This window comes from Dama dama, chromosome 11 (genome assembly GCF_033118175.1).
Source record: "Dama dama isolate Ldn47 chromosome 11, ASM3311817v1, whole genome shotgun sequence".
NCBI lineage: Eukaryota > Metazoa > Chordata > Mammalia > Artiodactyla > Cervidae > Dama > Dama dama.
In genome coordinates this window covers 3,810,327-3,870,288 of record NC_083691.1, presented here as the reverse complement: position 1 = coordinate 3,870,288, position 59,962 = coordinate 3,810,327, and the positions used below count along the sequence as shown (strand labels likewise).

The following is a 59,962-nucleotide window of genomic DNA, read 5'->3' as shown; positions in this document are numbered from 1 at the left end:
GCGTGTGCACGCGCGCGCGCGTCCCCGCCGCGTGTTGCTGGCTGTTTGCGTCTTAGGGAAGAGCACGTGTCGTGTGTGTGTGTGTGTCCACCTGCGACAGACTCCAGTTAAGCCCCTCACTAGCTCTGTGATCTAAGACAAGTTGCTTAACTTCTCTGAGCTTCGGTTTCTTCATCCAGGAAGATCACAGCGGGTAATCACTGTATCGCACACACTCAGCCAAGGGCCTGGCTATGTGCTCCTGAGTCCTGGAGCCAGGACCGGGTCCTCCCTGCACCCCTGAATTTGGCCGTCCTGAGGGTCAGGATTATGACCAACCTAGACAGCATATTAAAAAGCGGAGACATTACTTGCCAACAAAGGTCCATCTAGTCAAAGCTATGGTTTTTCCAGTAGTCATGTGTGGATGTGAGAGTTGGACTATAAAGAGCTGAGCACCAAACAATTGTTTTGAACTGTGGTGTTGGAGAAGACTCTTGCGAGTCCCTTGGACAACAAGAAGATCCAATCAGTCCATCCTAAAGGAAATCAGTCCTGAATATTCATCGGAAGGACTGATATTAAAGCTGAAACTCCAATACTTTGGCCATCTGATTTGAAGAACTGACTCATTTGAAAAGACCCTGATGCTGGGAAAGGTTGAAGGCGGAAGGAGAAGGGGATGACAGAGGATGAGATGGTTGGATGACATCGCTGACGCAATGGACATGAGTTTGAGTAAACTCCAGGAGTTGGTGATGGACAGGGAGGCCTGGCGTGCTGCAGTCCATGGGGTCACGAAGAGTCGGAGACGACTGAGCAACTGAACTGAACTGAGGGTCAGGGTATGGTGCTGGGGGAGGGGCCTCTGTCTGGAATATCTCAGCCCTAAGGCTACCCGGAGAAGGTACCGGCAGAAAGGAGGTGGAGGAGGGGCAGTCAGGGGAGTAAGGGGGAAGAGTCCACACCCAGCATGACCAGCTTGGGGGTCCACATTCAAGAGTGAAGGATCACGAGGGACTCAGGCCAGCCATGCACCTGCCACTCGCCTGGTCGGCTAGGATCCTGGAAGCTTGAGTACTTGAGGTCTCCAGGTAGCCTGCCCTTGAGGATGCTGAGGGCTGGGGAGCCTCAGCTGCTCTTTCTAGAAACCAGTGAGGAGGCAAGTAGACGTGAATGGACGTCCCTCCCTCACACCAACGCACAGCCCAGGGCTACCCCGCCGGGCCTCAGTTCTCAGCCCTCTCAGGGGTTGGCAGTCGCTGTCAGCAGCCCTGGCAATGCCACCTACCTCTCCAGAACTGGTTCCATACCACTGGGCCTCAGTTTCCCATCTGCAAAATGAAGGGGCGGGTCTGGACTCCTCATTCCATAAGCATATATCTGGCTCACCCACCGTGAGCCCCGCCGCAGGTATCCATGGACAGCAGGGCCCCAGCCGCTCCCTCTGACCTGTGTGCCCACCAGATGTGCGGCCCACATCTGCAGCAGGTGCATGGTCCTTGCTCAGTCACAAGGAAGGCTTTGACATGGAAGACAGCTTGAGGGTTTCTATCACAGGCATTAAAAGCCTTCATGCCATGGAAAAGCATGCGTATATGCATAACTGAATCCCTTGGCTGTACACTTCAGAAATTAAGATAACATTGTAAATCAACTCTGCTTCAATAAAATAAAATTTTAGAAAACACTCATGCCCTTAGATTTGACAACCTCACTCTTAGAAAGTAACCTTAGAAAGCATTCAGAGTGGGGACATGATTTCCAGGGACTACTCTGGACGTGTACTGCTCTGCCAAAGAAATTACAGGCTACAGGGCCTCAGAGAGTAAAGAGTCCACCTGCAATGCAGGAGTCGCAGGAGACGCAGGTTTGATCCTTGGGTCGGGAGGATCCCCTGGAGAAGGGAACCGCAACCCACTCCAGTATTCTTACCTGGAGAATTCCATGGACAGAGGAGCCTAGCGGGCTACAGTCCATGGGGTCGCAGAGTCGGACACAACTGAGCAACTAACACTTTCACTTTCAAAGGAATTCACTCAAACACTCTGTGCAGGCTCATTGACAAGACCCCGCGTGCCATGACCCACCATAGGAGGACCATCACACAGGGAGTTGTTGTCCAGTCGCTCAGTCCTGTCCAACTCTTTGCAACCTCATGGACTGCAGCATGCCAGGCTTCCCTGTCCTTCACCATCTCCCAGAGGGAGATGCTCAGCTATGAAAGTGAAAGTGAAGTCGCTCAGTCGTGTCTCGACCCTTCGTGACCCCGTGGACTATAGCCTGCCAGGCTCCTCCGTCCTTGGGATTTTCCAGACAAGTATACTGCAGTGGGTTGCCATTTCCTTCTCCAGGGGATCTTCCCGACTCAGGGATTGAACCGGGGTCTCCCACACTGCAGGCAGACTCTTTACCATCTGAGCCACCGGGGAAGCCGGCAAGTCAGAAACCCAGGATACAGCACATGCTTTCAGAAGCTGACATTACACGTGTGCATATGACTACAGGGACCTACTTTGCAAAAGTAATGGTGGTAATCTCTGGGCAGTGCTACACATTTCTTTTTAAATCTCAGAATTTGCTAATTTTTCTAAAATATTTTAGTATTCACACATACATCATAATAAACACTGGGTTTTGTTTGTTTGCTGTTTTTGTTTTTAAAGCAAGATTTGGCTTGGAGCGGAGATCCAAAGAAGGCTGTCTAGGAAGCCCCAGGGGAGGGTGAGACGGGTGGGGCATGTATGTTCAGAGAGGAATGAGGCTCTCCAAGAGGAGTGAGGGGTGTCCTCCAGGCTGGACACTGCCTTGGGCTAGGAACTTCTGCCTGAGTCAGGCTCCCAGAGCCTGGGGAGCTGAGCACCTGACTGCACTCTCTTTATCTCTTCTGGGTTCCTTTTATCTCTTCTCCCAGGGAGGGGCCTGGCAAGCAAACTTATGCCCACTTTACAGCTGGGAAAGAGGCCCCCGGAGGCCAAGTGACTTCTGAGTGCACCAGGTTCACCCCTTCTCTGACCTTGAAGGTCAAGGGGACTGGGGTGAGGGGGCCCAAGCCAACTGGAGAGGTGAGGACAGGGCGCTCCATCACCACACTCCACGGCAACACAGCCAGCTCGGCTGCCTCTCATCCAGCTACCCAGACATCATCTGCTGGAGGAGGGGCGGGGCTCGCTCTGGTTGGTGTCCGTCTGATCAGTGCCTGTCCCCCACCTCCCCGCCTTGTTTGGTCCTGCTTTGGGGGTCTCCTCCTGGGTCCTGGGAAGCTTGCTCACTGCTCCAGCTGTCTGCACGCACACACACACTCACTCCTAGTTCCCAGGGGTGCAGTGTAGTACAGAACCTGGCACTCAAACGCCTGGGTTTGAAGCCCGACTCCACTGCTCTCTTATTGTGTGGCCCTCCCTTCCAGCCAGTGCCCACCCCCACCCCCCTGCCGTCCTCCAGTCACCGTACTTCCAACGCACAGCTTTCTCCTGTTTAGCAAAGGGACAGCACAGCACAGCTTAACGAGGTCTGAGAAGGGACTTCCCTGGTGGTCCAGGGGCTAAAACTTAAAAACTCTGTGCTCCCGATGCAGGGGACATGGGTTCGATCCCTGGTCACGAACCTAGATCCCACATGCCACAACTAAGACCCAATGTGGCCAAAGAAATAAATATTTAAAAAACCAAACCAAACCAGGGGCTGAGAATCACCGGGCACCTCGCACGTGCAAGGCCCTCTCCCCAGCCCTCAAGCACCTCGTCTCATGCTGTTCCCTCAAAGCTGCCAGGGAGATGTCTTCCCAGGGGCAGGGCAGCCCTGAAGAGAGGGAACCGGCACTGTGTGGAAGACCACAGAGCACCCCAAGAAAGTGCTCTTGCTGAAAACCTAACCTGAATCCAGCCAGGCCTCTGCACGCAATGACCACTGGGGGAATGACAGGGCGCAGAAGAACACGTTAAACACACACGGGGACGCACCCCATAAATTCCAGACTCTGGGAATCTTCGCAGGACAGACCACTCAGTTCCTTCAACAAATACATTTCAGGGGAAAACGCAAGGGGGAAAATGTAGATTAAAATAAAAAGGTGGGACATGCAACCAAACGCAACATGTGGATTCTGGACTGGGATTTGAACAGGGCAACTGTTTAAAAAAACAAAACACGCACGCACACGAAAACAACCTAAGGAACAACTGGGCTGATTTGAACACTACTGGATATCTGTTTGAGCAAACTCCGGGAGACAGTGACGGACAGGGAAGCCGGGCACGCTGCTGTCCACGGGGTCGCAGAGTCGGACACGACTGAGCCACTAAACAAGTGGCTCTCTGATGAGAGCTGACATCATTGTTTGGATGTGGTCACGGGATTTTGGTTACTATCAGAGTAACCTATTGAAATATCAACGGACGGAGCCGTGTGCCTGAGGTCTGTGTCAACATCGTCCGCGGTGGGGAAGGAGGGCCCATAAGAGAAGCAGCAAGAGCGGCCCCGCAGCGGGGATGAGGAGAGCTGCATGTCTTTATGCCATTTTCTCCACTTTTGTGTTCTGGGGAATTTTCCATAATAGACGTTAAGAAAGAAAAAGGACACCGTTGGTTTCGATTCATCCTCTAATGCTGCTGAGGCTCCATCAGCCCTGAAGGGAGGGCAGCAATCCCCAGACCTGGAGCCCACCGCAGTGACCCCCACCCGCCTCACCACGTCCCCTGCTCCTGTGGCTCTCAGAGCATCCGGATAACACGACGGCCCAAGGCAGTGGGCAGAATCGGAATCACGAGGCTCAGATGGGGCCTGTGACCTCGGGCCAGTCTGAAATCGAAGCTCTGCTGACCCAGGCCCTTGGATGGCCTGCTGGGAAGGAGACCCAGAGCTCTGTACAAAGTGCAGGGTTTTATGAAGGGGGGTCGCTCCCTGCTTTCCTGCTCCTGCTCACAGCTCACCCCATCCTAGCCGTCCCAGGTTCCCAACCTTTCCCCTGGGTGGGGGCTGCACCCGTCCCTCCCTGGAGATCACAAGGAGCCCTGGATAACATCGCTGTACAGACCGCTTCTGTAATCAGGATGCTCCCCACACAGGAAGCGTAAAAGACAGGTTTGGAGCTGACAGCCGGGAAGAGAACCGGGCCAAACCTAGCCCACATGTGTTTTGGTTGGCGTGCAAACTGTTTTTCAATTTTTGAGCCAACAGTAAAAGGTCAGGTGACTTCATATAAAAGTCCCCATTTCTGGCTCCTCCCGTAACTTGGGACAATCCAGCCACACCAGGTCTGTGTCCCCAGGTGACAGGAGGCTGGGTGGGAGCTGACCAGCACTTGTCCTTTGCAGCCAGGCCTTGTGCTCATGGGTTTGCCCCAGACCCCAATTAAGGGAAAGGTGTGCTCAGGCCAAACCTCTGGGGCCCCTTTTCCTTCCTGCTATCATCCAATCACTGGTGCCCAGACGCACAGCAGCCAGAGGGGTCTTGACCCTTCAAAGCTCCCCCCCAACCTCTGCCTTCAGACAAAAGACCAACTGCTGGGTGTGAGCCCAGCTGGCATCTCTGGGGTCCTCTCTCACGATGCCCAGGGAGGCACACACAGAAAGGCTGCAGTCCCTGGAGCCTCGAGCCATCCTCTCTCTGCCTGGCCCATGCTTCCCGCTTTCTACCCACCCCTTTGCTTGGCACAAGGTCCCAGGGAATGGGGTTTGGGCCCAGGGTGCGACTCCAGGTATCTGGTGGCTCAGAGCAAGAACTGGCTAAAGGCCACATCCAGGTGACAAGGGTCTTGGCCATCACCTCCTCCAACTTCGGTCAAGGTGCCGGAGGGAGCTGGTGACCCAGTGAGGAATAGCACTCAGGTACCCAGACTCAGTCTGAGCAAGCTCAGACTTGGTGATGGACAGGGAGGCCTGGTGTGCTGCAGTCCATGGGGTCACAGAGAGTCAGACATGACTGAGCGGCTGAACTGAACTGACCCAGACTCAGGTCAGGCCTCGGTGGAAAACCTTTCATCTCTCACTGAGCGGGTGGAGGTCACCTGGTCTGTCTTTTCTGATCTATATTTAGAATCTGGGGAGGTCACAGATGGGGTGTGACCTGGCCAGGCTCCTCAATCATTTCCCTGACCTGATGTCACCATTCCTGGCTGCCTGCGTCCTGGGGTGGCCCTCTGTGGGCGGGTGAGCACACACCTTGGCAGGAAGTGACGCACCTGGGCTGAGTGTGGGAGCTGTTGGCACAGCAGGCCGGGCTTAGCCCCACCTCCTCCCTCCTGGTTCCTGGGAACTTCCAGGGATGGCCTCCTCCTCGGGGCAACGGGGAGTCCCCAGGGGCTGGAGGCCAAGTTCAGAGATGGTCAGGAGGTGGGACATGAAGCTTCCCAACAGCCAGGAGACCATCTGGGGTGGAGGGGTTTGACATCATCACCCCAAATCTCTGACCTCACAGGGCGTTGCTGTCCCAGCGTGAGCAGGACAAGATGAATCAATGCCCGGATCTGTGGAAACGGCCCAGGACTTGGATTCCTGCATTCTGGACCAGTCATGAGTTGGCTCCCCTTCTACTCCCCTGGAGAGGGGTGGGCACGGCCCCCTGACTCTCAGGATGCTGGGGGTGGGGGGCGCTCAAGATGAGCACACGTGATGTCCAGGGTCTTACAGAGTAAGACCAAGGACCACTCTGATAACTGTCCTCCACTCCCAGAGTGCTCAGGGCCTAACACCCCTAAAGGCCACTGTCCAACAGATGCCGGGCCCCAGGTGGGGGTGCAGGAGAGGAGAGAGGAAGAGAAACAGAAGGGGAGGGACTCCCTTGGGGCCCCAGTGGTTAAGACTCCTTGATGCCAATGCAGGGGCCACGGGTTTGATCCCTGGTCGGGAACTAAGATCCTGCATGCCACATGGCGTGGCAGGGAAAAGGAGAGAGGACATAAGCAGGAGGAAACGGGCACTAAGACTTGCAACTGAGCCCAAAACATGAGAACACAAAGAGAGGTCAGAGAGGCAGGGTCTCGTCCCTCGAAAAGCCCGCACTGACTGGCAGGCTGCTGGGCACCCCGGGCGGAGGAGCGGGCCTGCAGATTTTGGGAAGCTCTCTTAAAATACAGAGCCCAGGTTTGTATTCGGGTCCCTGCTCTGCACCTTCCTAGCTTCAGTTCCCTCTCCCGGAGCCTCAGTTTCTCCATCAGGAGGATGGACATAGTAATAATAATAATAGTAAGAATAGTAATACCACCGCCACTTGGCTCTCAGGAGAGCAGATGATAAAACAGCGCACAGAAGCTTCGTGATCTGAGAAGAATCACATGAACAGGAGCCGCTAAGACAATCCCCAGCCACGCCACCCCGCCCAGACGGGAGCAGGTAGACAGGCAGCCAGCCGGGTGGGCATACACAGGTTCCAGTGGCAAGCAAGCCTCCTCCCATCACCACCCTCCACCCAGCCTCCTTGCCCATATCCAGAATGGGAGATGGAGCCTCTCCAGGCAATTTCCAGCCAAACTCCTTCAACCAGTTCTGATGGGAGGGGAGGAAGTTGAGGGCCCCGGCCACGACCTAGAAGCACCTGTTGCCCTGGAAACTCACCTCGGTGGCGGGTGCTGGCAGAGGCGTCTTGGGCCAAGATGTGGGGCTCTGGAGGGCAGCGTGGCGGGCAACGGCCCACCGCCTGGCAGTCACCACAGAGACACAGGCAAGGAATACCCAGCCCTTTCTGCCCCTGGGCTCAGCGGGCCCGGCTTGCCGGGCCATCACAGGGAGGCAGGTGGGCCTGGGACGGGCTCCCGGGGAGGCCCTCTGCCAGTCTGCCTGCCCGTCCGCCGGCCCTGGTGGAGTCAGGCTCCCGAGTACCTAGGCCTGGTGTCACTCGCGTGGCTGTCATACCTGCTCCTGTGACAAGCAGGGCCAGGAATGCCTGCTTCTACCAGGCTGAGGGCCAGCCAAGGGCGGGTGGACTGTCCCCGAGCCCGGCCAGTAGCTCAGCTCAGACCTACTGTCTTGGGCGGGGGGCCCAGCTGTGTCCCCAACACCCTGAGGCCCTGTCCCCACTCCCCCTGCCTGGGGGAAAAAAAATCACCGCCCAGGGACAAGTCACAGAGATCAGAACAGCTCAGCCAGTGGAGCCACCAGCCAGGTGAGGCCAGCTGTGTGCTGTGGGACGCAGGGGACCTGCCTGCCACACTCCGTTTCCTCTTAAGCCACTGTTTCATTCTGGAAGCCTTCCCCATCACTCAGCCCTCAAAACTCCTCCACGTCTGCCACCTAGACATGGGATTTAATTTTAAACGGCTGGGACCAACCTAGGGTTACCAACTATTTATTTTGCCAAGTAGGGCAGTTAAAAAAAACACAAAACTGTCACCATCATTATTATCATTTCAGAAAAGCTCCCCCAAAAGTAACTAAGAGGGCATACGATAAAAAACAAAACAAAACAAAACAAAACAGACGGTCATTAAATAAATATATTTGGCTTTAAGGCAAACTCATGACCTTGTCTCCATTTCTCTCATTTCACCGCAGACCAGACATTGAAACCTATGAGTTGAGTCCAACATACCCATTTGACAAATGGAAAAACTGAGGCCCCCACGGAGCAGGGACTTGCCCAAGATGTCACAGGGTGAGTCCGGGTCCTGTGTCTATGTGCACCTCTGCAGAGCCCACATATGTACCCTCCCCGCCTCAGCGTTCAGAGCCCAGATCCCCACACCTAAAGATGGCAGGGTGACCCAAAGCTGGGGCTGCCTCCTTACTCTTCTCGGGCCCTGGCGGACAGCCGGCTGGGCACACAGGATCGCAGGGGCCGAGAGAAGAGGGGGGTGGACTGGGGCTCCGGAGCCAGCCCGCAGGCACATCAGGCCCCCGGTTCCTGGCGGAGAGGCAGGGGCCCAGCCTGCCGGCCTGGCGCCAAGCCCTGCCTCTCCAAGCGAGCTAGCATTTCACATCCTCTTCCGGTGGCTTTGGGGGCGCAGGGGACCCAGCAGAGGAGGCCGCTCAGAGCCGGGGAACCGAGACCTGGTTCCTGCCCCCGCCTGGCACTGCCTTCCTCTGGGACAGGCACGTTCCTCTTCTCTCTGAGCCTCACTGTTTCTGATCTGTTGTGGGAGGGGGTGTGGTATACAGAGGTTTTCAAATTACAGTTTCACATCCCCCAACCACACCGCTGGGGCAGGAGAATTTCTTTCACGGAAGGAAGGATGCCCTGGATGGGGGAGCCTCTGCAGTGGGGGTTCTCTAGGGCAGCGGTCCCCAACTTTTTGGTACGAGGGACCGATTTCGTGGAAGACAGTTTGTCCATGGACTGGGGGTGAGGGGGATGGTTTGGGGGTGATTCAAGCGTGTTACATTTACTGTGCACTTTATTTCTAATCTGAAGCTGCCGCTGATCTGACAGGAGGTACTGGTCCACAGCCCAGAGGTTCGGGACCCCTGCTCTAGGGGATGTGGGTGGGCATCTGGAGGCGGGTGGGCTGAGGGGCAGGGGGTTCCAGGTGGGCCCTGAGGCAGCAGCCTTCCTGCCCCCCACACACCCTCTTTCATGCCTGCACCCAGTACGTGTCTTCCACACTAAAACCCCTCCAAAGGCTTCTGTCCAACCCACAAAAGAATTCAGAGTCCTCGCTGTCCCCCGCCTCCAGGCTCCTCTGAGTCAGCCCTGACCACCGCCCCAAGCTCACCTCCCCTCAAGGCCCCCTGCTCCTTCTCCCCAGCCGCCTTGGCCCTTCCACACACAGAGACACTTAATCTGGACCTTTGAGAAACAGCAGAGGTGACTGGGCTCTCTGTTAGCAGCTCTGGGACTCTGGGCCAGCGACTCAGCGGCCTCGGTTTCCTCATCTGTCAAACGAGCACAAGGACACTGCCGGATTCAACAAGAACTCAGCACAGGTCTGGTTTCTGGGCGGCACTCTGACCGTCTCCCATGCTCATGTGCCTGCCCCGGGACCTGGCACTTAACAGACACTCAGTGAATGTTGGCAGAGATTAGCCCTGCACCGGGGGTACCATGGCCTGGCTCTTCCTCCAAAAGCAAGCTCCAGAGGACACTCTGAGGCCTGTGGGCTGCTCAGCATGCAGCCCTACAACTGGATCCCAGGGGACAACTTGGAAATGTTTGTCGTCTAAAAGCAGCAAGCATGCACTGGGCACCGCAAGGCAGCTCTGGTCCCGCAGCAGTGAGGCCAAGAGGGCTGGCAGACACGGTCTGATCTACCTTCCTGAGGACAGGCTGGCATAGCAGGGCTCCCGAGTGCTCAATCTTGTTGGGGAGAAGCCCCGGGCAGGCCCCAGCAGGACCTGGGTGAGGTGGGGGACAGCCCTTCGGGGGGGGGGGGGGCCTGGGAGGACCCCACCCTTAGCCTCTCTCTGCCATGTTGCCAGTTGACTGGTCGTATGACCGCGGGCATCCCTTGATGTGGTTTGACTGCCCTGGACGTGGACCAGTGAGCTCTCCCCACCCCAGCCTTCGGGACAGTGGATGAAAAAGGAGACCTGGGCCCAGTGCCCGTGGCAGGGATCAGCGGGCAGTGCGGGGACCGAGAAGCCTTTCCAATTGTGCGGACATATTTGGGGGTGGGGGGAGAGCTTTCCGAGGCCCTTGAGGAAGCGGGGGTGGGGTTACAGGAACCAACAGGGAACCAGGCTGCCCAGTGAGGTGTGCCTATGTGTTCATGCCTTAGATTCGACGGGCATTTATTGAGCGTTTTCCCCGGTACCAAGCTACGTGCCAACTGGCACGTCTACCGCCCATGGCTGCTGAGTGCTCTTTTCCAACGACCCCAACATCCTGCACAGGTCAGCCTGGCCTCGGAGCCATTTAGGCCATTCCTCTGCGAGCCAGGCCAGGCCCAGGCAGGGCTGCCGCAGAGCAGTGGGCCCCGAGCCGCTGGGAAGGCCGAGGGCCTGAGTCACAGGCTGCGGGGCAGGACAGGGCCAGCTGCAGGCAAGAAGGGCTGGAGCCCCGAGGAGGCGGGGCCTGGGGAGGGCGGGGCCCGCCCGCCCCGCCTCCCACCCCGCCTCCCACCCGCGTCGGGGGACAGCACAGGCGCCTTTGTTCCCTGCCGGCCTTGTGTCCCCACATGGTCCACCCCATCACTGTCACGGCCTGGAACGGAGACGGGCCATGGAGGGCCAGGGCGCTGGGGCTGGGACTGTCAGGGGCGCTCGACTTGCAACACCGCCACCCCACCCGCCACCAACCACACTTTTCTCCACCTCCATCCCCGTGCCCCTCCTGTGTATGGAGCTCTGGGTGGGCACGGCTTCGGGGGACATTCACACCAGCCCTGAGATGCTAACCTGCCTTCCACACTTGTCCCAGGACACCGCAGTAACGTGACCTGCCGTTAGCGCTCTGCCCACGATGCAGGTGGCCCCAGAATAAGGCACGTGGCCAGCCACACACGGAGCTCAGACCGACAAAACCCCACTGGTGGACACACGTGTACGCACAGACATGCCCTGAATTCCGCTCTTGGGGGAAGGGGAGGAGGAGGGATTCCCGGGGTTGGCGGGGGGGGGGGGGGGGGGGGGGGGGGGGGGGGGTCCTGCTGCCTCCTGCATCTGGGCATCCCCTCCGGGCTCAGGGCGGGGGCGGGGTGCAGGCCCCGGTGGGGTGCGAAGCACACTGTTTATAAACACTGCCGGGCTGTCGCTAGGCGCTGTGACTCAGACCCAGAGTGGTGACTCCTCTTCAGGCTGTTTGCTCAGCACAACATCCGTCCAGGAAGCAGACGGCAGAGGCCCGGGGCCAGGTTTTCGCTCCTCTTTCCTGCAAGCTCCTGACCTGACTTGGGGTCCTGCTGGGGCTGGGGGACAGCTCCGGTTCTCCTCCCTCTCGTTTCTGGGAACCCGAGGCCCATCATTAAGTCGCTCAACACACGGTCACCACTGGCCTGGCTCTGCAAGGTAGGGGCAACGCCGCAGCCATGCATGCCACTCACCCAGTCCCCCAAACCGGGAAAGGGGCTGTGGTCCAGGGCGGGGGTTCCCTCCAAGGCAAACGCCCACATTTAGAAGCCTTGCAGGCAGAAGCAGCTACTGACGTTCCCCCAGTCCCAGCCCGGTCCCCCAGAACCCAGCCTGGCCCTGTCCCTGGTGCTCCTTGGTGGGACAAAGCACCTTTGCACTCAGCGTTTGTGAAACAGATGAAGCCACTGTAATTATGCTCTGTTGTAAAACTGAGAAAATTGAGGCCCAGAGAGGGCAAACAAGCTGCTGGCGGCTACACAGCGGGTCAGTGCCATGCTCAGGGCTATGCCTGGGCCTGTTGGGTCCCCAGGGCAGCCTGCTTTCCTCTGCTCAGTTCTGGGTTAAAGTGGATTTGTTCCTGGCAGCACAAGTCCAGCTTGGCGCTGCTGGGTCCCTGTCAGCAGGGAGGGTGGTTGGTCCCTTGTATGACGTCCAGCTTCATGTCCCTGTCTGCCTCCCCCACACCCAACTCAGAGCCTAAACCGGAGTCAGGGGTCCACCTCCCCCCATTTCTGCTGTTCCCTGATGTGCCAGTGTGGCATCATTTAACAGTCACAATGTATGAGGCAGGTTTGCAGGTGAGCAGCTTGGGGCCAGAAGCTCAGAGACAGCACCAGACTCACCCAAAGCCACACAGCAGGCTGGCTTTTGAGGCTGGTGTTCCCAAGCTGCTCCCAGCTTTTTCTAAGAGCTGAGGGTGATTCTGCTTTTATTTCCACCAGCAGGGGTTTCTCTTTAGAGGAGTGCCATCAGGGGCCAGAGCCTCAGAGTGACTTGTGTGAAAGGTCACATGCCTTAACAGGGAGGCTCTGTCCCCTCTTCCAGGCTGGGGAGAAGTAGGGGCCCATCATAGTGGCAGAGCCCTAGGAAGAAAGGAAGAAGAAAGTGAAAGTCGTTCAGTCTGACTCTGGGACTCCATGAACTACACAGTCCATGGGATTCTCCAGGCCAGAATACTGGAGTGAGTAGTCTATCCCTTCAGCGGATCTTCCCAACCCAGGAATTGCACCAGGGTCTCCCGTATTGCAGGCGGATTCTTTACCAGCTGAGCCACCAGGACCGCAGAGGGGGTGGTGCTTATTTTGGCAGCTGAGGCTTGGCCCCGCCCCAGGCAGGACAGTAACCCCGTGGTCAGCTGCTCTGATTACTGATTCACCCGCCGCAGGGCTCCCCTGCTCCGGCTGCCTGCCCCTGGCCCCATTAACCAGCCCACTGAGTCACACAGGTTGCCAAGAAGCCAAGAATCTGAGAATCCGGGCCTTGCCCCAGCCGCTCCCACTGGCTTTCTGCCCAGTAGGATCTAGCCGGGGCCCTTCGCTAGTGGCTCAGATGGTAAAGAACCCGCCTGCCAATGCAGGAGACCTGGGTTTGATCCTGGGGTTGAGAAGATCCCCTGGAGAAGGGAATGGCAACCCACTCCAGTATTCTTGCCTGGAGAATCCCATGGACAGAGGAGCCTGGCAGGTTAATGTCCATGGGGTTGCAGAGTCAGACACAACCTAGTGACTGAACAATGGACTGGAGAGCTGCAACTCTGAATAAGGATGAGCTAAGAAAGTAACATTAATAAGATGTCAATTAAACAACCATCCACTGTGGGATTGGTTTGTGTCCCCTCACTCGGTTGGGCTCTAGCTCAATCTGCCCTGTTCGCCCCTCATGCCCAAGTGGCTGGAATGATGCCCGGCCCAGTCGATCGGGAGATGGATGACTATGTCACTCACACACGCACACACACACCATCACAGGAGCACAAAGGATACTGGTGTTCCGAGCATTTTTTAGTTCTTCCCTCTGTTAAAAGTTGGATCAGGGATAAGCTCCTTGAGAGCAGGGACTCTGTTCCCCTGACATATCGACGCCTAGAATGGTACCTGGCACGCTGTGGGCTCTCAACAAACACTCCCAGTCCAGGTGGCTCCTCCAGCTTCCAAGTTCCAGGACTTGAAAATATTTGAGCTCGGGGCCACCTACTTCGTTCTGGGAAGATGACTAGGAAAACTTCCTGGAGGAGGCAGCAAGGCAGGAGAGGCGCATGACAGACGGTAAAGCAGAAGGGCAAGTCCCTGTCTGCCAACCTGTCACTAACATGCTTTCCAGAGAACGAAGCTGGGAGCAGAGACGGGAGGCAGGGCCGGTCAGGGGAGTCAGAGCAGCGGGTCAGCCAGGTTTTCTGGGAAACAGGGGCCTGGAGGTTCCCAGAAGCCCGCCTGCCTGGGGATGTCGGTGGAGGGAGGCGGCACTCAGTTCAGCTCTGGTTCAATCTGGGGATTTTCTCTCCTTCCTGAATTCCCTGTTCAGTAATGATTCTTGGGGAATGGAACTCTGCTCACCGGCTACACAGAGTTTGCTTTGCAGTGGTCTGGCCCAGACTAAGAAGCCCCTTCCCGAAGCCCAGCCAGGCCTGCGGGGCAGGGACTGAGCCCACAGTCAGGCCCCCGTGCCCAGCGCAGCCTGGTCACTTGGCGCTTCAGGGCCAGGGGAGTCAGGACAAATGGGCTCTTGTGGTGAGAAGGCTGCCCGCCGTGCCAGGGACACTGCGTGCCGGGTACCACCACCCACTCCGCCACCCGCCTGCGGGGGGCCAGGGCTGCCCTTTCAGAGGGGACCTCCTGAGCTGTCCCGGCCTCTGGAAAGGACCTGGCACTCCAGATGGCTGCCAGGAGGTGGTGGTGGTGGGGTGCCCGCTGCCCTCTTTCCCACACTTCTCCAGCAACAGAGTTCTTGCCAGCGGTGGGGGTGGCAGGGTGAAGACGCCTTGGGTTTCCAGATTCTGGGGCTGAGTGATGGTTGCACAGCCTCTGTCCCACCCTCCTGCCACCCACTACCCCTCTGCCCAGTCCTGGACTTTGCTCCTTCCTTGGTATCTCCCACAGAAGGCAAGACGCCAGGGCCTCCCCTCTCGGCCTCTGCCTGCTCATACCTGGGGCTGGTGAGAGGGCGCCTCCAGTCCCGAGGACTGGAGAGAAGGCACCAGGTGGCCTCCCGTGCCCGGGGACTCTCCACGAGCTGGACAGGTCTCCCTGCAATTGCCAGAGCACACCAGTGTGTGCCGGGCGTGTGCTAAGCACTTCAGAGCCCTGTGAGCTGGTACACTCACCTATCCATTTAAAGATGAGAGGCTGGGGGGTCCGGGCATGAACACTCAGGCCTCCTCATGGTCAAGGCTCGGGGCTGGTGCTTTGAACAAGCAAGATGCCTGCATGCGTGCCCCCCCCCCCCCCCCCACACACACGTGCGCGCTCAGCCACCACCGGGCTGACACATGGTCACATATTCACCCAGAGGCTGGGGAGGCTCCCAAGACACGCGTGTGCAGGGCGGCACACCCAGGCTCAGGACCCTCGCCTGGGGTGCCCTACTGGCAGACGCCGCCGCCACCCCGTGTCCCCAGGCCTGGAAAGCACACTTCCTCAGGGATGCTCCAAGCCCGCGCCTGGCAGGGCGAGCGAGAGGGGAAGGAGGCCTGACCCTGTGCAGGGATTTCCCGGCCCCAGGGGGCTGCGGAGGAAACTGCTCTTGAAATCCTGGAGCACTGCCATCATCTGCTTCCAGTCCAGCCCTTCCACACCTGGCACTGCCCACCTGCCAGCTCCAGAGCCACCCGGGGCCTCAGGCCAGGTGGGACTGCCTCGCCCTTGAACTTCAACTCCCAGTAACTAGAAGGTCAAAGGGCACCCTCCTGGTCAGCACACCGTATGATAGGGTTGGGTGGTGGAGGTCAGGGGCCTGGAACACCGGCCTCAGGGAGGAAGGCCATCTCACTGTCTGGCCTGGGCGACTGTCTCAGCTTCTCGGGGCCCCCGTTTCCCCACCTGGAAATACGGGTGGATTCAAGTTGGGACCCTGCCTCCAGCTCCTTGAGGGCAGTCACGGCTTGTCCACACAGCTGATGGGCCACCTGGCCACCTGCCTTCCTGGACGGGAAAAGACATCTCCTGCCACCTGTGGGTTTCCCAGGTAGCATTAGTGGTAAAGAACCCACCTGCCAATGCAGGAGACATAAGAGATGCGGGTTTGATCCCTGGATTGGGAAGATCTCCTGGAGGAGGAAATGGCAACCACTCCAGTATTCTTGCCTGGGGAATCTCATGGACAGAGGAGTTGGCAGGCTATAGTCCCTAAGTTCGCAAAGAGTCGAACACGACGGAAGTGACTGAACACGCACATGCACACGCACACCTGTAGAGGGCTTGCTTGTGCCTGGGCCAGGCGCTTTCACACAACCTGACCTCCAGGAGTCCACAAGGTGAGACCACCGAGACACTTAAGAGTGGAGGGACCCACCTGTCTGGATGCTGCAAACCCTAGCCAGGCTCCCTGGTCCTTGCCTCCTCCTGGAGGAGGCAGCAAGGCAGGAGAGAAGCACGAGGGATGGTAAAGCAGAAGGGCAAGGCCCCGTCAGCCAACCTGTCCCTAAAATGCTTTCCAGAGAACGCAGCTGGGAGTGGAGACTGGAGGCAGGGCCGGTCAGGGGAGTTGGAGCAGCGGGTCAACCAGGTTTTCCGGGAAACAGGCGCCTGGAGGTTCCCAGAAGCCCACTTGCCTGGGGACATCGCTCGGGGAAGGCAGCCTTCCAGGGCCTGAGTTTCCCCAACCCAGACTTCTCTCTCCCTTCTGACCTCTAGACAGCCTCACCTCCCAATGCCCCAGGAGGGAGGGGGCGCCAGGGCCTCCCTGATAGACGGCGAGGGGGATGGTCGGGGCTGGGCTCCCCCGCCCTTTGCCACAGCCCAGACAGATGGGAGTGGACCCCGGCAAGAATCTCCCTGGAATGGAGTCAGGCGCTGGCAGCCCCAGGGGCTTAAAGGGCGTCCTCTGCCCCTCCCCGTCGCCCCATTCTCACTCTCCTAGTTCTGAGCTGGACAATTACTGGGAAAGGGCCTCCTGGGACAAGACCGGTGATCAGGGGAGAGTCCCAAGAGGTAAAGAGGTGGATGGGGGGGTGGGGGTAGTTCTTGGACTCAGGGCCACTCACTGGCCAGAGGACTTTGTCTCCACTGTCCAAGGTCAGCCTCTCCCCACCCTAGCTCCAAACAGTCAGGTGGGCACATCTGGACGGCCCGGTGGTACCAGAAGAGGCCCTCCCTGCACCTTCCCCAAGCCAACCGATTCTGGATCCCAAACCAGAAAGTGGGGGAGGATCTGGGGTGCCCCCAGACCCCGGGGTGGGACCCTCCGCCTCTTACCCTGCGGGGGTAGAGAGGCGGAGGGAGCAGAAGAGCCCCCTGCTTCAATTCGGTAAACTGCGCTCCCGCCCCGGGGCAAAACCCAGGAGGTGGGCAGCGCCCCCGCCCTGTGGCTCCCTCCTGCCCCTCCTCCCGGGCCGCCCGCGGGGCCGTGGCTCACCTCGTCCGCCCGCGCGCCCGGCGGCGGGACCACCAGCATGAACGCGGGCAGAGGCGCGCCGCCCGCTCTCTCCGCCCGGCCCGGCCGCGCCCCCGCGCCCCGCTCCGGGCACAGCCGCCGGCGCCCCAGGCCCGGGCCATTGTCTGCGCCGCCCTCGCCCCGCCCCCTCCTCCCGCGGCGCTCCACGGGGCCGGGGGTGGGGCTGGGCAGTCAAGGCCAGGATCGTCAGGACCCCCCCACCGCTCGTAGGGCCCGCACGCCCAGCACATTACCGGGGGTACCACCCGAGCCTCCCCCAACTCCGGAGGTGGGCACGCCCCCTCCGCCTTTGACAGATGCCAGATGCGGCCAGGGAGGCACAGAGGGTGATCGCTTGAGGTCCTTAGTGCAGGGACCCCGTCAGACTAGGATGCTGGCTCCCTGAGGGCCTACCCTGTGTGTATGGGGGAGGGGGCGGTCACCAACAGTCCCATCCCTCACTGCCCTCCCCAGAGAGAACCTCTGAGGGGCTCACACCCTGCCCAGCTCCCAAATCCAACCCCTGGGGAGCCTGGCCCCAACCAGGCTCCCTCCATTCCAACACGCCCTTCTGTCCTGGGGTCAGGGGCTCCATCCTGGCCAGACACGGCCCTCATCCATAGGCTTGGCTCTGCTGGACACAGGATCAGCGCCCACAAAGTAAAGTGGCCCATGACAGGCCCACAGGGCGGGACTATCTTCCCTCCCCACGGCACCCCCGTGTCTTCACACTGGGGAGCAGCGAGGCTCCCGGGGTTAGTGCCAGTTCCAGGACACTCGAGGCTAAGCCCTGAGCTGGGTAGAGACACAGGTGTCCGTCTCCGAAGCCAGTGGGCTTCCCCACGAGGCCGCCTGCCTCCCCTTGAGCATGGAGATGGATGCAGGTGGGCAGAGGAAGAAAAAACGGTGGCTGGCCTGGTCCTGGCCCCTCACCCTCCCACCCCAGGACCCCATATGTGGCATAACTGACTCACTGAATGGTAGAGGGGGCTACAGATGGGGAAACTGAGGCTAGCAAGAAGAGGCATGCCAGGGTCACACAGCCAGTCTCAAAACTGGCCCAGGACTGAAATCCCCTATTCCAGGGGCCCCACCTACTGCACCCTCCATCCATACCCTGCCTGGCCACTCTGCTCCGGGCCTAGGTTGCTCATGGCTTCAGGTTGTAGGGGGTACGAAGCAGAAGGCACTGTGCTCTCCCCAACTCTGGCTGGTACCTGGCTCCGCCCACTGTGCCCTCTGGCCCTGCATTTTATGACATTCTGCTTCCATCAGCTGTCACTCAGGTCTCCAGGAAATGGACGTTGCTAGGGGCCAGGCCTGATGCCAGGTGGCTGGCTGGCAGGCTGGGGTGATGGGGAGCGGGGGAGCAGGCTAGGGTTTCCCTTGGGAAGGCTCAGAGGGTGAAGCTGCTGGGTGGAAGTAGAGGGTGGTGTGGGTCAGCCACAAAGAGTAGCTAAGGCGTACACACAGGCCATGGGAAAGCCCCAGCCCGGAGCTTCCTGCAGGCAAGTATTTTGGGGACCTGCGGTTGCCAAGCGACTGCTCCAGGTTGCCATGGGAACTCTCCTTTCTCCTGGGGCTTATCATTTTTAGGGGGATGCCCTCTTGTCTCCACGTCCCTCTCCTTGACTTGGCTGCCCTGGGAGGATACATCAAGGTCCACAAACCTCATTCCTCCACCCTCCGGGGAGACCTCCCAGCCGTGACCCTAAGAGAAGACTCTTTGAGGTTCAAAAACCCAGAACCCTGAGAAAATGCAGAGAACAGAGTCCAAGGCCTTCATTAGAACGGGGAGAGGGTGAAAGGGGTTCATTACTCTGTTTACGTCTCCTCTCCGGCTGTTAACCACCACCTTGGGGCCGGCCCTGCCCTGACCGTTGGGAGCCCACTGTAATTGGAAGGAATTTGGCCCCAGCACCCACGCCCGGCCCCTCCCAGGCTTGTCTGCACGCAGAGACGTGCCCCCACCAGCCCTGCCGCCACCTAGCTGTGGGAGCCCCCTTGGCCTTCCAGGGCCTGAGTTTCCCCAACCATCAGTGATGATGGCAGAGGAGCCATCCTGCAGATAGAACGAGGCACTGCGGCCAAAGCGTGGGCACAGGGAAAGTGCCGTGGGCTGGCTGTCGTTAGCAGGCACCTGCCCTGCGAGGGATGGCAGTGCAGGGTGGCCTGAGGGGTCATTCCATGGAGGGTGGCCCCATGGATAGCGTGCCCCTGATGGCAGAGTGGCCAGCAGAGCCAGGCCCCCAGGCTCCCGGCCCAGCGCCTTCCCCGTGGATTCATCACTTGTCCTGCAACCTGTCCCTGCGTTCTTCCTCTGCGGGGGCTTATCCCCTCGGACGGGAGCCAAGGTGCTCCGCGCAGGCCAGGTGCTCGGCTCTGACTCCATGGATAAACATCTGCTGCCTGAACCAGTCCGTGACCCACCGCCAAGGGCTGTTGGCCCCGGCCTCGTGAGATTCAGAAGCGCCCCAGAGCCGTGGTAAGGGATGGCTTCCGTTTCCCAGGGCAGGGCCACGCCGGGCGATTTGCTGCATCTCACCGGTGCCCGGTGACACCCACCCCCCTCGGGGAGCCCAGGGCCCCTGCTTCTCAGCTCCAGAGGGCGCGCCCAGCTTTGTACCACAGGGCAGAATCCACCCCTCCCTCCCCAGGTGGGCAGTGGGAAAATCGACACAGCATCGCCTCCTCCTTGGGCAGGGTCTCTGGGGAAGGGACTTCTCCAGCCGCCACCTGCATGTCCACCCATCCCCGTGGCTGCCCTCACGGTCCCTCCCCCCGCCGCCCCTCAACATCTGGGACACACGGTCCCTGGCCCTGCAGTAATGTGAGAACTGTCTGGAAACCGCCAGGGTAATCATAGCCGCGGGGGCCCCTGCAAGCAGCTGAGAACGGGCAGCTCGGCTTGCAGGTGTAGCAGGAAAGACGCAGAACTAACCACCCACGTGGGTCTGAGCCGGGCCGGGCTCACTGGCTGCCCATCCAGGTCGCCACCCAGTCACTCCCTTGCGGCTCCGCCTTGTTTGGTCTCCTCCACCGTGCGTCACCCCTGAAATGACTGCGGGCCTGGTCTGTTTACAACTGTGAGCGTGTCGTCTCCTCGCAACTGGAAGGTGAGACCTTTGTCTCTGTGGTGTGGCCACTGAGGGCGGCCATGAGCAGGGCACAGTGCCACCTGCTGGCACTGTGCCAGGACGCCCCCAAGCCGGGGAGCTGGGCTGTCCCTGACCCGGCACCCCCAGCCCCCACTCACACCCCACAGCGCTGTGCCGGGGGCCACATCCTAGAGACCTGATCAGACCCGAACACTCCCCCATCCCTGTGGACACGTGGGAACCTGGCCTTCGGGGGTAGGATCACTCCAACGCCCTTGTCCTGAATTGAACTGTGTTCCCACAACATATCAGTTGGAGTCCTAACCTCATGCACCTGTGAATAAGACCTGATGTGGAAATAGGATTTTTTAGGAGCACTTTAAAAAAAAAATTTTTTTTTTATTGGAGTATAGTTGATTTATAATGTGTTAGTTTCCACTGGACAGCAATGTGACGGTTTACATTGATGCGTATACACATGTGCAGGCTTCTCCAGTGGTTCAGTGGTAAAGAATCCGCCTGCAATGCAGGAGACTGAGGTTTGGGCCCTGGGTCAGGAAGGTCCCCTGGAGGAGGGCATGGCAACCCACTCCCGTATTCTTGCCTGGAGAACCCCATGGACAGAGGAGCCTGGCGGGCTATACAGTCCATGGAGTCACAAAGCGTCAGACACGACTGAAGGGACTTAGTCCACATATCCATATACTCACTCCTTTTTAGATTCTTTTCCTGTCTAGGCCATTACAGAGGCTTCCCTGGTGGCTCAGAGGTTAAAGCGTCTGCCTGCAGTGCGGGAGACCTGGGTTCGATCCCTGGGTCGGGAAGATCCCCTGGAGAAGGAAATGGCAACCCACTCCAGTATTCTTGCCTGGAGAATCCCATGGACGGGAGGAGCCCGGTGGGCTACAGTCCACGGGGTCGCAAAGAGTCGGACACGACTGAGCGACCTCACTTTCACTTTCAGGCCATTACGGAGGACTGAGGAGAGGTCCCTGTACCATACAGTGGGTTCTTATTAATTACCTGTCTTGTCCCTAGTAGGGGCTTCCCTTGTAAAGTCAGTAAAGAACCGCCTGCAGTGCAGGAGACCCGGGTTCCATCCAGTAGTGTGTACATCAATCCTAGCCTCCCAATTTATCCCTCACCCCGCCTCCACCCTCGGAGGAGTTTTCTCCTCCAAGTTTGTTTTCTACATTGGTGAGTCTATTTCTGTTTTGTAAATAAGTTCGTTTGTACCATTTTTTTTTTTTTTTAGATTTCACATATAAGTGATATATGATATTTGTCTTTCTCTGGAAATAGGGTCTTTGCAGATGTGATCAAGATAAGATGAGGTCATTCGGGAGTAGGCTGAGCCCTGATCAAATGACCACTGTCCTTATAAGAAGACGGAAGGCTGGACACAGACACGCCGAGGAGGCCAAGCGAGGACGGAAGCAGATTTTGGAGACGTGCACTTACAAGGTGAGGAATGATAAGGATTGCCGACAGCCACCAGAGGCTGGCAGAGGCGAGGAAGGATCCCCCTTCTAGAGGCTTCAGAGGGCCTGGTGCTGCCGACACCTTGATTTTGGACTTCTGCCCTCCCGAACCAAGAGACTATAAATTTCTCTGTTGCTTTGAGCCCCACGGTTTATGGTACTTTGTTACCGCAGCCACAGGAAACTAATACACCTGGCTCCTGGGCCAAGCCATCTCTCCGCTACCCCGGCCACGAGTACCCAGGGCACTCGACAGACGCCAGACCCAGGCGTCACCCTCACGTTCAGCATCACATTCCCCTCCTCAAATCATCCCCGAACACAGGGCATCTCCTTCCAGAATGAATACCTCTCTGCACATCCACTGCCTCGGTGAATCCCACCAATAACCCATGAATGGTTTCAGAGACGGACCCACCCTGACAGAGACCCCAGCCCAGCCCCCTAGTCCCAGACACTGTGAGACGGTCGACGTATGTCCCTGTAAGTGCCCAGGGAGGGGGATTCTGTCACGCGGCACAGACCCCAGGACACCTTCCAGGTCTCGCTCTGCCCTCCTCTCTTCCCTCCGCCCACAGCTTTCATGGCCACCCTGGCCCCTGTCTCACTTCCTCTCCGGCCAGCATCTTTTCTGTCTCCAGGTCTCGGCACCTTTGACCTTCTTCCAGACTCCTCGCAGAGTGTGCATGGCTGGCGCCTCTTGTCCTTCTGGTCACAGCATCAGTGTCACCATGGAGGCCTTTTAGACCACCCCCCCCAGGGGTTCTTGACCCTCCTTCTGGGACCCTGACTCATTTCCCGGGAGCACATGCTGTTCTCTCGCCCATGGATTTGCTTTCCTGCTTTTTGTCCATCTGCCCTCTGAGCCGTAAGCTCCTGGGTGAATGCCCGGGGCACAGTAACTGACAGAGGATCTCAGAGCCCCCTCCTGCCTCTGGGCCGCTCAGATTGCGGACATGGAGGCTAGTAATAAAAGCTGCCTGTTGGGTGGGAGGCAGCCGGACTCCCCGGGGTCCCTTCCCTGCGCCAGTCGCCACCACTGAGCACTGTGGCCACAGCCCGCCCCCTCGTGATCAGCCCCAGCACTGCAGCCCCAGACAGGGAAAACCCAGAAAACAAAACACACACCTTTGTTTGGGTGTAGTCAAGGCAGCGTCTCTCTCTCCCTCACGGGGGCAAAGGAGCCGGACCGGCTGGCTCCAGGGGTGTTGTGCAGGACCTCAGAAGCTTTTCTCGTCCACCCTGTTTCCCTCCACTGTTCTGGTGCCCAGGTCCCTCCAGAGGCCTCCTCGTCCCAACAGGGGGTAACTAACTCCACCCCCTTCCAAATGAGGAGCCCCAGGTGCCAACAGAGATGGCACTTTGCCCCTGGACAAGTCTTTGCCTCCGTCTGCACCAGCCAGGTGCCCAGCCCTCCAGGCTGCCACGTGTTCACGTGTTCAGAAGGACCTGGAGGGAGCAGAAAGTATTTTCCAAGGACTTGGAGCACAGTGGGTCATGGATGGAGAACCAAGGCCAACAGACTCTTCTACGAGCTGTAGAACCCTCGAGATCACCCCAGCCATGGGGTGATTTAGCCACTCCTAAATTACAGTGGAGTCAACCGAGGACTTCTCTCCTGTAGTTTCCTCTCCACTAGGGGTGAATCTCATGGTAGTTCCAGACGCCCAGAGCAGTGGATGCAGGACCCCAGAAACTGTCCTCTCCAGGCCGCTCTGGAGATGGTCCCTGCCCAGGTCGACTCCCGGGAACCTGCCCACCCGCCTGGCATCTCTGTCCCTCAGCCTGGGGCCCTGACCCTGTTGCCAGGAGACCGGATGGTCCTGACCCACGCGGAGCTGCCTCCTACCGCCTTCTTGTTTTCCCCTTGTCATCTCCGTGTCCACTGCTCCCCTCAATGTACGCCATGGTCTCCACCTGGGAGGTCAGTGTGTGTGCCTGTGGACACGTTGGGAGGCCGAGAGGAAAGGGCTCCTCGTGGGAGGGGGAGGGGATGGACAAGGGTCCCCCCAGGACGTCAGGGGCTCTCCTTCCCCAGGGAAACCCCATGGGAGTGGCTGAGCCCTGAACTAGCAGGCTGGAACCCTTCCTTCTCTTCTGGAGTCTGCCCACCCCCCACCCCGCCCCCCGCCGTGGGCCCCGGGCCCTGTACCTCTCCTGGCCTCAGTTTCGCGATCGTACCAGGAGGGGCTGGACACGGAACTGCGTAAGCGCGCGCTCTGCGTGGACTCTCCCCCCACGGCTGGGTCGGGGGTGGGCGGGGGAGTAGGGCGGGGTGGGGGCAGGCGGTCCTCCCTCTACCCAGACGACGGGGAGGGCGATCGCGGCCGGGCGGGGCACTCACCTGGCAATCTACCATCATTCTCAGCCCCGGCAGCACATCGCCGGCCCCAGGGCGGGGCCCCGGGCTAGCAGAGGCCGCTCGCCTCGGCCCGCGCGCGGCGCAGCGGGGCGCCCGGCTGCGGGGCTCATGGCGCGGCCTCCCGTCCCCGCCGGGCCCAGGGCTCCGCCGGCGCCGGCGCTCGCGCCGCTCCCATTGTCTGCGCCCGCCCCGCGCCACCGGCCGCTCGGGCCGCGCCGCTCGGTTGCGCCCGGGCTCCCGGGCTCCGGCCGGGTGGGCGGGGCCCGCCGCGGCCCCGCCTCCGCTCGTCCCGCCCCCCGCCCGCCGCAGGTGTGAGGGGCGGGCCCCGCCGCGCGCAGAGGCCTCCCTCCAGCGGGCGGACTGTGGGGGTGGACGCCGGCGGGGGCAGGCTGTCCGCGAGCCTGCGGCCGCGCGCGCGCGCACACCCAGGGCCTGCGCGGGCCCGCGGGCGGCGCGTGCACGCAGCCCCGCCTGGCCGCGGGCGCGCGCTGTGGACCTGGAGCGTCCCCCAGCCCCCGCCGCTCGCTGCGTTCCTCCTGTGCTCCCTAGCGCCTCGGGCGACCCCAAACCCCACCGGGCGGGGCAGCTGGGCTGAGGGGTCGTGTAGGCCTGGAGATGTGGGAGTCACGGATTGTGCGCCCCCATCCTTCTGTCCTGCACCTCGTGTCCGGGCCAGCTCGATGCATGGCCGGGACGGGCAGTCCTGGAGGCGGAGTACGGAAAAGGAGATCACGCCCCCCCGCCCACACTCCCTTGTCTCCCTGGCAGGACTTCCAGACACGAGGTCCAGCCTTTCCCCAGCTGCAGCCCTGGTTGTTGAATGGGGGGCTGGAGGAGCCCAGGGAGGAGGGGGAGGCCCCACCTGGGCTGAACGCCTGTCAGGGGACGTTAGTGTGACGAAGGATGCTCCTGGGTGCTCAAGGATTTTGCCCCTTTTAATTCATGAACAGTGACCTCAGCTCTCACGGTCACTCAGCTGTAAGTGAGCAAGGCCAGCTGTGAACAGATGACTCAGAATCATTGCCCTTCACTTTCGCTCAGCCCACAGCGCTGACCTTCAGAGGCCTCGTCCTGGGTTGGGCTCTCCCAGCCGGCTCACGTCCTGAGCCCAATCCTCTGGGTGTCTTCCTCTGCCTGCTTTAATCCCCAGCCCTCCCTCCCAAGGGCAGAGCCACTGACCCCATCTTCAGTGGAGGAGGCTGAGGCCTGAAAGTCACCACACGAGCTGGCCTGTCACAGGGCCGTGAGGTGGCCCCGCGCCCAGGCCATTCTGACCCCAACGGCTGTGCATTCACAGGCGCCTGCGGAGGTAGCCTCTCAGCCCGGCCTTGGAGGTGAGTCCATGCTGGATGGGGGCCTGTGGGGAGGGGCGCTGCAGGCAGGGGCTCTGAGGCGGAGGGCGTGGGGGGGGGGTCCCTGGGGGAGCAAGGCTGTGGGAGGCTGGGGTGGAGGGGTGAGGGGTGCTCCCTGGGAAGGGTGTCTGGACCAGACCGCACGGGGCTCTGAGTGCGGGACAAGAAGTCGGGGGTCACCACAGGCTGGGGTCGCAGGGCACACGGTTTCCGGGTGATTTTGTCAGAGCCACGGCACCTCAGCTGGGAGGAGCTTAGCGGGGGTGTTATTCACCCCACCACTCAAGCGTGCACCCCTGCGATACCACAGGGGACGGGGTCTGCCCCTCCTCTGCACAGAGCGGGCTGTGGTGGTTGTCTGCCTCCTCCCAGGGCTGAGCATGTTGCCCGGCTTCTTCTCCAAGTGCCTGCCTAGAAGACAGTACCCAGAGGGCTCCCAGCCATAGTCCCATTTGATCGTCACCCCAGGGCCTCAGGGTGGTGGAGTGGCCTGCCCAGCATCCCAAGTGTGCTAGGACAGACTAAAACCCATGTTCTCTCAGCTGCCTCACACTCATGCAGTCATTCAACAAACATTCAAAGAATGCCTCCTGGGTTTCAGGTACCGGGGTAAACCTGGTTGACCACCACCTGTATCCTCTTGGGGTTTACCAACTGGGAAATGGGTGGAGATGGGCAGAACATTGTAACGGATGACATAGGGATGAGGACTTATGGGACCATCAAAAGGCACCCACTCTGGAAGGAAGGGGGAACAAATCAAGGCAGGCTTCCTGGAGGAGGTGATGTCATGACTGTGTTCCTGGAGTTGGGCCAGGTGACTGGACAGGGAGGCCTAACCAGTAGGCAGCGTGAACAAAGGTATGCTGGTCCTGGCCCTGGGGCAGAGCAGTGATGTTGGACTGTAAGGCGTGGGGAGGAGGTAGTTGGTCACCAGGGGACAGGAAGCTTACATTTCAGGGGCCTCCATTGCAGGGGACACCGCAGACATTATGCATTTGTTATTCTGTCGACTTCTAACTCTGGTACTCCCCTTCTCTCTGCTGGGTCAGGCCTATCTCCCGCCACCCTTCCCACTCCTGCCAGGCCCCGTACTTCTTCCCACCCACAGAGCAGCTCTGGCCCCAAGCCCTCAGCTCTCTGGGAAAGTAGCCTGGACCCTGTTTTAGGTCTAGGAGTCGGGTAGTTGCTCACTCAACTGTGTCGGAGGGCCATGCCTGGGATGTGGTCTGGGGCAGCCATAGTGCCTGGGGGCTTGGGCCGAGGCTGAGAAGGGCCCATCAGCAGGACCCAGAGCTGGGCTGGAGCGAGCTAGGGTTCATTTCTCTCCTGCGACGCTGCCCGGGCTCAAGGCCACCTCCTTCTCCTCTGGTCTCCATGTCGAGGGCCTTCTCCCTGCTCCAGCACGGAAGCTCGGTGAAGGCAGGGCCTGCAGCTTCAACACCGCCAGCTCCATACGCGCCCCGGGGCGGGGCTGGGCACCCTGGGGAGGTGCGGACACATGGGCCACGGATCCAGCCTTGTCCCTCTGCCCGGGGAGCACCCCAGGGCCTCTCCCTGGCTCAGGCTGTCTCCCCACGTGGTCACTCAGCCTGCCCGCGCTCTCGCAGTCTGTCCTGGCTTGCCACCCAAGCACAGGCTGCAGGAAGAGTAGGCTTGGGGCTGGCCCCAGCTTTGCCCAGGGTGCCCAGGTGGGTGGGTTCCTGCTCCTCCTGACTTGGCCACAGACCACACCCTCTGCCCTCTACCTTATGTGGCAAGGATGCTGCTGCCCCCAGGGGAGTGCATACTGGGCCCCCCGCCCCCCACTTCTGTCCCACCAGGCAGGTGGGACCACCCCAGGGCTCTGAAGCCCCTCTAATCCTAGGCTTGCCTTGTGGCCTTAGTGTCCCACGCCCACCAGGAGTCCCCCGGGCTGAGGCTGATGGCAGATGCAGCAGACACATGTGCTCTGCACTCAGGGACCAAGAGCCCACAGGGCATCCAGCTGGGGGGCAGGGGCTCTGCTCCCCCCGACTCAGGAGAGCTGCATGGCCGGTCATGTTTTCACTTCACCCATCTCCCAGAACCGGGATGAAATCCTGCCTGTTGCAGCGGCCAGCAGCAGCCCAGGCTTTCTAGAAAACTGTACCCACACCCTCCCACCCAAGCTGACTACTTGCGATCCAGGCTGCCGGCATCCCTAGGGGCCTGGCAGCCCAGATACTCAAGAGGTGCAGGTGAAGAAAGCCCGGTTAGGGCCTAGCACACGCTACTTTTATTAAAAGCTGCCCAAACCCTCTTACAGAAGAGGTGCTTGGTGCCGGGGACCGTCCACCTCGAATGAGGCAGGGACATGAAACCAGGGAGCCTGGAAGGCTCCCTTCAGGTCCTGAGTGAAAAACTGGCTCCAGAGGCTGGGGACACACAGCAGGGACCCCTGCAGCCAGAGAAAAGGGGGTGGGGATGCCTTTCCTACAAGTGTTAGAAGTGCAACTTCAAGGGCAGCAGGCAACGAACGGGCGGGTGGCAGAGAGGGGAGTTGGGGCCCTGGGTGGGGCTGCCCCGAAGGCTCGTGGGCTGGCGGAGGCCTGCAGGCCCCGTCTTCTTCCACCTCTGGCCTCCCTTCCTCCTGTCCTTGGGCCTCGGATGGTGTGATCTTGGTGTTCTCCTCCACGCGGACACTGCTCTTCGCAGTGGACAGAGGCCTTTCCAGGCCCATCTTCCCGCTGGATTCTGCCAGCAGGGGTGGAGGTTAGACGGCACAGGGCTGGTCCCACGTAAGGCTTGAGGAGTGAGGCCCCGGTGCCCGGCGGCTCCGGTGAGCCGGGCGCTCGCTGGGGTTCCCCCGTCCGCGGTGGCCCCGCCTCCGCCGTCAGCTCTGCAGCCAGGCGGTGTCCTTGTTCAGGGTGGAGAAGCGGATCAGCTTCAGGCTGGGGGGCTGGGGCTGCCTGTCGTCCCAGAGGTACTCGGGGGACAGCACCTTGGAGGGCTTGTGTGAGAGGAAGCGGCGGTTAAGGTGGCTCTCCTCCTGCCAGGCTGCCGTGATGCCGTTGGCCTTGTCCGCCAGGATGCCCATGTGGCAGCCCCTGGTGAACTCATACACCCTGGCCACCCGGCCCCCGAAGACCGCCCCGCCATAGTAGAAGTCCCCCTCGCCGTCGGCCACGAAGGCGGTGGAGACGGGCCGGCGCTCATAGGGGAACTGGTGGCGGGGTACGGTGAAGTAGCCCGGGTGGATGGCGGCCACCAGGTCCCCCAGGGTCTCGGGGCCCCACGGGTTCCGGAACGCCGTGTCCACGTTCAGGCAGAAGAGGTAGTCCACCTCCCGGTGCGCCCTCTCGGCGATGTGCATGCTGATGACCTCCATCCGGCGCGTGGAGGCCTCCTCCCACAGGGAGGGCCCGGGGACCGGGACGACGCTGAGGTGGCGGTCGGGGCCCAGCGGGACCCGAGGAATGGCCTGGGGGTCGTGAGTGAAGATGTAGTAGCGCACACGGTACCCCCGCATGAAGAACTGCTCGGCCGACTCCAGGAAGTGCTGGACAAACCGGGTGTACCTGCTGGTAGGACCCCGTCATGCACCACGGCCTCCGCAAGGCCACTGCCTGGCCCCTGCTCTGTGCGGGCACACCCCCGGGGCCCAGGGCTAGGCTGGGGTCCCCCTCCCAGCTTCCCGTCTCAAGCAGTCACTCAGGTCTGTCAAGTTCCCCTGATCACAGTACCAACCTCTAGAGGCCGTCCTAATAATGATAACTTGATGATATTCATAGGCTGCATGCCCTAACTTTTCCTGAGCATTTACAAATGACAGGCAGTGTTCGAAGGGATTACCTCCTGGCCTCAAACTCCTGGGAAGGCAGGGACCACACTCCCCGCTTTACAGACAAGGACACTGAGACTCAGAGAGAAAAGAGTAGCTGAGAATCGGGTAGTGGCTGCACACCAAGGGGAAGTGAGTGGTGCTGGGTGCTGACTGGTCTGGGGGAGAGGGGGCCCCCGACTCCAGGCGGGCCATCCATCACCTGAGCAGTGCTTTACTCACTGGGCCCCCCCACTGGGGTCCCTCTCTCAGGAGTCCCAGAAAGGAAAGGCCAGGTGGGGTAAGGGAGGAGGGGGGAAAACCAGGGGTGCCCAGAGAGCAGGCAGGCCCGGGGGCAGAGGAGAGAGGGTCCCCAGGGCAGGGCCAGCTCTCTGTTGACCTGCCTGTGGCCTGACCACGGACCCTCCATTTCTGGGGGCTTGCCACTCCTTTACACCTGCCTGGACGGTTCTGGGGAAGCAGACGGGGTGAGGGGGCAAGCTGTCTCCTGACAAAGCCTCCTGCTGCTCCCTCATGGGGGCTGCCTCCCCCTCCCCACCCCCTTCCTCCAGGAAGCCCCCTCCCACCATCACACTCTGCTCTGTGGCTTCCCACCTCGCACAGCCTCCCTGGTGCCCGGGCAGGGTCCCGTCTCTCCCCAGACCCCACCCCACCCACCCGCCCCCAGCCCCCTACTCACTTCCCCACGGCAAACGCCGTGAGCCCGATGGTCAGGTTCAGCGGCTGGTAGATGTGATGCAGAAGCTCAGCGTTGAAGGTTCCCTCGGAGACGATGGGCGCCAGCCAGGGTGTGAGTGTCAGCAGCTCTGTGGGCCTGCAGCAGAGGAGGCCGAGGGGGCTGAGACCCTCCCCTGGGGAAAGCCCCCGTCTCATCTTGGTCCTGCCTCCCATGCTGTGCGGCCCTGGGCAGCTTCATCCCTGTCTCTGGGCCACCGTATCCTCAAGTGGGGATGACAATAGCTCCTTCCCAGAGAGGGCAAGAGGACCAGGAGTTACTGCATGTCCAGTGTCTGGAGGAGCCTGGCATTTCTGGTGTCTGCTAAGGGCCTCGGAGATGGGGCTTATCATTATCACCATTAATAATGGATCGAGCACTAAAGGCATGATGCTCTGCAGTTTCTTTTGGTTTGTTTTTATTTTTGGCTGTGTCACCTGGCTTGCAGGCTCTTAGTTCCCTGACCAGGGAGTGAGTCAGGGTCCTTGGCAGTGAAAGCACAGAGTCCTAACCACTGGGACTGCCCAGGAATCACCGATCTGCATTTTGCCAACCTCATCTCATCTGGTCCTCCACCCCGTTGAGTGGGTATCACTAACCCTCCACCTGTACAGAAGAAGCTCAGAGGAGTTGGGTAACCCACCCAAGATTACACAGCTTGTGACAGAGCTGGACTGGAGCCCAGGTCCCAGAGTACCCGGACCCCGAGGTCAGCTGACCACTCCAGCACCCCAGCTTCTAAGTCAGAGCTTTGTCCCCAATCCCCACCCCCTCGAGTCTCTCCATCCTGCACCCAGGCCCTAATCAACACCTACTTTTGCTCCAGCAGCTTGGGCTGAGGGTACTGTGACCTGCAACCAAGAAGGGTGAGTGGTTAAAGGGATGGCAGCCCCCTGCCCTGGGGCCACAGAGGGCGAAAGGACAGGCTGCTTACTGTGCCACGGGCTGGGACGGCTCCTCCTCGTACTGAAGCTTCATGTTGCTGGTGGGAGAGGTGAGACAGGGCCATCGGTGTCGTTAGTAGAGATGCTCAGCAGGGATGGATGAAGCTGGGATGAAACACCCCCATGGGGCAGGCACCCCCTCCCACAGCCTCCCTGGCCCCTCCTCCACGGCTCTGCCCGCTGTGCGGGGGCTGGGCTCCCACAGAGGCCATTCATCCAGGGTCCCCGTGTGGCAGGGCGGTGATTCAAGCTGGTGCCATTTGTCCCCACGGTCTTTTTCGGCTCTGGAAGAGCCTGGGCACCGTGGAGAAGCTTTGAGGAGCTGCAAAGTGAGCCCAGTTCTGCCTCTTTCTAGCCTGGGAGCTCAGACAGATGAGGCTGCAGGTGAGGCGCCTCCGGCCGGAGAGACCCGAGGCTGGACATCCCACTCCTCGGGGTTTTGTCCTCTCTCCCTTAAAATGGGGACAATAACAGTCACTCCGCAGGGCAGAAGTGAGGCCTGGAGACGGGACAGGCCTGCTCCTCTGACCCAGAGAGCCAGTCAGAGCTGGTTCCAGCAGAGGGCTGAGGTTGCCTGTGAGGCTCGGACCACCTGAGGATAAGGGTGCCTGCCGTTCACCTGGGTCTCTTCATTCTATCACCCATGGTGGGCTGGCTTAAGCTTCCTGGAGCCGTCCTGGTGTTTTCCGTCCACACTTTGTGTGTGTGGTAAGATGTACAAGACAAACATTTACCACTTTAACCATTTGAAAGCGTAGAGTTCCGGGGCATTAGGTGCACTTACATTGCTGTGCAAACCTCACCTCCACTCATCTCTAGAACCTGCTCATTGTCCCCAAACTGAAACTGTCTCCCTGAGATACTACCTCTCCATCCCTTCTCCCAACCCTTGGTAACTATTATGTTTACTTCTGCCTCTGTAAAAAAATCTTCTTTTTTTAAAAATAGGATCTCTATTCATTTTGGCCATGCCATGTGGCATGCAGGATTTTAGTGCCCGAATTGGAATCAAACCTGTGCCCCCTGCACTGGGAGTATGAAGTCTCAACTATTGAACCACCAGGAAGTCCCATGTCTCTATACTAGAGATCTCTTATAAATGAAACTCTATAGTATCTGTCCTTCTGTGATTAGCTTATACTGTGGAAGATATGTATTTTTTTAAAGTTGATCCATCAACTTGGCCCTCTGCCTTAGTTTCACACAAACAAGCACATCTCAGGTCCTGCTCAGAAAGTGATGAGACTCTGAGAAGTTGGTCAGAAATGAGAAGGGGAAGGGGCCCTGGCCCCATACTTCCCTGGCCATTGGTGTCTCCCTTGCCTCACCAGCCCTGACACACTCCACTCTGGCCACATAAAAGAGTCAGACATTAAAAAAAAATAATAATAAAGAGTCAGACATAAGAACACCAAAGGTGTAGATGAGCCAGAGCCAAAAAAAAAAAGGAACTTCACATTTCCAGACCTCTGAAGGTAATAAAATTGAAAGAAGAAATCCAAATGAACAGAGAGGAAGGTGTGACCATTTAAAACTAACAAAAAAATCTCCAACTTTAATCTGTTTAAAAAACTCAGAACCCGAAGATAGACAAACTGCAAATAATTAAAAAAAAAAAAAGCAGCGAGTACTTTCGGCCAAAGGTGGTGATAGAGGACCCGCCAACAGGCCGAGGAGGGGAGGTGGTGGAGCAGGTGAGTCACAAAAGAGGAAACTCAGTAAATGGGAAGGCGTGGGGGGATGAGGGCCGCGCAGGAGTCAAAGGAGTGAAATTTAAACCACAGCGCATTTCCCATCTCTCAAATCAGCAAGGTGGTTTGGTTTTTGTTTTTCATGACACCTTCTGAAGCCCAAGTGCAGTGCAGCTGCTGAGGGTGGCGGAGGGTGGGGAGATGTATGTGTGTGTTTGCCACGGTCCCCTGGAGAGCTTCCAGGTGGTGTCACATGGCCCTAGTGGTAAAGAACCTGCCTGCCAACGCAGGAGACGCAAGAGATGCAGGTTGGACCCCTGGGTCCAAACAAAAACCCTCGTGTCCTATTGGCCTGAATCACTTTGACTCAGGGTCAGGAAGATCCCCTGGAGGAGGAAATGGCAACCCACTCCAGTAATCTTGCCTGGGCAATCCCATGGGCAGAGGAGCCTGGCGGGCTACAGTCCATGTGGTCACAAAGAGTGAGGTTGAAGGGACTAAGCAGGCACCCTGGAGATCAGCCTGATGAGATGGATGGAGACCCTGGCCATATCCTTTGGCCCAGGAATGTACCAAATAAAAGGGTTTTTAAGATGGAAAAAGCTGGGACTTCCCTGGTGGCCCAGTGGCTTATACTCTGTACTCCCAAAGCAGGGACCTGGGATTCAATCCCTGGTCAGGGAACTAGATCCCACGTACCACCCACAACTAAAGATCCTACATGCTGAGACAAAGATAGGAGGTCCTGTGTGCTGCAAATAAGACCCGGCCTAGGTAAATTAATTAATTTAAAAAAAAGATGGAGAAAGCTTTATAGCCAAAGTTGCTCATTACAAACTAATTCAGAATGTTGGTAAACTAGAAAAACCTAAATGCCCCACAGCTGTTGGTGGGAAAAGGAGAGGGTTTAAGAATTAGGGCCCAGCCCCTGGGTGGAATAAAATGATGGTGACCACATGCTGAAAAATAAAGCCAATTCTGGGGAAATAGGATAAGAATTGCAAAAATATTCTGGTCACAACTATTTTCAACAGCAAGTGTACTTTCTGCTTTCAGAACAATCTGTTTGAATAGAAAGTACAGCAATCAACAAGCTGACAATGCAGTCAAGAGAGTGATTCAGGCCAGCAGGACACAAGAGGGTTTTAGTTTTCTTTTGTCTTTTCTGTTGTCCTGCCTAATTTACTACATTCTGTTTATAATAGTGAGACACACCTTACTGTTGTTAATTAGTAGTCTTATGATCCAGATTTTAAACCTTCCTTTAGGTGTCATGAAAACCAGAAGACCACGGGGCCAAACGCTACCTTGAGACTGTCCCAAATCATCTTTATCACTCTGAATTGTCCAAATGTCAGATCTGTTGTCTGAGCGAGACTGGCCATGTGTGCATTTGTCCTTTGAATACACAGAGCGCACAACATTGAGCAAAAAGGTCAAGTCCTGAAAGCATTCTTTCCTGAGCGCCTCCTATATACCAGGTGCAGCACCAGGATATTTACAGGCATCATCACACCCCAGGCTCTATCATCCCATCTTACAGATACGGCAAGTGAGGCTCCGAGCTATGCAACATGCTCAAAGTCACACCGTGGAGATGGCCCTGCGAGGATACCTGAGGACAGAAACAGGGAACTTCCACATTTGTGGCTCAGAATCATAAGTTTAGGACCTAAGAACCTACACAGTGACCTGAAAAGCCCTCCCATCTTCCCTATTCCGGGGGCCCCTAATTCTGCCTGCCCCATACTTACAAGATCTCTGGGCAGGGGAGATAATAGGGGATGTAGGAGACCAGCAGCCAGTTCTCGACATACACCCTGGGAAGGAAATACATGTGTTGACTTGATTTTGAAGCTGAGGCCTAGAAGTCACATTGGTGCATGTTAGTGGAAATGCAGGTCCCCAGTGGTGCACATGGGGCCTCCCCCTGCCCTCTACCCATCAGTCCTTGGGTCTGGCTGACCTCAGAGGACAAAGCCTCCTGGCCTTCTGCAATGAGTCATTATAAGCTATGCAGCCATTTATTCCTGGGGCAGGAATGTTCTTAACACCAGCCCCACAAGGGACTGGTGGTGTGGGGGAACCCCCAGAGCTTTGTGGAAAGGACACACGGGGTGAATTCTGGAGCATAAACAGGAGTTCCTCATTAACACGGCTAGAAGAATAGTGCAGGCAGAGGCAAGAGTTAAGTGTAGAGGCCAGGAGGTCAGTGCAAGGGAAAACCCGTAAGCCAGACTGGTTCAGTCATACTGGGGCTAGGGGGCAGGGACAGGTGTGCCTAGAGAGGAGGGTGGGACCTGGAAATCCCGTGAAGGGGTCCAGGTTTGGGGGTTGAGATACTGAGAGAGGGAGGAGTCTGGGGTGGGGACAGAGGGCTGCAAGGGGCATGCTCACCACAGAGAGCAGAGGGTGATGCCCAGCAGCAGGCAGAATCCCAGGCCCAGGGCCAGTCTCGGGCAGTGCATCGCTGGGGGCGGCATCCGAGCCTGAGCACCTGCAGAGACAGAGTGGGCCTTGGTGAATTGGCCCACCTCTCTCAGGGGTGTCAGGCTCACAGTCTGGGTCTCCGGGGTCGGGGAACACCTGCAAAGGGATGCTCCTTATCCACAGGACACTGACCTCCCCCCCCTTTTTTTTTCCTGCTGCTCTGCCCTCCCCTGGGCACCTCCATCAAGGGAAATGTGGAGTCCAGGCGTTGCCCTGTCCAGCTGGACCCCAGGCCCAGATCTGGCAGTTCCAGGGGACAGAGGCCCAGGATTCAGCCAAAGCCTTGGGAAAGGCACTGGACCCGAAAGGCGACTAGCCACCCCCCCCCCCCAACCCCCCCCCACCCCCCCCCCCGCCTTGGCTCGCAGGCCTCCCTCCTGAAACCTTCCATGATGAGCCGGCCTTCCTAGCGACTAAGGCCAGAGCACTTGGAGAAAGATTCTGGGGGAAACAAACGGGTCGCCGGAAATCCAGTCCGGAGCCGGCACCGCGGGGTCACACGTGGCCTGGGGAAGGGGGTTGCTGGTCAGAGATGGGCGGCGGCGATCTCCCTGGCTGGGGGTGGGGGCCAGGGGTGGCAGCCGAGCGTTCCTCCGGGAGGCGGAGCTCTCCTGGGAGCGCGGTTCACTTCTCACCAGCTCGGCGCCAACCTTGGGCAAGGCATTCTCCTCCCCGGTCCATCACAGACTGGTGGTGGGGGCGGGGGTGGGGTGGTACTCCTCAGCTATCGGGGGGCTTGGTGCGGGGGTCAAGACGCAGTACGCGCCGCTCCGGACACGAGGGGAGGGCTGTAAAAGCGCTCGGCCTAGCCCAGACCACAGGGAGCGCAGGACCCTCCTGCGTTCGCCCGAAGTCAGATCGAGATCCCCAGGCAGGAGCTTCGGGACTTTGGTCCCGCTCACTCCCTCTGCAGACCTCTGCTTCCCCATCCGGGCTTGGGGGGCCGGTTCCTCCAAAGGCTCCACCTGACGCGTCGGCTCCGCTAGATCGTGGGCCGCGCCGCCGACGCAGAGCCCGGCCCGCGCTCCGGCTACCCCTGCCGGTAACCTGCACCCGGGAGCCCCGGGGCCCCCACGCGCGCGCCTCCACTTCCGCCGGCCACTGCGGGCCCTAGCCGGACCCGCGGCGAGGCGGACCGAGCGCAACTGTTTCTGCCGCCTGCAGACTCACCCCTTGCGGCCGGCCTGAGGTGGGGACGGACGGAGGGGCGCAGCTGGGCCCGGAAATCAGGGACGCGGCTGGCCTTGGCGCCTCAGGTAGCGCGGTAGGCAGGGCCAGACGCAGCCGGTGGGCGGGGCCGGGCGGGCTCGAGGGGGGGGGGCGGGGAAAGGAGCCTCGCGCCCCGCCCACCGGCTGATGCTCCTCCCACCCTGCCTCGACCCGCCCACCAGCTGCAGCCCCCGCCCCCTAGAGGTCCCCCGGGGGCTCCACACTCTGCCGGCCACGTGGCCGCGCCTACAAGGCGGAAGACCCGGCTGCGGTGAGAGGAGTGTGGGTCCGGGAACTCGGGGATGGGGGGCGGTGCGCGCTTGAGAAGTCAGGGATCCGATTTGGGGAGAAAACTTTATTGATTTTAGAAGAGCGTTGAAACAGTCACTGGAAGGGAAAACCAGAAGGACGTCGTTCTTACTTTCTGGCTTGGGATCATCACTCTTGCTTAGGAACCCTGAGCCTGGCACGCCGGCCTGGAGACCGTGAGCAGCTCTCGGAATCTCTGGGAGCCTCTGCCTCCTCTGTGAACGGAATTAGCCATACTTTGCTCCAGAGGTTGTACTGACCCTAGTTCATCCTAGGGAGTCCAGGAGCCCCAGGAGGACTGTCTTAGATATCTCCGAGTGTAGGCCAAGGGCAGAGATAGTGACCCTCAAAGGCAGAGGGGTGGTGAGGGAGGGGGCATTCACAGGAACTGAAAGGAAGGCACACTGTTTGTAAAGAAGGGAGCCGTAACAAGGGCCAGTGGCGAAGAGATTCAAGGGATTAGATTTGGTAGACAGAGTGCCTGAACAACTGTGGACAGAGGTTCTAACACTGTACAGGACGTGGTGACCAAAACCATCGCAAGGAAAAAGAGATGCAAGAAGACAAAGTGGTTTGTCTGAGGCGGCTTTACAAATAAATAACTGAGAAAAGAAAAGGAGGGAATGTACCCCTCTACATTCAGCTGGGTATATCTTTTCTAGCGAAAGGCAAGGGAGAAAGGGAAAGATATACCCAACTGAATGTAGAGTTCAAGAGAATAGCAAGGAGAGATAAGAGAGTCTTCTTAAGTAAACAATGCAAAGAAATAGAGGAAAGCAGTAGAATGGGAAAGACTAGAGCTCTCTTCAAGAAAATTGGAGATACTAAAGGAACATTTCAGGCCAGGATGGGCATGATGAAAGACAGAAACTGTAAGGACCTAACAGAAGCAGAAGAGATTAAAAAGAGGTGGCAAGAATACACAGAAGAGCTATACAAAAAAAGTTTTAATGACCCGGATAACCACGATGGTGGTCATTCACTTAGAGCCAGACATCCTGGAGTGTGAAGTCAAGTTCGCCTTTGGAAGCATTATGACAAACAACGCTAGTGGAGGTGATGGAATTCCAATTGAGCTATTTCAGATCCTAAAAGATGCTGCTGTTAAACTGCTGCATTAAGTATGCCAGCAAATTTGGAAAACTCAGCAGTGGCCACAGGACTAGAAAAGGACAGTTTTCATTCAAATCCCCCAAAATGTTCAAACTACCATACAATTGCGCTCACTTCACAAGCTAGCAAGGTAATGTTCAAAATCCTTCAAGGAAGGCTTTAGCAGTAAGTGAACTGAGAATTTCCAGATGTACAAGCTGGATTTAGAAAAGGCAGAGGAACCATAGATCAAATTGCCAATATCCACTGGATCAGAGAGAAAGAAAGCAAGGGAATTTCAGAAAAACATCTGCTTCTGTTTCATTGACTATGTTAAAGCCTTTGACTGTGTGGATCACAACACACTGTGGAAGATTCTTTAAGAGATGGGAATACCAGACTACCTTACCTATCTCCTGAGAAACCTGTATGCAGGTCAAGAAGCAACAGTTAGAACAGAACATGGAACAACAGATTGGTTCAAAACCGAGAAAGGAGTATGTCAAGGCTGTGTATTCACCCTGCTTATTTAACTTACATGCAGAGTACCTCAGGAGAAATACCCAGCTGGATGAAGCATGAGCTGGAACCAATTGGGGAAAAATATCAACAGCCTCAAGATATGCAGATGATACTATTCTAATGGCAAACAGTGAAGAGGAACTAAAGAGCCTCTTGAGGAGGATGAAAGAGGAGAGTGAAAAAGCTGGTTTAAAATTCAGTCTTCAAAAAATGAAGATCATGGCATCCAGTGCCATCACTTCATGGCAAATAGATGGGAAAAAATTGAAACAGTGACAGACTTTATTTTCTTGGGCTCCAAAATGACTGCGGATAGTGACTGCAGCCATGAAATTAAAAGATGCTTGCTCCTTGGAAGAAAAGCGATGACAAATCTAGACAATGTATTAAAAAGCAGAGACATCACTTTGCCAAAAAGCTCCATATAGTCAAAGCTAAGGTTTTTCCAGTAGTCATGTATGGATGTCAGATTTGGACCATAAAGAAGGCTGAGCACTGAAGAATTGTTGCTTTTGAACTGTGGTGTTAGAGAAGACTCTTGAGAGTCCCTTGGACAGCAAGGAGATCAAACCAGTAAATCGTAAAGGAAATCAGTCTTGAATATTCATTGGAAGGACTGATAGTGAAGCTGAAGCTCCAATACTTTGGCCACCTGATTCTAAGAACTGACTCATTGGAAAAGACCCTGATGCTGGGAGAGATTGAAGGTGGAAAGAAAAGGAGACGACAAAGGATGAGATGGTTGGCTGGTATCACCAACTCAGTGGACGTGAGTTTGAACAAGCTTCAGGAGTTGGTGATGGACAGGGAGGCCTAGCCTGCTGCAGTCCATGGGGTTGCAAAGAGTCAGACAGGACTGAGCGACTAACACAAGTTAAGGAATATCTATGCAGAGAAACAGCATGGGAGACAAAATAACAACTGTGGCTCAGAGAGGTTATAGTGAGACAGGAAGGGGACAGGGCACAACCTTTAAAAGGATGACATAGCTTGAGGACATGACCTAAATTGATTAGAATCAATTAGGTCCATGATGGCAGACTCAACTTGCACTTCATCTTGAGTCTCAGTATACAGTTCATTATAATATCCCAAGCGACTTGAATATGACCCTGATCCTGGGAAAGATTGAAGGCAGGAGGAGAAGGGGACTACAGAGGATGAGATGGTGGGATGGCATCACCAACTCAGTGGACATGAGTTTGAGTAAGCTCCAGGAGTTGGTGATGGACAGGGAGGCCTGGTGTGCTGCAGTCCATGGGGTTGCAAAAAGTCAGACACGACAGAATGACTGAACTGAACTGAACTGAGGAGGCTTGACCATAAATGTCAAAAAGTGGGTGGTGGCCCAATTTCTGAAAATCTCCACCACTTCCCTAAAGTAGCTATAATACTCCTCCGACTCGTTCAGTTCAGTTCAGTTCAGTCGCTCAGAAGTGTCAGACTGTTTCCCCATGGACTGCAGCACGCCGTGTCTCCCTGTCCATCACCAACTCCCGGAGCTTGCTCAAACTCATGTCCACTCATTAGCCTGTGTAATTACCCACCCCTGTAAAAACTGACAACTCTGTATCCTGCTTCCTCTCGTGCCTCTCCAGATGGCACACGCTCTGTCTGTGGAGTGTGTTTCTTTCTTGAATAAACCTTGTTTCACTTTACTATGGCTCGCTCTTGAATTCTTTCCTTCAAGAAGCCAAGAACCGCCACTTGGCTCTCCCAGGGACTGAGATGTGACCTGGCGTGTGACCATCCTGTCTCACCCCCACTCTCTGTCCTGCAACTATAGGCTTGTCAGGGTCACGATGACGCAGCTTGAAGTAGCAGACGCAGATCTGTGTGGCACCGGGCGCAACATCCTTTGTGGGAGTCTTGCCCGGGTCCCTGGGCTTTCCCTTGAGGGTCACAGGTTCTACAGGGCTGCAGACTCTGGTTTCCCCAGAGGGAAGCTGGTGACTACTGACTGAAAGATTGTGCTTCCATTTTTAGCTTCAAACAACTGGTTCCCTGGGACCTGGTCTGGGACCAGCTGACTGGTTTGTCTCACTCAGAAGTTTGCAAAGTTCTCTGGTGTGCCTTCCAGGCACTGGCCCCTGCCTGGTCACTGAGGTGAGCCAGATGCGCAGATCCAGCCCTGGGGCCCTGGCACGCAGGCCAGCATTCCATCAACAGCCAAACCAGCATTCTCTGTTTTCCCTGTTCCCCCTCCCCCAGGAGAGGATAAATCCAGCCCAAGGACAGCCTCAGGGCTGGCCTGGGAGAAGCTGGGTGAAAGGGTGAGGGAAGGTAAAAGGTCCTGGACTCTCCTCCTGGAGGGTGACTCCACAATGGGACTCCGACACCCCTCCCCACTTCCAATGTTCATATTCACCCTTCCAATGAGTGAATGAATATTCATGGGAAGGGCGGATGCTGAAGCTGAAACTCCAATGCTTTGGCCACCTGATGCGAAGAACTGACTCATTGGAAAAGACCCTGATGCTGGGAAAGACTGAAGGCAGGAGGAGAACGGGGCAACAGAAGATGAGATGGTTGGATGGTATCACTGACTGAACGAACGTGAGTTTGAGCAAGCTCTGGGAGGTGGTGACGGACAGAGAAGCCTGGTGTGCTGCAGTCCGTGGGGTCATAAAGAGTCAGACACGACTGAGCGACTGAACTGAACTCACCCCTGCCCCACTTCGGCTGGGTTTATCTACTTCTAGAAACCAGAGGAAATGGCTCACGATGTATAAATTGCTCTTATGCATCATTGTTCCTCTCTGTCTGTCACTGAGAGACTCTGGGGAGCTGCAGGGGTGGGCAGGAGGGTCTGGTGTCCTGGCAGTGGGGACACTCAGAGGCAGCCACAATCCTCACCGCTGCTCAGTGGGCTGTGACCGAGTTGGTGGAACAGCCGAGACTTCTCTGTAAAACAGAAACCGTTAGAGGGACTTCCTTGGTGGTCCAGTGGTTAAGACTCTGCCACTCAGCGCAGAGCACACGGCTTTGACCCTTGGTCAGTGAGCTGAGCTCCCACCTGCCGGAACTTCCTTGGGCCAGTGGCTAAGACTCCCAATTGAGGGGGCCCAGGTTCAATCCCTGATCAAGGAACTAGATCCCACATGCTGCAACTAAGACCCTGTGCAGTCAAATAAATAAATAAAATATTTTTTAAAAGATCCACATGCCTTGTGGTCAAAAAGTCAAAACATAAAACAAGCAATATTGTAAAAAATTCAATAAAGACCTTAAAAATGGTCCACATGAAAAAAAAAATCTTAAAAAAAGAAAGCATCAGAAGGCAGCTCTTCAAGGAAGAGCCAGTGTTTTGTGGACTCTGTGTGTGTGTGTGTGTGTGTGTGTGTGTGTGTGTGTGTGTATGTGTGTGTGTGTGTGTGCGCGTGTGTGTGTGTGCACTGTTTCAGATGTGAAGTGTGTTCCAGATGAGGCTGGGCTAGGGAACAGGCCACTGAGGTATTCCAGGTCCTGGGGTTCTGACACCCCTGCTGGGGTGTCCCCCAAGTGGAGGCCAAGCCAGTCATGGGGAAGGAGGTGCAGGGAAGGGCAAGCTTGTGTCTTTGGACCAGAGGATGCATGCCTGTTCTGCAAGCCAAGTCACCTCATTTGTGGATGACTCTGGGTGACCCCATGGACTGTAGCCCACCAGGCAGGCAGTCCATGGGATTCTCCAGGCAGGAATACTGGAGGGGGTTGCCATGCTCTCCTCCAGGGGATCGTCCCGAACCAAAGACTGAACTTGCGTCTCTTATGTCTCTTACGTTGACAGGCAGGTTCTTTACCACTAGTGCCCCCTGGAAGCCCCAAGAGCTGCTTTAGCCCCAGGGCTGCTACTCCCAGGCCAGGGAGGGTTTTAGCATCTCGGTGTCCACTTAGAACAAGGGGGAGCCGTGGTGCCCAGCTCAGGGGCTTTTGTACAGATGATGGAGGTCTGCCCTCAAGCTCCGGGCCCACATGAATGCAGCTGAAGGATCAATGAACCTTTATCCCGGGGCCTCGTCAGGCAGTGATCTCACCCAGCCAGCTTCTCTGAGCCAGGCAGGCTCTAGGATCACTTCACAGCCTGGCCCCAGCAGCTCTTGGGTAGGCCCTCTTCCCCTGTGGAGGCTGGGGTCCTACTAGGCTGACCAGGTCTTCAGCCCTTGTCTCCTGGATGTGATGCTTAGGGCCTGGCAGGAGGGGGAAGGTGTCTGGAGGATCCTGTGTGACAGAGGGGAGGCAGACACTCACTGTGCTGGGGTTTCCAGCTTTCAAAGCTCCCGGTGTATCTGCATGGCAGGGGCAGCAGGAGCGGGCCTGGACCAGGCCGGCATCCAACCTCATGCTCCCAGAGTGACTTTGGAGCTGTCCCTTCCCCTGTCTGAGCTTTGGTCTCCTTGCTTGCAACCTTGCTTACACACGGTGGTGGTGCCCGCTCCTAGGCTGGACAGGATGAAATCAGCAAGCCGAGCAGGCTGCAGGCTGCGGCAGGACCAAGAACGGGACTTCACACGTTGAGAGCATAGCGGGGCGCAGCGACCTGCTGCAGAGGCTCGAGGGCTTGGATTTGGGGAACCTGGGGTGCTGATGCTGCTGTGTGCTCACGCAGTCCACCTGAACGCACCTGCAGCTGGGGGAACCGGTTCCCGAGAGGCTGACAGAGTCTGCCTGGAACACCTGTGTCCTTCCTGTCAGCCTTGGGGAGCATTCTGCAAATCAGTGCCAGCCTGCAGTGTGGAGTGTTAATATCCTGGGGATGACCCTCCACCTGTGGGGGACAGAGCCAGTCGCGCTGGGACCTGGTTGCCCAACTAGACTGAGCTGATGGCCACCACAGCGCTCCCTCCCCCCAGGCCCCCCTACCCCCATCCTCCCCCAGGCCTCCTGGGTTCACTTGCAAGCAAACAATTTGCCTGCAAGTCCCAATTGCTCAGCCGCAGCCCCACACTGTGCCTTTGAGCAGTGGACAGCTGGGCTTCCTCACCTGTAAGAAGGGGACAAGAGGCCCGCATCACCAAGGCCCCAGAGGGGACGCGGCCCGTGAAAACGTAAACCAAGGCAGAGAACTGTGCCAGGTGGCTACAGAGTGGAAACCAAACCCGGCCAAAGAAGCATGAGGCCAAGGAAGGAATTCGGGTGGCACGTAGGCCCTGAGAAGTGGAAGAAGAGACAGGGACAAGGATGGAATGGAGGTTCCCAAAGAGAAAGACTTCAGAATCAGAGGATCAAAGGGGCCTTTGGAAAATTAGGAGGACCTGGAAGATGTTTGTTGAAATGCTCTTATTGGTTAGAAAAAAATGTGTCACAAATATCCAGTCAATTCTAGATTTATTCTTTGCTGGTTATTGGAGTCAGGAGAATGGAGACTTTCCAGCTGTTCCTTCCAGCACTGAGCCTCCTTCACCTGCCCTGTGCTGACCTCCAGGACCTTCTTCATATGATGCTGCCTGTTCCTGGGGACAGGGCTGCAGGAGGGGCCCTTGTGGAGGGACGTCAAGGACCCTGGGCCCTGCGGGACCACTGTGAGCCTGGCAAGGGGCTCTTAACGCATTCTAGGCTCTGAGCAAGAGATCCATGTGTCATTTTTTGAGTAATTCTCCAAATAACCCATCAGGCAGGCCATTTCACAGATGGGAAAACTGAGTCTCAGAGTTTTGCCTGAGGTCACCAGCTAGAACAAGGCTGAGCTGGGTCTAGGATCCCTGCCTCCCTGGCTTTGGACCCTGTGCTCTTTGCCAGCCACTGTCCCAGGCTGTGGCGTCTTGGAGCTCCAGAGTCCTGGCTTCCCTGGGGGCCACACACTCCCAGGCTCAGCCCTCTCTGAACTTGAGGGGTGTGGGGCAAAGCTAATCTCTTTGTCTGGGGCTGGGAATGATGGCTGGGGAATGGCCACCAGCCCTGGGCTCTGCGCGCTCTCCCAGTACCCAGACCAGCCCATCCCCACCAGAGGATGAGGTTCCCTCTCTGGGCACCAGGACCAACGGCTCAGGGAACATCAGAGCCCAGAGGTTCCTCCTGTAGCATCTGGATGCAGCTTTAATGTCAGGTGGGGCCCTGAGGGGTCTAACAGGCACCGGGGTCAAATCCTGGCTCTGCCACTCAGCAGGGCACAGAGGGGGCAAGTCTCTTTAAACGTCAGCTTCTTCATCAGCTTATGGCACAATTCTACGCCTACCTGCGTTGGGGGCCAGAGGTGGGAGGAAGGGATGGCGAGCCTCCCGTCCTCCTTCCCTTCCCAAACCACCAAACCAAGCTGCCCTAAGCTCCCTGGAATGTGCCCCACCCACCCCGTCTCTCTGTGCGCTTGGTAGGCAGCGTTTCAGTTTCCAGGGCACTGAGTGGTCAGTCATTTTAGTGGTGTAGATCCAAGGAGTTCACAGACGAATCGGGGGCGGAGCCTTGGGTGGGGCAGGGGTGTGTTGGGGGCGGGGCTTGCTTGGGGGCCTGGGGAGGTGCTGGGACTGGGAGGGGGGGTCAGGATAGGGAGCAGAGGAGAGAAGGGCAGGCTGGGGCGGGTGTGGTTGGTGCAGAGGCCTTCCTCCTGGGCCAGTTCAGGCGCCTTCATCACCTCCATTCCTAGCTCCTCCCACTCCTGCCTCGCTAAGGTCTCACCCCCGAGAGTCTGCACCCCCCGGTTTCCTAAACAGGGATCAAAGTTGACAAGACACCGCCGACATGGAAAACTGCAGCCAACACCTTATACCCCTTTACATTCGGAAAAAGAAAACTCCGCTTCTGCGGATCCGTGGTAAATAGACATTTATGGGTGAGGATGCTCCTTTCCGCAGGACGATGGAAGTGAAAAATCGGAACGGCCTCAGGTCCCAAAGCAGGGGGCTCCCCAGAAATTCTGATCTGGGCCACGGGGAACACAAAGGAGAGAGGACTGATGGACCGGTGTCCAGCCCTGGGGGAGTCAGGTTCTGGATGAGCACACACCCCAGAACTCCTGTCATCGGTGGCACTCTCAGGGGACCCCACCCCCCACACAAACAGAAAGGGCTGGAACCAGACACCTCCTGTTACAGCTCTCCTTCTGGGCAGAAGGACTTGGTTTCCTTGATTCTTAATCTCTTTATAATTCTCTATTTTACTGTAATAAACATTTATTGTCCTCTTAATAAAACAACTTTAGAAATAAAAACTATGGCTGCAGCAAAAGCAATTCTAAAGTGGGAAGTTCACAGTGATAAATACCTACGTTAGTAAACAAGAGAAATCTCTACACGAGAAATCTTGACACTCTACACGTCAAGAAATGAGAAAGGGAAGAGTAAGTGAAGCCCAAAGTTTGTAGAAGGAAGAAAACAACAAAGATCAGAGTGAAAAATAAACGAAATGAAAATAAAAACCCACCAGAAAAGATCAGCGAAACGAAGAGCTGGTTCTTTAAATTCGTTTAACAAAAGTTAAACAAAATGAACATTTAGCTACACTCAAGAAAAAGAGAGGGGGCTCGAATCAATAAAATCAGAAATGAAAGAGGAAAATTGGCAACCAACACCACAGAATAAGACCACAACACTGGAATTCCTTAGTTGTAAATTTCAGTCCCACCGTGATCCCAACTGCATCATGCTCTCCAAAAACAGACAGAAAAAACACTAAATAATATTACTCCACAGAGGAGTGATAGAGGAATAACTTTAGAGGGGTTTTTAATCTTCTTAGAATTATTAAAGCAATATACACTTTATAAAACATAGAAACATCAAGTCAAGGAGAAGACAAGACATTGATCACCCTCAATGATGACCCTGGTGAGTGGTTTGACGCGCCTCTCTCTGCCGCCTCTCTCGTGCAGAGGAGGAGACCACGGGGAGTGGCTGACGCATCTCCCTCCGCCGCCTCGCTCCTTCTGTCTCAGTCTCGCACATACTGATTCGTTCACCTCTGTGTGTGTCTCCCTGTGGACATCACATCCATGTGGTCTCATAGCCGGGATCCTGGATGCAGGGGGTTGGGCCACGTGAGTCTCAGGTAAGACCACCCTGGGATCTCCTGGCCGGCACCCACTTTAGCAGCTACAGGGCACTCACTCGTCGTCCATGCAGACCACGCCTGGTGGATCCCCTCCCCTCCCCTCCCCTGCTATTTCAACCAGCGCATTGATGGAGACTCTTGACAATGCATCTGTGAAAACCTAAGCGAGGATCCCTGTGGGTGAGGTCCTAGGAGTCGCTCTGCAGGTAAAGCGATGCACCTGTGGAGCTTTGGGGTCCCACACACGGTTCTCCCAGAGAGGAGTGTCCTTCCACACCTCCCTCCAGGGGGTCTGCTGGGCCTCACGCTGTCCCCAGGGCTCGTTGTCACCAGACTAGAAGCCTGCCAGTGTGATGATGACACTGCTGTCTCCCATGTTTACGTTCCCGTGTCCTTACTGGGGAGGGTGGGCATCTCTGACGTATACTGACCATGTGTGTTGCCTCTTGTTGGAGATGCATGTGTTTGTTCTTTGTCTCCTTTAAAAACATTGACTTTGCAGAGTTTTCAGGACCACAGAGGTGTTAAGCATTTCCCTGGGATATGAGGGGGCTTCCCTGGTGGCTCAGATGGTAAAGAATCCACCTGAAATTCGGGAGACCTGGGTTGGATCCCTGGGTTGGGAAGATCCCCTGGAGGAGGGCATGGCAACCCACTCCCGTCTTCTTGCCTGGAGAACCCCATGGACAGAGGAGCCTGGCGGGCCACAGTCCATGAGGTCACAAAGAGTCGGACATGCCTGAGCAACTAAGCAGATAGCACAGATATGAGGAATGCCATTCCAGTTTGTGATTTTATCTTTCCACTTTCTGCATTTAGGGGGGTTTGTTTTTGCCACAGGAAGGGTCAGCTGTTTTCCTTATGACTTCTAACTCTGGTGTCACACTCATTACAGGGATGTCTACCCTGAAATTACGCACAAATTTACTAATAGTGCTTTAATCCATCTGGGATTTCCCTTGCAAATCAAATGTTTTTTTTTTTTTTTCAAATAACGACATAAAACAAAAATTAGTCTTTCTTCAAAGATGCAGGAAGACACAAAAAGACATTTACTATATGATTCCATTGATAGGAAATATCTAGAATAGGTAAAGAAACAGATTAGGTGTGGCCAGGGGCTGGAGGAGGGAGGAAAGGGGAGTGAGTGCTTTGGGCACAGGGCTCCCTTTCAGGGAGTGAGACGTTCTCCACCGAGAGAGCAGTGGTGGCCACACAGCATTGTGAAGGTACTTAATGCTCATGAACTGTACGATTCAAAATGATGCCGGCTGAAATACTATTATATTTGAATATTCTAAATCATCAAACATAAGAGTGGAGAGCAGAAAAAAAGAAGCCCCAAGACAAAAAGACGCGAAGAGCTGACTCACTGGAAAAGACCCTGATGCTGGGAAAGATTGAAGACGGGAGGAGAAGGGGACGACAGAGGATGAGATGGTTGGATGGCATCACCGACTCAGTGGACGTCAGTCTGGGTAAACTCCGGGAGTTGGTGATGGACAGGGAAGCTTGGCGTGCTGCAGTCCACAGGTTCACAAAGAGTCAGACACAACTGAGCGACTGAACTGAAGACAGAAAGCCCCATCACAGGCGGGGGGGGGGGGGGGGGGGGGGGGGGAAGAAAAGTCCTGGCTGGGAGCTGGCCCCGGGGAGGACCTGAGCAACCTCTTCGTCTTGCTCCGGAGCTGCTAATGGAACCGGCGCTGGTGTCGGCGCCGCTCTGGAGCCGCCGGCAGAGGGAGCGCTCGAGCTGAAGGCGGACGCAGGCCCTGGGGCCGCCTTGACCTCTCTGCCCGTGCACCTGGCTCCTCCGATGGACGCGGGCTGCAGCCACCTCTGATTCCGGAGATGAAGCTGGAGCTGCAGAGGGAGCAGAGACCACCCACACGCCTGCCTTTCCAAAGACAGGACCACATCCCAGAGGTTTCCAGAGAAGCCTCGGCCCCCAAACCCACAACAGGACATCGTCCCTGATGGCGGTCCCCACACAGGCGGTCTGAGGCCAGTCTCTGCTCCTGGCCCAGCAGCTGCTGTGGCGGCGCCCCCCGAGTCCAGCGCCCACCCTGCCCTCCTCACCCTCTGGCTCTGCCCTGGGGGCGCCCCTGAGTCCAGCGCCCACCCTGCCCTCCTCACCCTCTGGCTCTGCCCTGGGGGCGCCCCTGAGTCCAGCGCCCACCCCGCCCTCCTCACCCTCTGGCTCTGCCTCGCCGAGGTCCGCGTGCTCCAGCTGGGCCAAGAGGAGGTGGGCCCGGCGCTCCAGGTCGGAGCCGGGCATGTTGAGCTGCACGTAGGCCACCAGCTGCCTGAGGCAGGGGAAGTCGGGGGGCTGACAGAAGTCCTCCGAGTACTGGTCCAGCCAGGTGCCCAGGATGGAGGAGATGGCACTGGTGGGGCGGGTGGGCAGCAGAGTCAGGGGCCTGGCCTTTCCTTCCTCTCGGCCCTCCCCTGGCACCCCTGGGGCTGGGCTTCTGGGCCCACCCCACCCATCTGGAGGCCAAGGCCTGGTCAGCAGGGGGGCAGGCAGTCTTGGCTGGAGTGAGCCCTCTGTCCATGGTGACCACCTCTCCCTTCCTGGGGGAGCCTGGCTCACTCCTGTCTGTCCCCCACCTCCACTCTGGGCCCCCCACCCCAGTCTTGGCCCCCCACCCTCACTCTGACCACCCCCTCAAAGGGAACTGCAGGAGGGCAGGGAGGGCCGGCCTGCCCTGCTCATTGCTCTGCACACAGTAGGTGCTGGATACAGATTTGCTGAATGAATGAATCCCAACCAGCACCTTATAGATACTTGAGTGGCCCGGGGCCCTCTGCCAGCCCCCAGCGATCCCTGCTCTGGCTAATCCCAGGTGGGGACCCAGAGACAGGATCCTGAACTTCCTTTACAAATGGGAAAATGCCTCTGCCCAAGGGCTGGAAGCAGAGAGCTTCTTCATGGGGGGCGGGGAGCAGGGAAGAAAACCTTAATGAAAACCATCCCACCCCTCAGCAGCCCTTTTCACAAGGCCGGGTGCGGGGCCGCGCAGTCCACACTTTTCTGATGGTCCTGACAACCCTATGAGGTCGGGCCTCTTGGTAGCCCAGCTTTCATGTGAACACACTCAGGCTCAGAGAGGTAGAGCGACACTCCCAAGACACACAGCAGGTAGGTGGGCAGGGAGCCAGCATGCCAGGGAGGGGTGGGGCGCTCACCTCTTGAACAGCAGCACCTGCTGGGTGGGGGTGAAGGCTCGGTAGGTGCACAGGAAGCTGGTGACGTAGGAGAGCTCGCTGCCCCAGAAGGCGGGCACCAGGTGCTCCAGCGGCTTCTCCAGGGGGTCTGCTGTGACCACCCTCACCCTGAGGAGCTCATCCAGGTTCAGGGCGGATCCATTTTTCACATGGGGCTAATTTTCAGACAAACAGGGGCAGTTTGAAAAAACAAACAGTGCAAAAACACTCATGTTCCTACCCTGAAATTCATTTCCAATAAAGGAATTGCCTTGAAGAATCTTACAAAGACGTGAAAACTGACTATGTGCCTGGCCAGGGCAGGGGCCGGATGGTGGGAGGGGAGAAACGGAGGTGCCCAGACTCCTTGGGTTGGCACGATGGCCACTCAAGAGGCAAAGCCCTTGGTGGAACCCTGGGTGGATTCCTGGGTGGCTTCTGAGCAGGAGGTCTCCCCAGACAGCTCACTGGCATTGAATTGGGAGGTGAACATGACCAGCCCACCAGCCTTCTGACCCCTCATCAGCCTGCTCCTGCTCCGACACGAGCCCCTTCTCCCCTTCCCTTCCACGCATGCACATGGCAGGCGCAGGGGACACGGGACTGCCCCGGAGGGGTCAGAGCGGTGGCCTGCCCTGGTCCCCCGTGTCACCTCTGGCTGCCTCCAGGCCAACACCCTGAGGCATCCAGGCTGTAGACGGAGTCAAGGTCTGCAGCTTTAGAAAAGGCTCTCAGGGCGGGCTTTGCTGAGGCCAAAGCCTCCGACAATGGGCCTCAGCAGAAGAACGTGTTGCTGCCTCCAGCATCTGCAGACAAGTGGGCTGAGCGGGTGGTCTCTAGGATGCAGGACAAACCTCTGGGCACCTCGGGGACCCCCTTCCATCAGTCTGGCATCTCTCCTTTCATCATGCTATGAGCCTAGGCCTGCTGTCAAGAGACTGGAGGAGACTGGAAGCCCCTGCCCCCGTGGCAGAGCTGTCTCAAAACCACAATCACTTTCTTTTTTTTCTCTCGTCCTCTCCCTAGTGTTCAGTCCCCTCTGAGCCCTAACAGGGCAGTGAGAGAGTGCGAGTGTGAGAGTGTGCATGTATGTGTGTGTGTGTGTGCGCGTGCGCGTGCTCCAGCATCTGCGTTTGCGTGGCGATACCCAGGGGAAAGGGCCCCAAATGGGAAGCGGTGGGCAGCTCCAGGATCTTAGAGTTTCTCATTCCCAAAGCAAACCCCTCCCCAGGACGGTTGATCCCATACCTAGGAGGTGCAAACCTCCCAGCTCCTCTGGACTCGGCCCACGTCGTGGCCTCAGGCCAGTTCCTGCCTCTCTGGCCTCAGTTTGCCAACTGCCCCATTAGAAGTATTTGGAGGAGATGCTGTCAGCCCAGTTCCTGGCTCCCGTGTCGGTTTGGCGAGGGGGCACTCTGGGCATGCGCGGGCCTCCCACCAACGGCTCGAAGCGGGTGGACCCCGCGCGAGGCGCACGCAGGCCAGCGATGGCGCACGCGCAGACCCGCCCCCCTCCCTTACCGCGGGGACGCCCGCCAATAACGGCCGTCAAAGCGGTGGGCCCCAGGGTCAGCGTCTCTGCTTCTGGCTCTGAACTCCCTTGTCCGGTTAGGCCTGGGGCCGCCCCCACCCGAGCCGGGCGGGGCCACAGGGCCCTGGGCTGTTTCCTGGGAAGGCCTGGGGACCAGAGAGATCCGGAATGTGTCCGGCGTCCTGGTCCCTGGACTCTACCCCACGGTCCTGCCCGGGGCCTGGCCCGCTCCCCGGGAATGGAGCTGGAGGTGGACACCGAGTCTGGGCATGGGGGTCAGGCCGCCCCTGCCCCTCCTCGTCTGCACCCTATCCCCTTGTCTGATGGCAGGACATTGGACATAAGGCCCAGCACTTTGAGCGCCTTCGTCTTCTTGCTTTAAACCCCAGCCCTCTCTCCTGAGGTCGCAGTCACTGACTCCATCCTCAGTGGAGGAAACACAGGCTCTGAGAGTCGCCACAGGAGCTGGCCTGTCACAGGGCCGGGACGTGGTCCTGCTATAGGTTTGAACCCAGGTCATTCTGACCCCCAGATCGGTTCCAGCACAGGAGCCTTGGAGATGGCTCTGAACCAGGTTGGTGGCGAGTCTGTCATTTGGGGGGCAGAGGGGAGGGGGTGCTGCAGGCAGCAGGCTCTGAGCGGGGGGCTTGGAAGGGTCCCCGGGGAGGAAGGCGGTAGGCAGGCTGGGGTGGGGGCGAGGGGTGCTCCCCGGGGAGGGAGGGTGGACCAGACCGCACAGGGCTCTGAGTGTGGGGCCAGGGGTCGGAGGTCACCGCAGGTTGTGTGGGGGACAGGACATGAGGCGGCTGTCCTATCAGATCCGCAGCACCCTAGATTTGGAGGCAGCATGGAGGCCACATTAACTACGCCCCCCAAGCATGGGTCTCCGATAACCTGCCAGGAGGAGGAGGCCGCCTCAGTTTCCCCCTGTGCACAGTGGGGGCTGTGGTGGTCATCTGCCTCATCTCAGGGTGGGGCCCGCTGCCCGGAGGGTCCACCGGCGGCCTCTAGTCAGGGCGGCCGTTCAGCAGAGGTCTGTACCCAGGGACGTGTGAGTGAGGGGACTGAGGCATCGCCCTCCCAGTCAGCATGAAGCTCTTGTCCGTGTTGTGTTCCCACGTCCAGGCTGACATGGATGATGCAGCGTCGTCCACCTGCCGGATGGAGAGTGACAGCGAGGGGCTGGGCTGCGGTCCCCGAGACCCAGCGTTCGTGTGCCCGGGGCTCCACAGACGTGCGGGCAGCTGAAGGCCAGGTGCTGCTGGAGGCCCCGCGGAGGCCCGAAGTCCTGGGGGAAGAGGACGTGTTGACTCCCAGAACCCACGGATGGCGAGAGCAGCAGCGGCCCTGGACTCTGCAGGGCGCCCCATGCCAGCATCCAGCACTGGGGGCCTCTTGGCCACTCCTGTGGTGTGGAGGGGGAGACTGGTCGCCGGAAGGAAGAGCTGGGAAAAGCTGTTTGGGGAGGGGGTGGCATGTTCACCTTGTTTTCCTGGACACCAGGGGACTCGGGGCTGCAGCTCCCGTTGTCGTGACACGCTGCCGGGTGGAGGAGCTGGCACGTGCTCACGCAGCGCAGGGCAGCGTCCCCACGGCTGAGGTCCGTGCCCACCTGAGCTGGGCCCGGCCGCGGGTGGGAGCTTTCCCTGGTCCCGGAGTCTGTGCTGGGGGACCCGGACTGATGTAGGGGCCAGCTCCGCGGTGGTCACACCCGCTGAGTGAGTGGTGCTCTGGGGTGTCCATGGCATACCCAGGGACCGTGTGACCTGCACCGGGGAAGCTATGGGGGAGGTGCACAGAGGACAGGGCCTGGGTGGTGGACAGGGCGCCGTGCTGGTGGGCAGCGCTCCTCGGGAAGTCAGCTGCAGCTGGCCTGGTGGGCAGGCTCCAGAGCTGGGCTGGCTCTGCCTCTGGCAGCTGTGCCCAAAGTGATGCCCGAGCCAGTGGAGATGGGCGTGGCTTAGCTCTGAACCGGCAGCCAGAGCGTGCTCTGACCCTGGAGCCGGTCCAAAGGTGGGAAGGTGCTCGGGGCTGTGCATGGGCCACGAGAGGTCAGGTCCGCCTGTTGAGCAGTAGGTGTCATCTTGGCAGCAGAAGTTCAAGGTGAAGTGCACTCGGGTGGTCTGGACCGTCTTTTTGGGAACAGGGTGCCCCGCTGGCCTTGGTCTCTTCAGTCTGTACGTGCTCGGCTTTTCAGCTGGGTGTAGACCCTGGCAGGGCCCCCTGTGACTGGCCAGTGAGGGGGGCGATGAGAAGGTGCTGCTGGCAACCTTGATCCCCTTCGGCTTCATGTGGGGGAGGGTTGAGCTGGCTCCATGCCTGACCTCACCCCTCTGGTGAAGGTCAGCATCTCCAGGACAAAGTCATGGTGGGCAGTGGAGCCAGTGGCCCTGAACGCATTGTTGTCAGAGGTCTTCGCCTCTGGTGGGGCGGGGCAGAGGAGGGTCCGCCGTGCTCCGGAGGTGGGGGCCGCAGGCCGGGGCGAGGGACGTGCACAGAGACTGGAAGCAGGTTCAGCTGCACCACTTGCAGGATCTTAGTTCCCTGACAAGGGACTGAACCCGGGCCCTTGGCAGTAAAAGCCTGAGTCCTAACCCCTGGACCACCAGGGAGTTCCCTCGGGACTTTTTACTTAAGAGGATGTGAGCCGCTTTCACATGTGGTGACAATTATTAGTTCCAGCTGATTATTTCCTCTTTTCAAATTTATGTGCTTTCACCTCATGTATTGTTAAGATGTTTCTTCTCCCCTGATTTAACACAGACTCTATAAAATACTGTAGCACATATCTCATTGTGGAAACTTGGTCTTTTCATTCTTTTCTCCCATCTCTGCCCCGGTGACCTTCTGAATTGCTGCCACAGAGGATGTTGTTATTGTGGTCCCTGTGTGTACATCAGTGTTTTCATACAGTTGTGGGGTTCTCTTTTGCCTCATTGCCCTGCGTGCTGCCCTTCTGGCCTGGGGGCTGAAGCTTCGGGCATTCGGTGCCATGGCATGGCTTTTTGGAGCAGTTGGGTTTACATCCTGGAATGTTAAGTCAAGTGGGCCTTAGGAAGCTTCACTACGAACAAAGCTAGTGGAGGTGATGGAATTCCAGTTGAGCTATTTCAGATCCTAAAAATGATGCTGTGAAAATGCCGCACTCAACATGCCAGCAAATTTGGAAAACAGCAGTGGCCACAGGACTGGAAAAGGTCAGTTTTCATTCCAACCCCAAAGAAAGGCAATGCCAAAGAATCAAACTACCGCACAACTGCACTCATCTCACACGCTAGTAAAGTAATGCTCAAAATTCTCCAAGCCAGGCTTCAGCAGTACATGAACTGTGAACTTTCATATGTTCAAGCTGGTTTTAGAAAAGACAGAGGAACCAGAGATCAAACTGCCGACATCCATTGGATCATCGAAAAATCAAGCGAGTTCCAGAAAAACATCTATTTCTGCTTTATTGACTATGCCAAAGCCTTCGACTGTGTGGATCACAATAAACTGTGGAAAATTCTGAAAGAGATGGGAATACCAGACCACTTGACCTGCCTCTTGAGAAACCTGTATACAGGTCAGGAAGCAACAGTTAAACTGGACATGGAAAAACAGACTGGTTCCAAATAGGAAAAGGAGTACGTCAAGGCTGTATACTGTCACCCTGCTTATTTAACTTACATGCAGAGTACATCATGAGAAACGCTGGGCTGGAGGAAGCACAAGCTGGACTCAAGATTGCCAGGAGAAATATCAATAACCTCAGATATGCAGATGACACCCCCATTATGGCAGAAAGTGAAGAATAGCTAAAGAGCCTTTTGATGAAAGTGAAAGAGGAGAGTGAAAAAGTTGGCTTAAAACTCAACATTCAGAAAACTAAGATCATGGCATCTGGTCCCACCACTTCATGGCAGATAGATGGGGAAATACTGGCTGACTTTATTTTTTTGGGCCCCAAAATCACTGCAGATGGTGATTGCAGCCATGAAATTAAAAGATGCTTACTCTTGGAAGGAAAGTTATGACCAACCTAGACAGCATATTAAAAGACAGAGACATTACTTTGCCAATAAAGGTCTGTCTCGTCAAGGCTATGGTTTTTCCAGTGGTCATGTGTGAATGTGAGAGTTGGACTATAAAGAAAGCTGAGCACCGAAGAATTGATGCTTTTGAACTGTGATGTTGGAGAAGACTCTTGAGAGTCCCTTGGACTTCAAGGAGATCCAACCTGTCCATCTTAAAGGAGATCAGTCCTGAATGTTCATTGGAAGGACTGATGTTGAAGCTGAAACTCCAATACTTTGGCCACCTGATGCGAAGAGCTGACTCATTTGAAAAGACCCTGATGTGGGAAAGACTGAGGGCAGGAGGAGAAGGGGATGACAGAGGATGAGATGGTTGGATGGCATCACCTACTGAATGGACATGAGTTTGAGTAAACTCCGGGAGCTGGTGATGGACAGGGAGGCCTGGCATGCTGCGGTCCATGGGGTCGCGTAGAGTCGGACACGACTGAGCCACTGAACTGAACTGAGCTGGGTTTGTTCAGCGGGACCCCAGCCCTTCTCTGCCCCCAGAGCTCATGAAGCAGCTGGTGAGGAGGAAAGGCCAGCAGATTCCATGCTGGAGTGGGAGTTCTGTGGGAATAACGGGATCACTGATGGAACAACATTTGCCAGTCCCAAGTAAGTGAGACAGACAGCAGATAGATGCCTCCAGAGCCAGGAACATGGGAGCGTCCGAGCGTGTGAGCAGACCCTGGGACCAGAGGGGCAGCCTGGGGGCAGAGACAAAGGTCTGCGCTGTCGTTTTGTTTTATTATTATTCACTTAGTTTGTATATGTTATATATTTTATTTTTATTTTATTTTTTGGCCTCCCCATGCCGCTTGTGGGACTTGGTTCCCTGACCGGGGGTCAAACCCATGCCCCCTACAGTGAAAACACAAGAGTCCTAAGCACTGGCCTGCCATGGAATTCCGTTATTTTATAAAGCCTGACTCTCCTGTCTCAGCTTTATGTTTGGAAAGCTCTGGGCCCAGGGAATACCACGGTCTACAGTGTGAATACCAGATTCCCCTGGTCATTCAGATCATGTCTGAGGAAGCAGCCTGACCCTCTCCAGAACACACACCAGCCTCACCCCAGAGGAAAGAGCTCTGACTGCCCTTCTTTGGGATTGGAATGAAAACTGCCCTTTCCCAGTCCTGGGGCCACTGCTGAGTTTTCCACATTTGCTGGCATGTTGAGTGCAGCACTTTCACAGCATCATCTTTCAGGATTTGAAATAGCTCAGCTGGAATTCCATCCCCTCCACTAGGTTTGTTTGTAGCAATGCTTCCCAAGGCCCATTTGACTTCACACCCCAGGATGTCTGGCTCTAGGTGAGTGACCACACCATTGTGGTTGTCTCGGTCATTAAGACTTTTTTTTTGTATAGTTCTGTGTATTCTTGCCACCTCTTTTTAATTTCTTCTGCTTCTGTTAGGTCCATACAGTTTGTCTTTCATCGTGCCCATCTTTGCATGAAATATACCCTTGGTATCTTCAATTTTCTTGAAGAGATCTCTAGTCTTTCTCATTCTATAGTTTTCCTCTATTTCTTTGCATTGTTCACTTAAGAAGGCTTTCTTATCTCTCCTTCCTATTCTCTTGAGCTCTGCATTCAGTTGGGTATCTGTCCCTCTCTCCTTTGCCTTTCGCTTCTTAGCTATTTGTAAGGCCTCCTGGGACAATCATTTTGCCTTTTTGGGTAACTTTTTCTGAGCCAATGGGAAAGCAGACAGCTCAGCCAGTGGGAAGTCCTCACCACCTGAACTCCACCTGATCTTGCACTTTCCTCCAATGGATTTTCCTCCAAAGCTCGGTTTCCCAACTGCCTACTGTTCCCTGTGCTGCTGCTGCTAAGTCGCGTCAGTCGTGTCCGACTCTGTGCGACCCCATAGACGGCAGCCCACCAGGTTCCTCTGTCCCTGGGATTATCTAGGCAGGAACACTGGAGTGGGTTTCCATCTCCTTCTCCACTATTCTCTGTAGAGGAACTCTATTCTCCTGTTTGGCGGACTTGCCTATAGTTTTTACTGTGGCATGCTTGTCCTGATTGTAATCCTCTTGCCTTTCCTGATGAAACCCACTTTGTTAGTAAAATCACTGTCTGCTTTTCAATAAATTTGGATTCCTTACTCCACTGGCCCTAGCACCCCAGCCAGGTTCTGTTAAATCCACGTTTCCCTTCCCTTATGTATCCAGTAACAGGGAGCATGGGTGACCACCAGAAGCTTAGAGTGTCTCCTGAGTTAGCTGCGCCTCTTTCTCACTGTCTGCTCATCCATCAGCCCCTCACCCTCTCCTCCTCCCCAAGCCCCTCCCATTCTCCTGCATGACCTGGCTGAGCAGTCAATTTCAGGGTGCTTTCCTCTCCCAGAGGTTTTGCTCACCCGGTAACAGTCCCCTAATTCTACTGGGGGGCACTGTTACCCCTGATGGCCTCTTGGGGAACCAGACAGACAGCTGGACAGGTATCAGGGGATGGTAGGCCATAGCTAGCTCCCCCATCCTCTGGACCTGCCACGCCTCCATGCCCTTCCCACCAGCAAAGCCTCTGCCCCCTGTTCTGCGCCAAGGGCCCTGATCTGAACCAACTGCACAAAACCTTCTATAGAACTCTGGGTGTGCCAGACATTTTCTTGAGAGCTTTTCCTGTATTAGCTCATTAATCTTCACCTGATTCCTACTTTTAAAAGGTAACCAAGGCCCAGAGAGAGGAAGTGACCTACACAAATTAAGTGGTAGAGACATGATTTAGACCCAAAGAACTGGTCCAGAGGCTGCCCTCTTATCCAGTCTACCATGATCCAGCATTTGCTGGAGCCCCAAACTCATTTCTGTCCAAATCATGGTTCTTAAGAGTTGCTTTAAGCCCTTTCTGCCCTCCTCACTTTCACTTTTCACTTTCATGCACTGGAGGAGGAAATGGCAACCCACTCCAGTGTTCTTGCCTGGAGAATCCCAGGGACGGGAGCCCGGTGGGCTGCCGTCTATGGGGTCGCACAGAGTCGGACACGACTGATGTGACTTAGCAGCAGCAGCAGCTCTCCTCAAGCCCTCAGTTCTTTGCCCCAATGCTCTGGGCTGGACCATGGAGAGCAGCTTCGGTTTTGGCCCATTGAGAACTAAGAAGGGTCTGAGATTGGGCCCACTTGCACACTAACAGCCGCGTCTGTCACCATTTCCCAGATGCTGCAAGAAGACCTGGGTCCCAGGGTCAGAGACCATGGGCGTTACAACTCTCCCCATGGCAGCGAGCACACGCGTCGTGTTCCCAGGGGTCCCTATGCCCTCCCAGCCCCACCCTGGTGATGGGGTGCTAAACGGTCCCCAGGGAGCTCATTTCTCCACCAGCCTGGATTATGGAACTCCAGGAGCCTTACTTAGGCCTCTTTTCAGACCCATCTCCTGAGAACTAAACCTGCCTGGGAGGCATGTGTGCCCGGGCGTGAAGATCTCATCTGTTAGCCTGTGTTCATGGCTCTGCCACCAGCATTTAGGGGGCGCCTGCATGGGGTAGGGGGCTTCCCAGGTGGCGCAGTGGCAAAGAATCGGCCTGCCAACGCAGGAGATGCAGGAGACTGCGGATTCGATTCTTGGGTTGGAAGATCCGCTGGAGTAAGAATTGTCAACCCGCTCAAGTATTCTGGCCTGCGGAATTCCACGGACCTAGGAGCCTGGCGGACTATAGTCCATGGGATTGCAAAGAGTCGGATAGGACTGAGCACACACGCAGGCGGAAGCCTTCATGGAACAGGCGCTCGGTAACTGAGAGATAGAATGAAGGCGTCCGGGCAGCAGGGAACCGCCTCCCGTGCGCTCCCCACCGATGGGTCCCATTACGCCGCTTCCCACCTCTTCTTCCGCCTCATCTCCTTCCAGGGTCCACGCCCCAGCAGGACATTCAGACTGTGTGTATGTGTGTGTGTGTGTGTGTGTGTGCGCGCGCGCGCACACACACACACACACACACACACGCGCGCGCGCGCGCACCTGACCCCATGTGTGGATGCCCAAAACAAAGGGTCCCACGTGGGAGGGGTGGGCAGGGTACCCCAGGACCTCAGGACTTCTGGTTCCCAGGGCAAACATCCATGGCAGGGCTGAACCCCGGCCTCGGAGCCTGGAACCCTGCTTTCCTCTCTGCGCGGGCGCGCACGCGCTGTGCTGGGCCGAGCCCCTGCCCCTCTCCTGGCCTGTTTCCTAACTCTCCCGTGAGGGCTTGGACGAGGAACTGCTCAGGAGGCTCAGGGCGGTCACTGCGCTGACTCTCCCTCCTGGGAGCTGGGGGTGCACTATAGGCGCTCAGCCTCCCCACCCCCGCCTCGGGATGGGGCGCGGGGTGACCCGCCGGGGGGGCGGGGCCTCTTGCTCACCCCCCCCCCCACCCCCCGCAGCCGCACCGCGCATGCGCGTCCCCAGCCTCCAACGGCTCCCCTGGTCGTGAACGTCTTCCCGGGCCCCCAGTAAGCTGCTCTGGGGTCCGTGTCTCCTTGAGCCCCGACTCCACCCCCACCGCAGTCGAGCGCTGGGCTGGGTGGTCCTGGAGGCCAGGAAACAGGACAGTCACCGTGCAAACCCCCAGCCCTCTGTCTGGACCCCAGGGCCCGGCTGGGTGAGTCGTTGCACGCCGACTCGGCAGGGAGAAGGGGTGGCCACCACGTCCCCTCATCCTCTGCCCACGTTGCTTGTCCTTCTGACAGCACCCCAAGACTGAGGTCCAGCCTGTCCCCGCAGGCAGGCCTGGCCGGTGTCTGAGGGTCAGAGGGAGCCCGTGAAGAAGGGTGCCCAGCACCCCTGTGGGCGAGAGTTGGGGGGCAGGTACTGTTACTAGTGAGCCCTCTGGTCACTCGGTGATTTCACCCCACTTTGTAGATGA

At 57.3% G+C, this 59,962-nt stretch overlaps 1 protein-coding gene across 5 annotated transcripts; it reads right to left on the bottom strand.

Moving 5' to 3' along the window:
• Positions 1–27,817: 27,817 nt before the first annotated feature.
• Positions 27,818–36,524, bottom strand: GBGT1 (globoside alpha-1,3-N-acetylgalactosaminyltransferase 1 (FORS blood group)). 5 transcript variants are annotated; one of them, XM_061154314.1, is made up of 8 exons: positions 36,391–36,499; positions 35,605–35,726; positions 35,128–35,227; positions 34,485–34,550; positions 31,030–31,077; positions 30,911–30,946; positions 30,060–30,194; positions 27,818–29,120 (listed from the first exon to the last, which is right to left on the bottom strand). In XM_061154314.1, the coding sequence occupies exons 2-8, from the start codon at positions 35,609–35,611 to the stop codon at positions 28,433–28,435; spliced, it is 1,080 nt and encodes a 359-aa protein (XP_061010297.1). In that variant the 5' UTR covers positions 35,612–35,726; positions 36,391–36,499; the 3' UTR covers positions 27,818–28,432. The 5 variants fall into 5 exon arrangements, with proteins under 5 accessions (XP_061010297.1, XP_061010298.1, XP_061010299.1 ...); XM_061154315.1 differs by having other exon boundaries at positions 27,818–29,117; XM_061154316.1 differs by lacking the exon at positions 35,605–35,726 and having other exon boundaries at positions 36,391–36,524.
• Positions 36,525–59,962: the final 23,438 nt, after the last annotated feature.

Coding starts and splice junctions, on each gene's coding strand:
- GBGT1 (XM_061154314.1), bottom strand. Junction 34,551..35,127: donor ATCACCCTCTGCTCTCTGTG/GTGAGCATGCCC, acceptor TTTCCTTCCCAG/GGTGTATGTCGAGAACTGGC. Junction 29,121..30,059: donor ACGGCGTTTGCCGTGGGGAA/GTGAGTAGGGGG, acceptor GGGTCCTACCAG/CAGGTACACCCGGTTTGTCC.